General features: G+C 39.2%; 1 protein-coding gene and 1 long non-coding RNA gene across 2 annotated transcripts; one reads left to right on the forward strand and one right to left on the reverse strand.

Annotated features, from left to right (window-relative positions):
- Nucleotides 1-36,739: 36,739 nt before the first annotated feature.
- LOC110912379 (exocyst complex component EXO70E2) lies at nucleotides 36,740-39,563 on the reverse strand. The gene has a single exon (XM_022157080.2). It carries the CDS (start codon nucleotides 39,096-39,098, stop codon nucleotides 37,095-37,097), a length of 2,004 nt encoding a protein of 667 aa, XP_022012772.1. The 5' UTR covers nucleotides 39,099-39,563; the 3' UTR covers nucleotides 36,740-37,094.
- A 1,345-nt stretch (nucleotides 39,564-40,908) lies between these two features.
- On the forward strand, nucleotides 40,909-46,803 carry LOC110910274. Its single transcript, XR_002575964.1, has 3 exons — nucleotides 40,909-41,007; nucleotides 41,574-42,015; nucleotides 46,421-46,803. It is a non-coding gene; the product is annotated as an uncharacterized LOC110910274 (long non-coding RNA).
- The last annotated feature ends 25,286 nt before the right edge of the window (nucleotides 46,804-72,089 follow it).

Consider the following 72,089-nt stretch of genomic DNA (forward strand, 5'->3'; position numbering starts at 1 on the left):
TATCTGAGCTATACGTCTCTTTGATGGGTAGAAAATGAGCTGACTTAGTCAGTCTGTCAACTATGACCCATATGGTATCATTTCCCTTTTTCGTCTTTGGTAACTTGGTGATGAAATCCATTGTCACCATTTCCCATTTCCACTTGGGAATTTCAGGTTGCTGAAGCAAACCTGACGGCTTCTGATGCTCAGCCTTGACTTGCGCACAAGTCAAACATTTGGCCACATACTCGGCCACGGAATTTTTCAAACCAATCCACCAGTAGTTTGATTTCAAATCCTGATACATCTTATCAGCTCCAGGATGAACTGAGTATTTAGAGTTGTGGGCTTCCTGGAGGATAACATCCCGAAGTCCTCCATATACTGGAACCCATATTCGTCCGTTTAGGCGTAGCATTCCATCTTTGTCGTGGGATAACTGCTCCTCAGTTACTCCCAACTTTTCTGCGGGATAGTTAGCTTCCAGCACAGCTTCCTTCTGTGCAGCTAACACCCTTTCATTCAAATTGTTCCTTATTTCAATGCGCTTGGCATTGATTCTGATCGGTTTAACCCTTTCTTTTCTGCTTAAGGCGTCGGCAACCACATTTGCCTTGCCTGGATGGTATCTTATCTCACATTCATAATCATTGAGAGTTTCCATCCATCGCCTTTGACGCATGTTCAATTCCTTCTGATTGAACAGATGCTGAAGACTCTTGTGATCCGAATAAATGATACACTTGGTTCCATACAAGTAGTGTCTCCATAACTTCAAAGCAAATACAACTGCACCCAATTCCAAATCGTGGGTGGTGTAGTTCTTCTCATGCACCTTTAGCTGGCGAGAAGCGTAGGCAATGACTTTGCCTTTCTGCATGAGTACACAACCCATGCCAGTATGTGATGCATCACAATACACCACAAATTCATCTATACCATCGGGCAACGTCAATACTGGCGCATTGCTCAGCTTCTGCTTCAGAATGTCAAAGGATTCCTGCTGCTTAGGGCCCCAATCAAACTTAATCTTCTTACGGGTCAATGAGGTTAGGGGCGCAGCAATCCTTGAGAAGTTCTCGATGAATCTCCTATAATATCCTGCCAATCCCAGGAAACTGTGAATCTCAGCAGGAGTCTTCGGCTCCTGCCAATTCATGACTGCTTCGACTTTAGCGGGATCTACTTGAATACCACGCTCGCTTACAACATGTCCAAGAAACTGGACTTCTCGAAGCCAAAATTCACACTTTGAAAATTTGGCATACAGCTTCTCTTGATACAGAAGTTTGAGAATACAGCGAAGGTGTTTCTCATGGTCAGCTTGGCTCTTCGAGTAGATAAGAATGTCGTCAATAAAGACAATGACGAATTTATCTAGATAAGGCTTGCAGACACGATTCATGAGATCCATGAACGCGGCTGGTGCGTTAGTGAGCCCAAACGGCATCACTAGGAACTCGTAATGTCCATAACGAGTCCTAAACGCGGTCTTGTGTACGTCTTCATCTTTAACTTTCAACTGGTGATAACCTGACCTGAGGTCAATCTTTGAGAAGTAGCTTGCTCCTTGCAGCTGATCGAACAGATCGTCGATCCTGGGTAACGGATATCGATTCTTGATAGTGACCTTGTTAAGCTCACGGTAATCGATGCACAGACGCATCGATCCGTCCTTCTTCTTAACGAACAAGATTGGCGCTCCCCAAGGAGACGAGCTAGGCCTAATAAAACCTTTAGCTAAAAGCTCATCCAACTGCGTCCTCAACTCCTTCATCTCCGTTGGTGCCAATCTGTATGGTGCTCTGGCTACAGGTGCTGCACCTGGTATGATATCTATCCGAAACTCTACTTGCCTATCCGGTGGCAACCCGGGTAGCTCTTCAGGAAATACTTCAGGATATTCCGAGATAACAGGAATATCTTCAATCTTCGGCTTCGGCTCATCTATGGTAACTTGTGCCATATAAATGACACATCCCTTCTGCATGCATCTGGATGCCTTGAGCATGGACACTTGCTCCGGCAATCCATGCTGGGTATCTCCTTGAATAGTAAGTGACTCACCAGACGGAGTCTTAACTATTACTTGCTTTCTATTGCATAGAATCTGGGCTTGGTTACTCGACAACCAATCCATGCCTATCACTATGTCGAATCCAGCTAGCTTAAAGGGAAGCAAGGATAACGGGAAGGAATGATTCCTAATGGATATAACACATCCATCTAAAACAGTTGAGGCGGTTTCTATGGTTCCATCGGCTAATTCCACCTCATATTTCACGCTTAAGGTTTTAACAGGAAGGTTCAACAGTTTACAAAACTTATTATCTACAAATGACTTATCGGCTCCTGAATCAAACAAGACTCTAGCAAAAACATCATTTACAAGAAACGTACCGGTAATGACGTTATCGTCAAGGACTGCTTCCTTGGCGTCCATTCTGAAGACTCTTGCATTAGTCTTCTTCCCTTCATCAGCCTTCTTTGCAAACTTTGGGCAGTTGGGCCGAATATGCCCTTTCTCGTTGCAACCAAAACAGGTTGCATCCTTCATTTTCTTGCAATCCACAGCTTTGTGATCTGTGGACTTGCAGATTCCACATCGTTTCTCTGAAGACTGGGATTTCGTTTCTAACCGACACCTCCCGAAGTGGTGCCTCCTGCAGATCTTGCATCTGGGTTTCTCACCCGACTGATGATCACTTTTCCTAGACCCCGACCCTTTCCTGTGGTCGTTGTTCCCTCTATGTCGCTTTTCAGATCTTCGTGAGGTGTCATCCTCACGTTTCCGTTTGTTCTCCTCAGAGCTCTTCATGGCTCTCAATCTAACCACGTCTTGAGTGAGGGAGAGGGATAGATCAGCTACGGATCTAAATGTTGTAGGTCTTGAAGCTTTGACACTTGCTTTTATCTCCGGTGCCAGACCCCCAATAAATCGAGCAATTCTTCGCGGCTCCGGGGTCACCAAGTAAGGCACTAAACGAGACAACGTGTTGAACGTAGTAAGATACGCTTGACAATCGAGGTTCTTCATAACTAAGGATACAAAATCCGATTCAATTCGCTCGACCTCGTGCTGCGGACAGAAGTTCTCTTTAATCAGGGCCACAAACTGTTCCCATGACAAACCGTACAGTGTGGCCTTACCGGCAGCTTGTAGGAGTGACTTCCACCATGCTAACGCATCTCCTTTGAATGACTGGGACACGTACTTCACGACGTCCCTATCAGCACACCCGCTGATATCAACCACAGTATCCATCTCGTCAATCCACGTCATGCAATCGACGGCTCCCTTTTCCCCAGTGAAATCTCTGGGCTTGCAGGATACAAAATACTTGTACGTACAGGACCTGCTGTACGTGTCATGTTTCAGCTTAATCTCCTGCTTTGGGACGCTGCTGTGGTTGGAGGAGTGATTATCATCCTCAGCTTTCTTCGGCTCACTCTTCTTAGAGGGTGGCTTACTATGAGCCCCTGAATGAGTCTTAGACTTGACATGCGTCACTGTGCGGGTTCTACTCTGAGTACCACTAGATTCCTTGAACTGCCTATCCATAGCCTTGGCGACAGCATTATCTATCAGTGCTTGCAGCTCTGCACCGGTAACGTGAATCTTTGCATTATCTGAGTGTTCCCCAGAATGACTGTTGGTTTCCTCCGATTTGGCCATCGTAGCTTTAAGCTACAATAAAGGACAAGGTCTAATTTAGAACCTAACAGTATTATCGTCCTAGACGATTTATTAACCATGGTATCAAAAACCTTAGCAGTTAATTTAATAAATTTCATTCAGGCTCTTATTAGCAATCAAGGAATGAAAATATATATATTGGCACCATAGGCCTAGTCACATGGACAATTACTAAATTATAAATTTAGATTTTTATAGGATTATAAATTGTATAATTAAACAAATAATCCTTTACTAGACAGAGAGTCATAAACTACAACTGCCACTATATAACATAGTCATAACCCGTAGGTATCAAGTCATAAATAGACTTGTGTACAGATAAAATCTGTAGATATTTCTTTACTAGGCAGGGAGTCATAGACCACAACTGCCACTATATGACATAATCATAACCCGTAGGTATCAAGTCATTAATAGACTTGTATACAGATATAATCTGTAGATAATTCATTTCTTGGCAGGGAGTTATAAACCACAACTGCCACTATATGACATAGTCATAACCCGTAGGTATCAAGTCACTAATAGACTTGTATACAGATATAATCTGTAGATAATTTATTAAAAAGGGTGGCTTGTGTGATTCTACAGATCATGCTTAGCCCAGAATGTTAACATGTTCTCAGATGTTAACAGGGAGTTGAATCCTTTCAACCAGGTTTTACCATCAAGGCCAGGCCTGTTAATAAGGCATTCAAGCTAGGTTATACCTTACTAAGATTCTTATAAATGGCAAATCAAATAAAAATTGATATTTTCCATTATTTTAATATTATTCATGCATATAAATAAAATGAGAAATTCAAATTTAACCATTTCAAATTTCAAATAAAATACCAGTACATATATGCCCTAAACGGGACTTTGAAATAACATGGATAGCATGAATAACATGCCCGCGCAGGGGCTAAACAAGTAACATCAATAACAAAATAAAATAAAGCAAACCCACGCAGGGGTCAACAGAACAGCATACCCACGCAGGGGTAGAATAAGATAGATATACCCACGCAGGGGTAGAGTACAAGGATAGATGTCCACGCAGGGACATGAGTACATGAGACAATAATCGAAGGATTCAATGATCCCTCTTGCTCTTACCCTTGAGCAGGTCAAACACCTTCTTGAACATGCCACGGTTGTGACGGCGATCACTTTGCAACTCCCGTCGCATGCTATCAATCCCATGCAGGATCTCGTGAACCTGCGGCGGCGACATCATAGGCGCCGGTGGCGGTGGCTGGTAGTGCTGCGGCTGCGGCGGCTGGTACGGCTGCGGCTGTGGTGGCTGCTGGTAACCCGGAGGGTAACCAAAAGTAGACTGCCCAACAGTCCAAGTGTCTCCCAATGGACCACTAGGAGGGAGTGAGCTGTAGTTCACAGCTTGCCAATAAGGGTCTCCCGTGTAATCATAACCCTGAGGGAATACATGCTCGAACGGGTTGAACTGAGCGGCACTAGCATAAGCCGGAATCGGCTCTCCATAGTTCTGCGGCAGCAGAGGCGGGATCGGTACAGAAGTAACCTCTGATACGGGATGCTGAGACTCCCCTGTCTCGGACTCCCCGGGAAGAGACGTGTAGCGGCTGCTACTAACATGTGGAGGGGTGCCTATGCGAATCCCTCCGCGCGTAGACATGCGCGCATTCCTCCTTGGCCTCTGAGGCGGAGGAGGTAAAACTGGTGGCGGCGGTGGTGACGGAGTGATCACGTCACGCCATAGGGCCTCAGATAGGTCCTGCGGTAGAGGCGGCTGCTACTGAAGCTGTTGCTGCGAGTGGTGCTGCGAGTGCACCGGCGAAACCTGGTGAGACTGGAGCATCGGTGAGTTGTGGCGGCTGGGGGTGTAATACCAATCGTACTGCTTAAATCTCTCCTAAAAGCTGTCCACACCATTGTAGGGTGATCCCCTAAATGGTGACCCATCCGATATCTCGATGGGATGGTTGGGCGTACCTGATGGCGGTAGCGAGGGGTCCGTATCCTCATCGACGTCCATCTCGTGACCACCAGAAAAGTGGTCCTCCGGTCCAAGTGGGTTATGACCCACTGGCTCATCCACAAAAGCATTAGGGTCATATAAACCCTGATAGACTGGCGCTGGATACTGGTGCGGTGACTGGTGCAAAGGTATGTAGGATCCATGCGAACCATGGGGCCCATTCTCCGAGTGGGGCCCAAACGAGTGGGGTAAAGACGGTGAAGTGCTGGCGGATACCGAGTGTCTAGCAGGCTCGGCGAAAGACCTCCAAAGGTCGTTGGCGGCTGTGTTGTGCGTGGCGGATGGTGCTCGCCTATGTGAGGGCCCTGCCTCATGGTCGTGAGACGTAGCAAATCCTCCTCGACCTCTCATTCGTGGCGGCATAGTGATCCTGTCAAAAGTCAAACAAGTTGCACAACAAAATATATAAGACAAAGCAAAATAATAAACATAAATTAAACGAAATGTTGAACATTTCCTAAGTTCTTTGTCTAGACTCGAAAATCGAGGAATGTGCATTTGTGTAACTGAGATTAAACACATTAGGATAGTGTTTAATTCACTCAGCGTTGGCTCTGATACCAACCTGTCACACCCCGATTTCCACGTGTCACCGGTGGGCCCGGTGTGGGGTACAGTGACGTAGTTGGCATCGTCATAGACAATCAACACAATATAATTATGCACAGCGGAAGCAGAATAGATACATTTCAACTTTTAAATAAAATGACATAATAACATCATAAGTAGTTGAAACGGATCCACAGGCGGATCAAATAAAATAAGATAAAAATAGTTCAACAGATATTTGTCGTCCAAGCTTGCGAGACTATAGTGGACGCTCTTAGGAAACAACCAGCCTATTTCCGTATAGTACCTGCACTTAACCTTTTGGGAAAAATACGTCAGTTTACACTGGTAAATACAAATCGACTGACTCATTTTGAAAATGATTGAAAATTGATTTAAATGCACAAGGCATAAATATTTTTATTAACTTGGGATAATTATATAATATAAACTTGTGAACGATTTACATGCACTCGTATCTCTGGTGGCCCGGGATCTACTGTCCGGGCTAGAGATTAAATGACACACCACATTAAAGAGTTATACACGTCGGGTGTACGCCTACACCCCGTGCTCTGGTCGTGGCCATCTCGTAAGATAATGCCAAGGATATCCGGGACACGGTCAACAACCCCCCAAAGCCTTTAAGTAAGACAAAACTGTTTAAACGAAGTCGCACAAGCTATTCAAGACTGTACACCTATAAGGCGCAGGACTTGTGCGCCCGATCAAGCAGTATTTTAAATACCGTACCCCAAGCCCGTATAGGGAAAATAAGTCAAAATGTATTTACCTGAGCAAGTATAAGTCACAAACGATAAGTGTTGGTAGCTTTTACCGGGCCTCCTAATCTGGAACAAAGGTTTATAATTAACCTATTAGATTCCTAACGGGTCTTTTATTTAAGCCTAAGCTTTGACCGGTTAGTTTTAGGAATGATACGGTTTACGCACGATTAAGCGAAAGACCGGATAGAATGTGATTTAGACCCGACAAGTTTGAATACTTGTATAATATGGGTATACTAAATACATTCTGGATTTTGAAATAAAAATGATATCGTTTGGCCCGTTTCGGTCAATTTACGCAAACTGGTTACGTAAACCGAACCGAACGCGAAAAGGACGATACGGGTAGACCAAAGATTCAAATGCAAGTTCCCTGAGATAATATGCTTAAAATATGCTATTATATCAGTAAGTTATGTTCTATATTGCCCGGGATAATTTTAAACTCAATTTATGCCTTAGAAGGGCATTTTGGTCATTTAAAAGATAATAAAAGGGTAAAATTAGAAATCTGAGTTTTGGGTCTGGTTCATACAGTAAATATACTTAATATAACATATTATATCAGTAGGGTATGACCCATATATCAAATTTATCATTTAAAACCAAACTATGCACCGTAGGGGCAATTTAGTAATTTCACAAGGGCTAAAAATGCCAAAACTAGAAATCTGAGTTCATATACTTATACTTACTGTTATTATATGAAAATATGCTAAACACATCAGTAGGTATAGGTCTTATATGTTTAAAACGAGTATAACGCTCACTATGCGTTTAAAACGCTAAATATGCGATTTAAGGGCGTTTTCGGGTTTTCAAATAAAATCTGAGATTTTTATATTTCCAGAATACTTAAAATAATTTATTCGTCATATAAAATCAGTAGAAAAAGGTTTCGGGTCAAAAGGATGTGTAAAACTCATTTTATGGCTAAAACGGTCAAAACCGACATAAGCCGAAATGACTAGGCGATCTAGGATCCGTTCAGCCAAAAATTAATTAAAAATCATCAAAATTCCCAGAATATTATAATACATCAGTTGGTAAAAAGTTTCGTATCAAAACGTGGCCAGAAACGGGTTCTACGCGAAAAGGACCATTTATGTAAATTTATAATATAGTTTTACGCTAATGGCCATAACTCACAATCTGGACCACCAACTGATCCGAAATTTTCGGTGCAAGTTTATATATTAGAAATGAAGATTTCTATCCTTTCACTTTTCCAAAAATCATGTTTTATATCAAAAAGGGCAAGATAGTCAACTTTATGTATAAATCGGAAACATGCATTCGAATCGGCTAATCATAGACTCAATCAAAGAAAATTCCAGAAAGTTTAACTAAAATAAAAATAGTCAAAAACACTTTCCAATACAGATCTCGAACATGCATGTACGAATCCGAATCGATAGTCTATGAAATAATCGTTTTACAAGACTTTCGGTTCCGATTCGTGTCTATATCATAGATTGTCGAGTTGATGATGATTAAAACACATTCTTATATGTATTACAAGTTATTTATGATGGTCAATCAGATTGCATGTCATCTATATCATTAATCATGTCATTTTTCACAAAAATCGCTTCTGTTGACTTTTTGAAAATAGGTTTGACTCGACATTTAGCATGCATGTAGTGGGAATCAGAGAGTACCCTTTAGAGGGTTTGTTTCTCACATAAATACCAATCTATAACAAGTTTCAATTCGAGAAATGACTGAAAGAAATCCGTTTAATCAGAAAGTCAAAGGTTATGAACACCCAGTTTGACTTTTAGCAATAATCACTACAAAAACGGATTAAAGAACGAATTGAAAGCTTACAAGAGTCCTATAGGTGTTTAGTGAACACTAGGAGTCGGCCTTGTTGATCAGATTTTCTCCAGAAAGCTGCCTTGAAGTTCTTGAATGTTGAGAGCACTTGGTTACTAATGCAAATGTCCAAGAATGAGCTCAATAATCTGATTTATGGCCATAAATTCGAGGCTACTGTAGTAGTAGGCATGCATGGCATGTTATTGGGTTAATTGGAGGTGCAAATGAGCTGTATGGCACTTGAAATCGGACCCAAATCAACCAAAACCGAAGTTTCTGTCGCTGGGCAACCCACGCGGCCCGCTTGGGCTTTCCCAGGCGGGTCGCCTGACCCTCCTGATCAACCAACAACTTTCATATATTGACAGCTTTGACCCCTGAACTTGTACGCGATGTTTCGGCTACTTTTCTCGACCCGTAAACCCCCAAACTTGGTTTCTAAGGACCTTAGGACTTTTTACCAACATGGTAATGTCCTCGGATAACTTTGCGCTCAACCGAAAAGCCATGAAATTCGACGTTGACGCTTTTAGTCCTTTAAGTACGGTTTTGGCCATAACTTTCTCATATGTTGACGAAACTTCATGAAATTTTTACCACATATTCTAGTGAGTATATTTTAGCTATACAAAGCTTCGGGTCTGCCAAAAGTTCACTCAGAGGTTTAAATTAAACATGTTGACACTTTTGGCCCCTATAGTTTGAAATACTTCACTTTTGTGCAATTTCCGCGTCGTATGATCCATGAACCATCCGTTTAAGGTTATAAACATTATGTGGGGTTATCATAGAGCCTATTTATCCATTGTTGACACTTTGGACCCTTACGTTCCATAGTTTTCACTGTTTGTCACTTTTAGTCCCTCTAAAGTATGTTTTCACATAACGGAACCTTATGACACGTGTCAAGACATTATTGGACGAAATTTTTCGAGGTGTTACAACTTAACAAGATCATAACAATGATCTTCAAAAATCCTGTCGAGTACCCAAAACTTACAACAAAAAAAAGCATTTACAAGAGACAGAGACAAGCCCTAGGCTTGAATATTTAATCAGCACCAGAACCATCATCAACAGTGGGCACCTGCATATTCCGACGAATCCTCCGACGTCGGTACACCAACCGACATCCCCCCCTCCGAAGCATCGGAAACCGGGTCGTCAACCCATCAACATCCAATACGATACCAGCACCAGCAGTAACGTTAGTGTAATGAGGGACCTTGCAGTCAGAATCAGCGATTGCAGGGGAAGCAGGCTCGATCAGTTTCTTCACTGGTGCAATGATGAGAGGTGGTGAACGGGAAAGAAGAACGAGACCTTCAGCAGCATCGTACACTCTAAGAGCATCTAGCAGGAGACGAGTGCGGTAAGAACGTTTCATCTTCTTTGACAAAAATCAATTAAGAAGATCAAGTGTTTCAAACATACATATATATAAAGAGAACTCAAAAACTTCGAGAAAAGAGAAATCCATCATTAACTGTCAGAACTGTCACATCCAAACGGCGCTACAGGAACTTGGGTCACTTCATCATTAATGAAGCCTGACAAAGCGCCATTACAAATCTCAAGGCCAATGAGGGAAATACCCACTCTTACTGACAGGTGACGTCATTACCTAACAGAGCATGATTACAGTTCACATTTTTCCTTTTTTTTTAAAAAAAAAAAAGAAAAGAGAGAAAATATATATCATTACAAAATTCAATCTTCTAACAAAAGATTTCTCATTTTTCCGCGCCCAAAAAGACATTTCTCTCTCCTAAGTCCAGTGCTCCACTTATTCGCATAAGTACAACACTAGACTAGGGGGACTTGAAGGGGTAAGGTCCCAAAAACCTCATAAAAAGGATGTGAGACCATACCACCAACTAACCTTTCAACCTTTTTAAACTTGCGCGGCCGCGCATTAGTCTTACAAAAGGAAGAAAGAAACCAACAAGCAGTAGTCGCGCGCCCAAAGGGAAGCCTAAACCCTTGCGCCGCTTTCCTTTTAACAAAGGGCTAAAACCCTGAGATCAATATGTCCGCCCAAATATCCAAACTTGGATATTATTTTACCCAGACTTGGGATCTATTCAGCTGTGTGCACATCGTAAGGTGTCACACTAGATTACAACAGTAATCTTCTAGAAGAAATATGATCGTGCACCACCCAGATGGTTATAACCGTCTGGACACGTGTCATCATCACAAACATTCCTGAAATCACAACGATAGCATGTAATTGGAGAATGATCTCCACTTAAACCACTTTCCACGTGGCAATTCCCCAACCGTAGATCAAGTCACGACCCGTGTGCATTCATATCTTTTCAAAAGGACTTAACGGAAGGAAAAATAACTGCTACGGCGTCAGCATCTTCCGTTATCTTTTCAATAACAGATTTTCCCTCCCAAAAACTCCCGGTTATAAATAGGAGAACTCTTCAGGTATGAACTCAGATCACATTTCACTACTCAAACACTTTTATCTTCTCCATTACACGTACTTATTCTCACACCGGAGTCGGGTCAAGGAGAGAACCCCCTTCTCCCCTTGACGAGGCTAACGGTGCTCTGTTTTGCAGAATCACCGGAGAAAGAACTTGGCTGCAACTGAATCAATTGAGAGAGAACTAACCTTTTATGCGGATTCAAACCCCCTAGATATCTCGGTTCCGACCATTTATCTAGTGTTTCTTCATTGTAGTAGGCCCCTCTTTTAAAGGTGACGTTACCCTCAACCCAGTAGTTTGAGTCAGCAAGGATACAATCCTAAATGGTCGGATTATTGAAAGATAATTAATTAAGTTATCAATGCATAATGTGGTAGGCCCCTATTTTGAAGGCGACGTTACCCTCGGCTAAGTAGTCTGAGTCAGCAGGGATACAGTCCTAAGTAGTCGGGTTAAAATTTTAATAGTAGTTTAACTTATGAGGGGATCAAAGAGTTTGGACCTCTGCCATCCAATATCGTTGGGTATTGAAGGAGGTCCTACTAAATTTGACCCAGGTCCTTTGCAGGATCTATACACTGAACAATGGCAAGACTCTTACCAAACCGTTCCTTTAACCCCCGACCAGGTAGCCAACATACCTCCATATAGACAGTGGAGATATGAATGATGAAAATCTTTTATTTTATATGGACAGTAAAATAATGCCAAGACACCACGGACAAATGATAAGGAAGAATCCTCTTCAACATAAGAAACTAGTAATTAAAGTCATTAATACAAAATTAATTAAAAAGTGCAAAAGATTAAAAATAAAAAGTGTTGCACTAAACACTTGTCTTCACCAAGTGATGTAAGAGACTTAGGCAAACATGGCCTTTAATTGTCAAGAACTCTTACGATCAATCTTGAATCCCGAGATGACTCACACACTCTATGATGGACAATGGATGATGGTGGTGGATGATGGTGTTGTGATGGTGGTGGGTGAAGTGTGAGAGAGGTGGTGTGCCAAGGGATGAGTTGCAAAAGCTCCAAGCACTCCAATTTATAGGCTGAATAGAAGCTCGGGCACGGCCCCGTGTCCACTGGGCACGACCCCGTGTCCATCTGACTCTCTCTCTTCATTAATTGCAATTTGCAATTTCATTAAATGCGTCTGCAACAGTTGACCACGCCCCCGTGTCCGCTGAGCACGGCCCCGTGGTGGGCAATAGAAGCTTCTACCACTTTGTCTTTTCTGCTGACACTTGGGCACGCCCCCGTGCTCACTGAGCACGGGGCGTGTTCAGTCTTCTGTCTTCTTGTTTTGCTTTGGGAAGATGCTGTCGGGAGGTTGGGCATGCCACGTTTGTTCCTTTTCTTGTATTTATGTTAGATTTAGCTGCCTTTTTGCTTCTTTTGTTCATTTGAGCTCATTTAATCCTGAAAATACAAAAGGAAGACAAAAGCACACTTTTTCCAACATTAGTACTAAAAAGGGTTAGTTTTATGCCATAATTGATGTAATTTATATGTTGCATTTTGTGCACATCAGTTACATACCGAATCGACCATGCGTGGTGTACCAAATCAACCATTAACTGGGAATGGTACGGTTCGTAACGCAACTCTCGCGCATTATTCACTCTTTCTTCCATTGACGCCCGTGGATGGTCCTCTTGAACGGCTTCTGGCACATAATTCTGGCTCAACCTCCTCATCGGTGGAATCATCGCCATCCGCAAAAAAACTCTTTGTAGTAAAAATTTACCATGGATGAAGAACTAGGGGAATCCATCAAGTTTTTTATAGAATTGTAGTGTTTTTGAGAGAGTTTTTGAGAGAGTTTTGGTTAATTTTGAATGAATTTATATATATATATAGGTAAAAGGTTTTAAAAAAACAAAAGGGAAAGAGCCGTTACTAGCCGTTGGGGGTTTTGATTGGCCGGTCAAACATCTTCACAGTGTTTTATTTAAAACGCCAAACGGATTTTTTTCCCAAAAAAACGCCAAATAACGTCCGGTGTGTCACACCCCAACCGATGGCGGAATCATCGGGGCATGGCATTGAGCGAAACAAATTGTCCAGAAGTTTCCATAACAACTATCATTACTATCCAGTTTAAATAATACATCCCATACCGTATCCCAAATAATAAAATAAGTTATTACAGATAAGCATTTAGTCAAATATACTGCTCCGACAACTCAGATTTAAATAAAAATATAAATATTGTTCAAATACCTCTAGAGACTCGATCTGCAAGATCTACAGACAACTATGCTCTAGACGCTTATTCCTAGCTCGGCTTCCTAGCAGGTAAGCATCCTAATTGTCTGTCACATACGTTAAAATAAAGTCAATACATGAAATGTAAAGGTGAGCATACAAGTTTGATATAGCGTATAGAGTTCGAAATAGTTTATGCATAACCAGCACGTACACAGAGGAAAACGAAGCATGTTAATTATCCACATGGATCTATTGATACCAATGACTGCGGGTTGACTGTCCGAGACAGTTCGCAATACATGATTACCACCGTAATCCATGCAAGTAATTGTCCTTAACAACCCCCGTGTGAACGGGTGCTGAGTCCAAACTATAGTACTACGTCGTTAAGGCAGGTAGACAGCATTCCACGTGTAAACATAACAACAAGCATTCATTTAGTCACATAATACATGCAGAACGGTTAGCGTTTAAATAATTGAGTAGTGTGTTCGATTGTGATTTTTGATAAGTAACGTATGTAACACCCAAAAGTGCTAAAGCAAAAAGGGTTCGAGTATACTCACAGCGATTGATTGATGGATTGAAGAGAGCGCTTGAGGGTAGGGTTAGCCTGAGTAGTTTGATAGCATAACGATGAGTAACATTTTACGCGTTACAGGTTAGTGATGTTGGGTCGAACAGCCTGGTCGATCGAACTGTAGGTTCGATCGAGCGGGTTATTCGTTCGGTTAGACAATCCGTTCGGACAGTCTGTTCGATCAGCCGGTAGGCTCGATCGGTTGGACTGTTCGAGTGGATTGTTTCTTCCTTTGAGTAGGATGTGTTTGTGTATGATGGCTTGTCCTTTTGAAGTTTTCGTTGTAGTATTTGAGAACATTGAAGTGTTCTTACCTTTCAGGTCGATCGATCGAACGGGCCATTCGATCGGTCGGCTTAACCGATCGGTTAGACACTTCAGTAGTAGTTCTCAGCAGGATGTCACCTGATCGAGCAGTATGTTCGATCGGGTGGCACTCCAATACGTCGAACGAGTTGCAAAATCGATTAAGGGTTGAAGCATAGTATCTCATGATCCGATGAGTAATGTTATCGAATAGCTCGTTCGATCGAACATCACCTCGTTCAATACTATACATCATGAATTTGTCAAAGTGTGGGGCCATGTGCTAGCCGATTGGCTGGCCTGGTCGATCGGCTGACATGTCCGATCGGTTGGGCTGTTCGTTCGAACAGCCTGTTTGATCGGTCAGCATTCTGACATGGTCGGTCTGTTCTTCTAACACTTGGCTGTTCTGATTGTTTGACGTTATATCGTGGTATTTTGACAACGGGATGAACCATGGGACTTTCGTTCTTACTTGTTTCCCCTGCTCGGACAGGAATCACCCAAGTCCGGCCGGTGAACGGTTCGGAACGGCAGTTTAACGTTTAACCCAGAACCGGTGAACCTCGTAGATAGAATCCGAATCTTGAACCACTTGACCATTAGAATGATTGGTGAGTTGGCTTAAGCTCCGTTTCTACCGGTTTGAAGGCATTGAGTGTAAAAGAGTTGAAAGAAAGTTGGAAAATCCATCTTCCAATCCTTCACACTATGTAAATATTCAGATCTTTGATAGATCTTAGTTTGTTTATGTGGAAATCGGCTAGATCCAAGTGATTCTTGGTGGATGGAGGCCAAAACATGAAGTTCTTAAAGAACACCATGATGATATCATCCTAGAATGCTTAGATCTTGGTGATTTCATGGTTAGAAATCAAGATTTGAAAGATAGAAAGGTGTAGGAGCATGCATTGATCAAGGAAGTACAAGATTTAGGATGAAAACTTACCGAAATCGGAAGAAATCTGAGAAAAGAAGGGGAGCACGAGCTGGCCGGTCAGAGGGTTTCCAAAAGTGGAAAGATTGACAATGACAGGCCTATTTATAGGCTTCCCAAAGAGGAAAGGGCTGGCCGATCGGCCAGGCATCCCGATCGGACAGCCTGCTTGATCGGACAGTCTGTCCGATCGGCTAGGAGCCTGATCGATCCACAGCCTGTTTCGAGTGTTCAGCGCAACGATTTCTGATATTTCGATTTCGATGAAGACGATACGAGTACGATAGAGTTTCCTATTCAAATTACTTTTAGTCCCAACCGCTATATCTACATACAAGCATCTACATTCCATATTCGATTTCGATTTCGATTTCGATTGAGTTCGATTGAGTTTCGAGTTTCGATTCGATTGATCACCACACATAACATAAAGTAAGCACGCACAGGTAACACATAAGGCACACACACACGTAATATAATACCAATTTCGCATAATTCGAGTTTCGAGTTTGATTGATGATTCGATTAGCTTGATTATTGATTGATTAACTTTATCGCATTGTTACTTCCTACTATTCACAGTCGTAAATCGTTTTGCGTCGAATAAACATTTGATTACTTCGATTTCTCTGACTAACAACACTTACTCCACATAATACAAAACATAAGATAGACTATTTACAGTCAAAGAAGTCAAACTTGACTTGGACTTTGACTTTGACTTTGACATTCGAAAACACGGGATGTTACAGCCTCCCCTTGTTTAGGGAATTTCGTCCCGAAATTAGGCTCGAAGCTGTATAGCACCGTGAATGCTTTTACCAATTTCTGGCTTCAGATCTTCATTTAAACAACTGCGGGTACTTAGCCTTCATATCGCTTTCGAGTTCCCAAGTGAACTCTGCGCCTCGTTTGCCTTCCCATCGGACTTTCACGATAGGGATGCGTGAGCGCCTGAGTTGCTTGGTTTGGCGATCCATGATTTCGACAGGCTTTTCCACGAAATGCAGCGTTTCGTTGACTTGAAGGTCGTCGAGAGGTACAATCAGATCATGATCAGCTAGGCATTTTCGGAGGTTTGACACATGGAAAGTCGGGTGGACGTTACTAAGTTCCTCCGGTAGTTCGAGTCTGTAGGCGACTTTTCTGATCCTTTCCAGAATCTTAAAAGGTCCAACATATCGAGGCGCTAGTTTCCCTTTCTTGCCGAATCTGACCACACCCCTTTCCAAGGTGATACTTTTAGGAGTACGTAGTCGCCAACGTGAAATTCAAGGGGCTTGCGTCTTCTATCGGCGTAACTTTTCTGTCTATCCCTGGCTTTCGACAAGTTGTCTCGAATCTGGAGGATTTTATCAGTCGTTTCTTGTAGTAACTCGGGACCGGTTAATTGCGAGTGACCGATTTCGTGCCACACAATAGGCGAACGACATCTTCTTCCATATAAGGCCTCGAATGGTGCCATTTGTATGCTGGCATGATAGCTGTTGTTGTACGAGAATTCGACTAACGGTAGGTATTTGTTCCAACTTCCTCCGAAGTCTATGACACACGCACGAATCATGTCTTCAAGAGTACGGATCGTTCTTTCAGTCTGTCCGTCGGTTTGAGGATGGAATGCGATACTTAGGTTAAGCGTTGTTCCAAGAGCTGCTTGAAACGTTTCCCACAATCGCGAAGTAAACCGAGCATCACGGTCTGAAATGATGTCACGAGGCGTACCATGATTACAATTGATCTCGTCGGTGTAGATTTGGGCTAGTCGTTCTACCTTGTAGTATTCCCGTATTGGCAAAAAGTGGGCTGATTTGGTCAGACGATCAACTATAACCCAAATGTTGTCGTGACCTGATGGCGTGGGCGGAAGTTTGGTTATGAAATCCATAGCTATACTCTCCCACTTCCATATTGGGATCGGAGGTTGTTCGAGTAAGCCAGAAGGTCGTTGATGTTCGGCCTTAACTCTTGCACAAGTCAGACAACTTCCAACATAGAGGGCGATATCCCGTTTCATGCCAGGCCACCAGTACTTGTAACGAAGGTCCTGGTACATTTTGTCGGCACCAGGATGAATAGAATATCGGGATTTGTGGGCTTCGTCCGTTATAATCTTTCGCAAATCGGTCCGCTTAGGGATCCAAATTTGATCCAGATAATAGAAAATCCCATTTGCCTTGCTTACAAGCTGAGCTCCATCGTGATAGATCCTCTCTTTCTTCAAAGTGCGTTCATTAAAACAAGCATGCTTGGCTTCGCGGATGAGGTCTTCGAGATTATGCTGGGCTTGGGTATTGCGGATACTGAGCAAATAACTCTGTCTGCTGAGCGCGTCGGCAACAACATTTGCCTTGCCTGGGTGATAACGAATCTCACAGTCGTAATCGTTAAGGAGTTCTACCCATCGGCGTTGACACATGTTAAGTTCTTTCTGATTGAAGATGTGTTGTAAACTCCTATGATCGGTGAAGATCGTACACTTGGTACCATACAGGTAGTGACGCCAAATCTTCAATGCAAAAACAACTGCGCCTAGCTCGAGATCATGGGTTGTATAGTTCTTCTCGTGGATTTTGAGCTGACGAGATGCGTAAGCTATAACCTTGTCCCGTTGCATGAGAACACAGCCAAGACCAAGGTTGGAAGCATCACAGTAGACAATGAAATCGTTGTTTCCGCCGGGCAATATGAGGACAGGAGCATTGCAAAGCATATGCTTGAGGGTTTGAAAAGCAGACTCTTGTTCGGTTCCCCAAACAAAAGACTTGTCTTTATGGGTAAGAGCGGTAAGCGGCATAGCGATCTTAGAGAATCCCTCGATAAATCGTCGGTAATAGCCCGCTAGTCCAAGAAAAGAACGAACTTTAGACGGGTTCTTAGGCGTAATCCAACTCTTAACTGCTTCAATCTTGGCGGGATCGACATGAATACCTTTACTATTAACGATGTGACCCAGAAACTGAACCTCCTCCAGCCAAAATTCACACTTGGAGAACTTGGCATAGAGTTGATTCCCCTGGAGTAGCTCGAAAACCAAACGTAGATGTTGCGCGTGTTCGGCTTTCGTTTTGGAATAGATCAAGACATCGTCGATGAACACGATGACGAAACGGTCTAGAAATGGCTTACACACGCGATTCATTAGATCCATGAAAACCGCGGGTGCGTTGGTTAAACCAAAAGGCATAACAACGAATTCATAATGGCCTTATCGAGTACGAAAAGCGGTTTTGGGGATGTCTTCCTCTTGAATGCGCAATTGATGATAGCCTGAACGTAGATCGATCTTCGAGAAACACTTGGCACCTTGCAGCTGATCAAATAAGTCATCGATTCGAGGCAAAGGGTAACGGTTCTTGATGGTTAACTTATTCAACTCCCGATAGTCGATGCACATCCTGAACGACCCATCCTTTTTTTAACGAAGAGGACTGGCGCGCCCCAAGGATAGGTGCTCGGGCGAATAAAGCCTTTTTCAAGTAATTCCTGGAGTTGGTTCGAGAGTTCCCACATTTCGGATGGCGCGAGTCGATAAGGGGCTTTGGCTACAGGGTTAGCTCCAGGAATAAGGTCGATACGAAAGTCGATATCACGACTTGGCGGTCGTCCAGGAAGTTCATCAGGGAACACCTGAGGAAATTCACGGACCACTGGAACGTCTTTGACTTCAGCCTTCCTTTTCTTTTCCTTCTCCGCTACTACAATGTTAGCCAAGAAAGCTCTGTATTCCTTGCGGAGATACTTGCTAGCTTGAATGCATGACATGAGTTTGAGACCTTTCGAAGCTGTTTCACCGTACACACATAATAGATCACCATTCGCGAGCGAGAATCGAATCATCTTATCAAAGCACATAATTTCAGCATGGTTTTCGTGAAGAAAGTCCATGCCTACTATGACATCGAAACTTCTGAGTTGCATGGGAATAAGGTCGATTGGGAAGATGTGATTGTTGAGCTCAAGAGTACAATCACGGAGAACAGAATTAACGGTGACAGTTCTTCCATTAGCGACTTCGACTTCGAATGACGAGGGGAGATAGGAACGCTTACGACTAAGGAGCTTCTCGAATTCAAACGACACAAAGCAGTTATCGGCTCTAGTATCAAACAAACACGATGCATAAATACCATTCACAAGGAACGTACCATTAACCACGTTGTTGTCAGCATGGGCCTGACGAGCATTGATGTTGAAGGTTCTGGCATGGGCTGTTTGTTGCTGCTGCTGAGGCTGCTGCTGCTGCTGTTGGGGCTCTTGTTTCACAACCCTGTTCGGGCACATGTTTGCAAAATGGTTAGGATCACCACATGCAAAACAGACTTGAGCATTGATCGCGGGTGCTTGAGCTGCGGGTTGGCCTTGAGGGGCTGGGAGTAGAGCTTGATGAGCGGCGGCAGGAGCTGCGGTGTTTCGGGGACCATAGCGACAGTTAGCAGTGAAATGACCGTAGAGGTTGCAGTGAGCGCAGAAACAACAGGCGATTCCCACCGGATGATGATATGAGCATGTCGGGCAGAGCGGGTGGGGACCTGTGTATGCACGCTTTGCTGGCGGTGCATTGGTCACTGGAGCTGGTCGGTGATGAGACTGCTGCTGAGCCTGTACGGCTTGCAGAGGGGCAACAGTTGTTGTGACAGCACAGTTCTTGCTGGAGCTGCTGCTGTGCTTCTTCTTTCGGCGTGATGACTTAGATGGCTGAGCAGTGGAGTCGGCAGTTGGTGTAGTTGTAGCTTGATGCAGAGACTTGGATGGCTTATCCCAGAAACCAGACTTTACCCGCTTGTCATTGATCTCGGTGGCAAGCAAGTAAGTCTCCTCGATTGATGATGTCTTGGCGGCATGAACAAAGTCGGCTACACAATCAGGTAGAGCTCGAATATACTTCTTGATGGCCATGTCTGGCGTCTTGACTTGATCGGGACAGATAATGCTAAGCTGCTTGAAGCGAGCAGTTAAAGCAACGTTGTCTCCGTCCTTCTGCTTGATGTTCCAAAACTCGTCCTCCAGCTTTTGGCGTTCATGGGGAGGGCAGAATTCGTCCATCATGATGGCCTTTAGCTCTTCCCAAGTCAGCTCATAAGCTGCATCATTCCCACGTTTGTTTCGTTCGGCCGTCCACCAGTCTAGAGCTCGGGACTGGAAAACGCCGGTTGCATTCAGGATACGGAGATTTTCAGGACAGCCGCTTTGGCGCAGAGTGACTTCAACCGAATCAAACCATTGAAACATGGTGGTAGGGCCATCTTCTCCGGTAAACTCTTTTGGTCCGCATGCCTTGAACTGTTTGAAGTTGAAAACAGTCTTGTTAGCATCTTTAGGAGCATCGATTCGCGACTCCTCAGACGATTTGCTGACGTTTTCATACACCTCGCTTACAGCTTTTGCCACTTGCTTGGCGATGATAGCAGCGAGACGCTTATCTCTCTTTTCTTGGCGAGTAAGAGGGGTTCGGTGTCCAGATGACGACATGGTCTGCAACAGACATCGTCGTAGGTCTCAGACACAACAAATCGGATCTCACCTCACACGTCTACTACTACTTACTAAAGCTCAGGAACACGATAAAGCGTAAATCACATAAACACGTAGGCACATAAGCACAGAAACATAGAAGGACATACGCATTCAGTCACAGAGGTTGTCAGAATACAGAAACCTATCATTCAAAGCTCGCGTGTCGTTCATTTAGTATATCGAGTAGTATCGTATAGTCGTATAGCGTGTCGAGTAGCATAGTATAATCTTAGCATAATATTGCCTAAAATTGCAGCGACTTGTTAGCGTACTGAGATAGAAGGGCAATGCGAGTCGAGTGTGTTGATCGAAGTGATAGCAAAAATCGAATAAATACCAAAATTAAACACATAAACAGATAATCACACATAAAGCACATAAAATCGGCGAATTATCGGAGTCAGCAGTTGCGGGCTCAGAATCGAAACACATAAAATCGAGAAATAGATTGTCTGCGGCTACTAGACATCGACTACCCAAAGCGATTTGACTATTCACAATGGACTTGTCGTCACATTTTGACTTTCAGGTTCGTGTTGTTGCCTCGATTCTTGGGCATTCAGCACGTATTCCCTAGGTCGTATTTGTGAGTTCAGGTCGTTGGAGTCCGTCGAGGCTTTGGTGAGATAAATAAAATTCCAGAACAAGTTGTCAAGGTTAGGGTTTCACCCCTAGCTTAGCAACTTCTTCCTTGTTTTAGTAAAATTGAGGAGATTATTCATCAAAATATGGATTTCACTCCTGACTTGGTATAATTCTCCTCGTCTGTCATTGAAAATCATGAGGAAATCATTGATAAATTGATAAAATCAGCATTGATCAGACAATTCAGTCGAGAGTTTGCGGCTTTCACACCTAATCTCGACTAAATCGCTTGACTCGTTTGAAAATTCGAGTGCAGTGATAGCGAAGAGTATTAGAATATAGCACATAAGCTTGGTCTGTTGGTTCCTAACTATAGTCTAGGTCTCTAAGACAGCGACCCAGACTAGGTCGTGTCTAGCCTAATTCCCTATAGTTATGGCTCTGATACCAATCTGTCACACCCCATTCGATGGCGGAATCATCGAGGCATGGTACTGAGCGAAACAGATTGTCCAGAAGTTTCCATAACAACTATCATTACTATCCAGTTTAAATAATACGTCCCATACCGTATCCCAAATAATAAAACAAGTTATTACAGATAAGCATCTAGTCAAATATACTGTTCCGACAACTCAGATTTAAATAAAAATATAAATATTGTTCAAATGCCTCTAGAGACTCGATCTGCAAGATCTACAGACAACTATGCTCTAGACGCTTATTCCTAGCTCGCCTTCCTAGCAGGTAAGCATCCTAATTGCCTGTCACATACGTTAAAATAAAGTCAATACATGAAATGTAAAGGTGAGCATACAAGTTTGATATAGCGTATAGAGTTCGAAATAGTTTACGCATAACCAGCACGTACACAGAGGAAAACGAAGCATGTTAATTATCGACATGGATCTATCAATACCAATGACTGCGGGTTGACTGTCCGAGACAGTTCGCAATACATGATTACCACCGTAATCCATGCAAGTAATTGTCCTTAACAACCCCCGTGTGAACGGGTGCTGAGTCCAAACTATAGTACTACGTCGTTAAGGCAGGTAGACAGGATTCCACGTGTAAACATAACAACAAGCATTCATTTAGTCACATAATACATGCAGAACGGTTAGCGTTTAAATAATTGAGTAGTGTGTTCGATTGTGATTTTTGATAAGTAACGTATGTAACACCTAAAAGTGCTAAAGCAAAAAGGGTTCGAGTATACTCACAGCGATTGATTGATGGATTGAAGGGAGCGCTTGAGGGTAGGGTTAGCCTGAGTAGTTTGATAGCATAATGATGAGCGCTCGAAAAGGGTTAGCCTGTTTCGAATGTTCGGCGCAACGATTTCTGATATTTCGATTTCGATTGAAGACGATACGAGTACGATAGAGTTTCCTATTCAAATTACTTTTAGTCCCAACCGCTATATCTACATACAAGCATCTACATTCCATATTCGATTTCGATTTCCATTGAGTTCGATTGAGTTTCGAGTTTCGATTCGATTGATCACCACACATAACATAAAGTAAGCACGCACAGGTAACACATAAGGCACACACACACGTAATATAACACCAATTTCGCATAATTCGAGTTTCGAGTTCGATTGATGATTTGATTAGCTTGATTATTGATTGATTAACTTTATCGCATTGTTACTTCCTACTATTCACAGTCGTAAATCGTTTTGCGTCGATTAAACATTTGATTACTTCGATTTCTCTGACTAACAACACTTACTCCACATAATACAAAACATAAGATAGACTATTTACAGTCAAAGAAGTCAAACTTGACTTGGACTTTGACTTTGACGTTGACTTTGACTTTGACATTCGAAAACGCGGGGTGTTACATGGTGTAATGGGAGTCCGGCGTTATACGGCGTTATTTTTCAATTTTTTTTTAAAAATACCGCCCCACTACGGGTGGTCTGAGTGGAGGATAAAGAAAAGGTAATAATAAAAGTATAAAAACTATTATTAATTGAAAATGAAAGAGAAAAGTGTTTTAGTGTAATTATAGAGACTATGTAAGAGATTTGATTAGGAATGCTCTTAGAGTGAAGTTAATTTGAGTCTTTAATTTGAAAATTTCGTTGTCTAAGTCCGTGTGTTTTCCATATTGTCACAACTTGCGTCCTCCCTTTAATATTGTTTTAAGGGTAAATTACACTTTTCATCCTTTATGTTTGTATCGAATTGCAATAGATGACCTTTAACTTCAATAATTACAGTCACAATCCTTTATTTGGAAAACTCGTTACATCTTTCATCCTTTAACATTAACAAGGTTAAAATTATAAGTTACTCAAAGGGAAAATTACATATACCCCCTATTTCCAACCCTAATTACATATATACCCAGCTTAAAAATTAAATTACATATATCCCCATCTTTATTTAAAATGACAGAAATATCCTTTTTTAACAAATAAAAAAAACCCATCTTTATTTATGAGAATCAAATACCTTTTGGTTTTCCTCCACCCTCACCGACAACGATTGTTTATGATTTCCCTCCTCCCTTGTGACGATCGTTCAGAACTATCCGACGAGTACAGGTGCATTCGTTAGATTTTGTTTCTGGTCGGATATCGGAGCCACAGTGTACTTGTTGTCGATGTATGTGCGGACGTTGAAACGATTCATACGAGGTTGACGACGGCGTTGGTCACTAGATTCCGCCACACGAGTTTCTCGCGAGACAGAGTGCAAGAACGAGAATCGCATTCGTCTGTTCACGAAGGAATTGTGTGGACGTTGAAAGGATGAGTTTCGGCGAAAACTGATCTTCAGGATTAATAATTTAATTAATCTTCAATATCTGAGAGAGTTTTTGTTGCAAATTTACTAATCAAATTGGTTATGTGATTTTGATCTTTTTGAGTGATTTTGATGGTGCAATATTATGGATTTTGAGACGGAACGAGGAGGATTGCATTTTCCTGATATGAATTTGATAAACGAATGTTGGGTCTGGTTTTTAGAAGTGTTGTAGAGGTCAACAACGGTGGATGAATGAATAAAAGTGAAAAATAGTTGCAAAAAAGGCAAAAAGAAAAAAAGTTAATAGTTAAAAATTAGTAAATTTGAAATATTTGTAGTTGAGTAAAATAAAAGGGTAAAACAGTCATTCTTTAATCTATTTGTTATAAAATGGGTATATTTGATATTTTTTGGTTTTAGGAAGGGGATATATGTAATTGAGATTTTGGGTCGGGTATATATGTAATTTATCAAGTTTGTAAGGGGATATATGTAATTGCCCCTTACTCAAAACATGTGCCTTGCACATGAGGGTAGATTGGTAATTTCAATTTTTTTTTGTTTATATAAAACCATATCTCTTCTCTCAACCATCTTTTTCCCTCTTTCTCTTCAACCAACCTCCACCACCACCATCATATCCAGTCGCCGCCAGCACCACCGTAATCAACAAACACCACTTCTCCCTCTTTATAACAAATCCCCCACTTCACAATTCAAGATTCAAAGATACCCGGTTCAAATTCCATACTTTACACTCCAAATCATTATCCAATCACAATTAAACCACTCAAATTCATTTTGTTCTCACCTACAACAGTGGCTCAGACGACGACGAAGGAAGCTGAAACAATGGTTAAAACAACAATTCCAAATAAACATCCAGATTCTGTTTACATTATCTTCTTCTCCGCCAATCGATTTACTCACCAGTCATAACTTAGATTCAACTCTATCATCTTCTCTTCCACAAAATGCCCTAGTTCCGTTTCCTAACAGAGTTTTTTCCCTCTTCATTCCGAACAAAGTTTTCTCCATCGATGGTTCCGTCACGAACCCCCAAAAAGTGATAGTGTTGCATATTCCAGATCTGTCGATTATTCGTCGGAAAAGCTCTCTCCAGCGTCAAACTCGCCGGAAATTCACCAACCACAACCACAGCCTGTAACAACACCCACACGACGGCGCCGGTCAATGTCAAAGTCGCCGGAATTCGACCATGAAAAGATTCCGGCATTTCTTTACTCTGTTTTTGCTCTGCTTGGGATTATTTTATTATGAAGAGTAAATTACGTTTTTGGTCCCTGTGGTTATGTCAGTTTTACTATATTAGCCCAAAATAAGAATTTTTAATGTATCTGCCCCCATGGTCCCTATATCTAACCATTTTGGCCCCTAATTCTAACCAAACCCCAACTCTAGTTAACTTCTTGGTCAAATGGATTGCACATGATGAGTAAAATTGTAATTTCCCCTCCCCTTTGAATCTTGTTCTCTCTTCTTCTACCTTAGAAAACCCTAAACCAAAAACACAGACAAAACTTAAACAACTCCTCAATTCCTTCACATCTCAAATACACCTACACATGACACACTCTCCTACTCACCCTCTTCCTTCTCAATGAAGGCCAGCAGCCGACAACACCCACACCTCCCCCGTACCCCTGTTTTTCGGCGACAAAGATCGAAGAGAGAGAGAGGGCGACGAGATGATTAGGCGCCGCCGCTCACGGCGGCGGCAGTGGAAGCGACGGCGGTGGGTTGAGGGTCCTCCGACGAGCGATGTCACACCTAGGTGTTGGTTGTGTGTGATTCTTTTTGAATGATTCTTTTTTCGTTTGAAGATTTGGTAGAAGTAAATCTCGGTTATTTATACCGATTTAGGGGATTTGTGGTAGTTGCAGCAGAAAGAGAGGGGGATTTGGGGGATTTTTGAATGATTCTTTTTTCGTTAGACTTTATTTTGTAAGATTTGTATTTTGTTATGTGGATTTTCATCTTCAGGTTTGTATTTTGTTATGTTTTTTTTTGACAATTTTGTGTTACGAATTTAGGGGGTGTTTGGATGTTTATGTGGGGATGATGATGATGGTTGAAGATGATGATCTTGTTACCCAAATCTTCAAGAACATCTTCAAACCACTTTCAAACCCAGATCTTCAAGAACAACTTCGTCTTCTTACCCAGATCTTCAAGAACATATCACCATCAAACCAAGATCTTCAAATACATAACCATCATCATCATTCCCTGAGTTTATGTGGGGCCACCGCTGTGCACCACCGTGCGCCGCCACCTGCAGCTGCCATAGAGATGAAGATGATGATGTTTGGTTGAAGATGATGATGTTTGGTTGAAGATCTAGGATTTTTTTGGTTGAAGATCTGGGATTTTTACACAAAGTCATTAAAAGGGGGAGGTGAAACTACCATATTACCCATCATGTGCAACCCATGTGACTAAGAAGTTAACCAGAGTTGGGGTTTGGTTAGAATTAGGGGCCAAAATGGTTAGATATAGGGACCATGGGGGCAGATACGTTAAAAATTCTTATTTTGGGCTAATATAGTAAAACTGACATAACCACAGGGGCCAAAAACATAATTTACTCTATTATGAATTAAGTGGAAAGTGTGACAATTTGGTGTGGATTTTGGTGGTTTTTTGTGGGATTTTGAAGGGGAAATGAACGAGAAACAGGGAGAGAGAAAGTACATGGGATTTTTGTGAGATTTGGTATGGATTTTTGGTGGGTTTTGTGGGATTATTTTATTAAATTCTAACATTCTTTTCTTATATATTAAATGACTGTATTACCCTCACATAGGTTACACATGACCTTACTTAACTGAAAGTTTTGACCAGGTTAGGGTCAAAGGACCTAAAGTGTAACGAGTTTTGTAAATAAAGGACTGTGACTGTAATTATTAAAGTTAAAGGTCATACATTGCAACTCATTATAAACATAAAGGACGAAAAATTTACACTTGTTTTAAAATTTTGGTATAGAAAATTCTGAAAAGACCATAATACCCCTAAATTCTCTTTTCAAATCCAAACACCCTAAACCTTTCCTCACTTTCTTCCCTTGCACACTCCTGTACAAACACTTTTTAGAAAGAGACATAAAGAGGATGATATGGAGAGAGAAACAAAAAGAATAGGGGGGTTGTGGTGGTGGGTAGGTAGCAGAACAGAGGTGGTAGGTTGATGGTGACGGGCAAAGTTAGTTTAGGGTTTTTGGTGGAGTGCCGATGATGGTTGGAAAAGGTGGTAGGGAATGGTGGTTAGTATGGTATGGGTGGTTAAAGGTTGATCATCAAGAAAGGTTTGGATGATGGTGGTTGTAGGTGGACGCCGACGGCTATGATAGTGTTGATTTTCGATGGTAGGTAGTGGTTGGTAAGGAAAATGGTGGCGGACAGTGAAGGTTGATGGTAGTTCACCGTTGAAGTTTTAACCAAAGTTCCAGGTGATGTTGCAGACATTTGATGGGTGGGGAAGAAGAGAGGGACGCAGTCTAATTTAATAGGATTTAGAGTTTATTTTTGTCTGAAAAGACTATTACGCCTCGTGGCTGTTAAGGATTTACGGGAAAAATGATGGTGTTAGAGGGAGGGGTTCATGGTATAGGAAAACGTAAAGCAGAGGGACTCAGATCGTGACATTTTCAAACTAAAGGCTCAAAATGACTTCGCCCAGAAAGCATAGGAACACAAGTTGCAATCTACTTTTATTTATATTAACATAGAGATTTTGTTTTTTAACAAAATCATCTACATATCATGTTATAATACACATAAGGAAGACATAAATATAATTTTACATAATTATAAGAGTTCAAGTAATGAATTTCTTGAATTAAAATATACGATGCAATCTTTTAAAACATATTGTTAGCTTTAAACCACGATTTTTAAATGATAATAAATTTTTATACGTTTATATATATATGCACACACACCATAAAATAAGCATTTTCTTCTCTTTACTTTGGGTATTGTATTGCTATAGGTTTTTTTAATTTGAAGAAAATGTTAACATGTTATGTGATGGGGGTGTGCAGGTAAAGTTATCCTACAAAGCCTCCTAAAAATGGGAAGAGTATAAAGACACAATGGATCGCAAAATATAACACTATGTTGAGTAAAATATAACATAATGTCGAGGAAAAAAACACAATGAGTCGCAAAACACAATGACACAAATATAGAAAAGACCATGGTTGCAAAAGTCGCTAGGCGTTCCCTAGTCGATCGACCGAGGAGTTGAGAGTACTCGCCTAAGCGGAGAGTACTCGGACATGTTAAACTATAAATAAATTAGTTTTCGGAAATTAAATATATGTCAAATAAATAAATTTACTGATATTTATAACAAAATACGTGAAAATGATGTTCATTCTTTAATATGATAGGCATAGAAATCCTGTTTTATTTTTTAAGTCAAATTCGGCCCGAGTTGACCTACTAGATTCGACTCTGACCGAGGTTGACTGCGTTTGATCGATTCCGAGGAATTAGGCGGAGTTGAAGAAAGTTGCATCGGCAGCCTACCTTGTTGCGACTACTCAGTGAGTACTCGGCCTTGGAGACCTTGTTTTACAACAATGGAAAAGACACAATGCTAAATAAAAAGACACAACGATCTAAACAAAAGTTCTAAAATCTACAAGCTAAAAATCCAAACGCGAAAACCTAAAATCTCATATCATAGAGTTCAGGGGTGTGCATGAGGTCAACCGGAATCCGTTTGAAAACCTAAAACCTAAAATCTCATATCCATTGTCGCTTAAATGAGGTCAACCGGAATCCGTTTGATACCCTTCCTATTTTTTAGGAAACTATGTATTTGATCCTAATCCAGGGGTGTGCATAGGTTGGTTTTGGTTGGCTTTTGCTCAAAACCATAACCATAATCGTGATGTTGGTTATGGGTCGGTTGACCGTGAATTTAGGCATAAATAAAAATAACATATTTTTTTACCGTGGAGTAAATTGTTATTACGAATTTGAATATTTTTAGTGTATTACATATACTAAAAAATACACATAGTTTATACTATTGGTACAATTTATTACCTCATATTCAAACAAAAATATGATATAATACATATATTCAAATAAACATTCAACCAAAACGATATGAGATAACCCACAAATTCATATAAACGTTCAACCAAAAATATCAAATATTAAAAAAGACGAAAAGTCAAAATAAGACGAATATTTTACTACATGTCAGTTCGGCTCGGTTATGATGGGTATGGAAACATTGATAATCATAACCGACCTACTACTTTTGGTTTTTAGAAAAATAATTAACTATCCACCGGTTTTTGGTTTGGTTCATTTTCTTGTTTAGTTTTGTTGATTAATTCGGTTATGTGATTACCAATTTTTGTGTTTCTCGTTGCATTGCACGAAAACCATTCTGGTGTAATAAATTAGTATTGGGAAACTAAATCCTATGTTAAATAAAAAAAATAGAAAATATACATTAGGGGGTCAAGTTATTCTACAAAAACTTCTAATTGTAAGAAGTGTAAGAAGGATTTATAGAGTGACAAGTGTCCAATAACTTAAAACTAAACCCACTACATCACCACCAAAAACCTAAACACCCACCCCCACCCCACCCCCCCCCCCCACCCAAAAACCTAAACCCCCCACCCCCCCCCCCCCCGGCAAAAAAAAAAAAAAAAACAAAAAAAAAACTATACCTCACTAAAAAAACCCCAAAAAACCTAACCCCCCCACCCCACCCCCCAAAAACCTATAAAAAACCTAACCTCCCCCCCACCCCACCCCCCAAAAACCTAACCCCCCCCTCCCCAAACCTAAAAAAATCTAAAAAAAACTAAACACCCACCCCCACCCCACCCAAAAACCTAAACCCCCACCCCCACCCCCTCGGCAAAAAAAAAAAAAAAAAAAAAAAATCTAGGGTGGGTGATTGGGGGGGTGGGGGTTTAGGTTTTTGGTGGTGGTGGATGTTTAAGGTTTTTTTTTTGTATTGGGGTTTTTTTGTGTAGTGGGTTTTTTTAGGTTATTGGACACTTGTCACTCTATAAATCCTTTTTACACTTCTTACAATTAGGATCCTTTGTATTTGATCCTAATCCATACATTAGGAAATCCAAATACCATGATCTTTTGTAACATAAAAACAAATACTATATATCTAAAGTCTTTTTTATTTTTTGAACGGAGAACGAATCCTCCAAATGAGCTACTAGCGAAATTCACCACATCGGGATACACTCGTCTTCGAACTGGGGAAAACCCTCACCTAGGGCAGAAGCCCGTGAACACTTGCCCAAAGGCACGACAGTGCGGTGAAGTAAAACCCATTCGGTTTAAGGATCAAACTAGCGATCACCGCCTACTCGCCTAGTCTCCCATCATCACCAGGTGCCGGTAAAAACTAATGGGGAGAAGTAGAAATTGAACTTGTGTCTCTTAGAAACCCAAATCTCTCCCTTACCACTCCACCACAAGCTCATTGGCTATCTAAAATGTTTTGTAAAGGCAACATTTTTAAAAAGTTCTATGTGTGAGTTATGTTGATCTTTCCGTTGATCTGATTAGTCGGTTTATAAATAGAAGCATCTAATGGTTGGTGTTAATGGTAGATGTGGCCGTTAGTCATATGGAATTATATATATATATATGGAACCCATTAAGTGGAAGTTACCTTTGAAATCAATCTCCACCGTCGGATCATGCTGAGATTAAATCTCAGCCACTTAAACTCACAAAATTAACCGCTATTGTGGCGGTTCAGAGCGGTTATTAGTGGTTTCCTTAATAGGTGGTTAGCTCCACATTTTCCTACCCATTATCTCCATAACTTTGGTGGTTATCTCCTAATGGGTGGTTAGCCCAACTTTTCAGCAAGTAGTGGGGATAATGGTCTACGTAACTTCCAAGCATAATGTGTATAAAATATGTAGGGAGCATGAAAACGTATTTCATTTAGTTGGTCACATAACCAAGACAAACACTGCAGATTTCTCACAAGACATATTTCGTGCTATGCAGTACTTATTTTCAACAACAGAGTTTGCATGCAAGGTAACTCTGATTTTCTACATGGTGCGGAATTTAAGTGTATGATCCAAAAGTGACAAAATACATATTTTATATATTGTATTAGCAACTTAAGAAACTTTCCATTTCCGCTTTCTAACAATGATTCTGAAGCCAAGCAGGACTGGCTTATAGTTAGTCCGATCAGAGAAACACTCCCAAGTGTTGAGATCCTTTATTACGGCTAATGTTTCAGCCCTACAAATCTCAGTTTGAGAGAGATTAGTGAAGAGGTGACCTTTTTTTATGTAATTTTATAATACCAATGCATCAAATTATACGATTTTAGAGTTGCATGCATGCATGAGTGTATTTTTATTTTGTTGTTTTTATTATATAACTGAAACCCCTCCACTTGATGTATCACATTTTAGCTTTCTAAAAAAGCTTTTGTAGCCAAGCAGGACCAACACATCAACCCGATCAAGAAAGAACAAAAGGTTTGTTCTACTTTAACAATACTGGAAAATGTTTGTTTTACTTTTAACACTACGGGTAAAAGTTTAGACATGCTGAATATTTATATTTCTTTTCATAAGTTTCAGACTAACACTAGCAGGAACAAAGTGGGGCAACGAGGGAAGTTAGGGTTGCAACTGCCCTTTAGCATATCTATATAATACGCAAATAGTGTCTTAAAAAAATATTTTTTCTCAACAGAACTTGCGGAGCACTTCAACTTATAGAAATGAAGTACATTTTCGAAGTTGACGATTACGAAAGCCAAGGTAAGATAAACTAAACAGTAGAGACGGAGACGTACATGTTTCATTGTTGTAATATAGTTATGCTTTTTTTTTATCTCATCCGAGTGACATGGAACAAAAGTAGCAAATGATAAGTGGAAATGGATACATTTACATGGAGCAAAAGTAGATCCGAATGAAACCACAAACTAACTTGCCAAGATAATTTATTTTATTAAATATTCTACTAACCTACTTCATTAAATGTAATCAACAATGAATTTTGTTTTCTTGTAGGATGTGTATTTTTATGTTTATTTTATTTTTTTAGAAAGACAGTCACTCATAGTTGAAAATTAGTTTTTTATGGACCAGTCGGGGTTAACATCAACATATAAACTTGACTAGGTAAATGACCCTATTACTTATTGTTTAATTTATATTATTAAGTAGTAATCAATTCTTTTACTTTTTTTTGGTTTCCATGTAAGATAAACAGGTTAAATCCAATGCACGATGAGCAACAGGTAAAGTTTATCTTTCATATATATAAAGACACACTGTCACAGGGCTGAGATATCGACAATATTGATAATTTTGCATAATTTTTTAATCATTCCATTTTTTGTCTTTCATGCAAGATGATCGAGACTCTAAACACTAAGAATGCTGACATGATAGTAGAGTTATGTTTACTCAACTGGTCCTTATTAACCGAGTTAGTTATTTAGAGGTTGCTAGAAGCATGCCTACTACACCCACTTTCTCCTAAATTAGTTGAGTTAGTGGTATTTGCAAGTAAAGAACCATTTTATTAAGAAAATTCAAAAACCTTCAAAAGTAAATAACTTTTTTAAAAGACACGCTCTATCTACATGTTTTATGTTTTCTAATGTAATAACAAAAACATTAAAAGTTATATGTATACTTAATAGTCTTATATAAAAGTTGCACTAATAAAAAAAGTATACTTAATACCAAAACGGCTTGCGAGTCAATCTGCAATTCCAAATTCTTCAACTTTATATCATAATCACCCACTAAATTCACATCTGATTCTATTTTTATTTCCATGCAAGGTTGGCATTGCTCAACGGCCTAGGTTTTGGTAAGATTAGAAAACCAATCATTTGAGTAAATTCAGGAGCACATTTGTCCTTTTTACAACTCATCCTATATTTGTCATGTATTTAAATACCCTTGCATAAAGACTTTTGAGAATGCTTCACCAAGGGTGAACTTATCTTGGCACGGTGGGATATATTATCACATAAGAACATTTAAACCATGCCACATGTTGCCCCCTTGCTACCATATATTAGTGTTGATACTTTGACAAATGGGCACCATGCATCAAGTCAACAAGTCAAAAAAGGCCATCTTAGAGGTTTAAGAGGACGATCCAAAAGCCGAAAAAATTGAGGGAGTAAACCATGTTTGACTGTTACAAAACTTTTCCACATTGTTGCCTACCGTTTACTTTTGCATTAAAATGACATCATTTCATGTTTTGTCACTCTATCACTTTTATTTTATATTGTTGTGTGGTTGTACACTATTCACGTTCGTTTTCCTTTTATAAATTAAAAATGGTGCTTTTGTTTATAATGTTGTTTAGACTTGTGTAGAGGATCCGGTAAAAAGTGCTCAAAGTGTAAAAAGTGTGAGAAGTGTATTATAACACTATATATAATACTATATAACACCATATAAACATCGTATAACAATATGTAACACCATATAATACCATATAACACTATGTAACACTATATATCATTATATAATAAATATAACACTATAGGTTGTCTGATAGCATGTCTATGATAGATGTATAGTGTTATATTTGTTATATAATGATATATAGTGTTACATAGTGTTATATGGTATTATATGGTGTTACATATTGTTATACGGTGTTTATATGGTGTTATATAGTATTATATATAGTGTTATAATACCCTTCTCACACTTCTTACACTTTGAGCACTTTTTACAGGATCTTTACCCTAGACTTGTGTCCACTTAATGTGGGTGTTTGGGATTGCTTATTTTGAGCTCCTTTTTGTAGTGTTTGGATAATAGGTTTTGAGAATGAGTTTTAGTGGTTTGAAAAGAAGAAAAGGAAAACTTAGACGGTTGCAACCTTTTCAAAAAAGGATATGGAAAAGAAGAAAAGGAGAAGCGTTCCCGAACACCCTCAATATATATTAGCTTTGTTTGTTACGTTGTTAGCGTAAGCCGTCCAACGGACGGGTATTAAACTAGTTGGATCTTGAATATTGCAAGTAATGTGGTACCAATAGGATATATGTGATTTTTCATGCTCGTGTGGTAGTTGGGGAATCTATTTCCCTCTTTCCAAGCTTCATATTTATACTTTAAATTCAATTCAATATGTATTATTAAGTAAAATCACGGAATTAAAGATTTATCTGAAGGTTTCTAAGGTCCAATTATAGTTATGGAGAACAACTTTTTTGAATCTTCAGTTTGTATTATTTTTAAAAAAGTTATAAATATTCTTCATTGATGTAATACATAAACAAAAAAATAAAAATAAAGGTTTAACATTTGAGCTAGGTTTGCACACTCAGTCATAAGTTTTAAACCGTTGACTAGACTGTTAAATTGACAAAACAAACCATGGACCACACACTTAATCCAGTTTAACTAAATAATTTTCTTTAATTTAAAAGGTTCGATCAGTTTTAATAAATTAGGGTGAAGTGATTGGTTAAACACTTGAAATAGGTAAACTCTCAAATCATCCAATCAAACAGTGTCACTAGGTAAACTATTTTTTTATTTTTTATTTTTTTAAATTATGTGTTAAGATAAAACAAATAAAACATCAAACTTTTATAAATAAAAAAAAACCATTACATTAAAATCTAAGTAAAAAAAATAATAATAATAAAACAACGCAACAACAAAAAAACTAAAACTTACAAGGCCAACCATATTTTTTTGCAATCTCGCGTTTTCTAGCGAGTGTAATTTCCAACATCGAAGGGTGAACATTGTCGTGAGGCCGGTTAAACGTCTCCAATCCTTGTCGAACATAGTTTGTCGCAACGCCTTGCGTTGCTCTTCCGCCAACGACATGTATTTTTCCTCTCGTAACCTTTTAATATCCATCAATTCTTTCTTCATGGCCTTGTATTCTTCGAATCTACCGGTTATATATATTGGATCTTCGTTTGTTGAAGACGGTCCTTTGTCCTTTTTTTCCTTTCTTTTTTGTCTTCTTGGCGAGGAATTCTCGTTCATGTCGGGAAGAAAATCTGTGAATATCATGGTATCTTTTATAATATGTGAATATCATGGTATCTTTTTTTTTTTAATTTTATAATTACCCACATATACAACTTATTGTCCAATGATAGTAAAAGAGGCAAGTCAAAATGATGACAAGAAATTGCAGTATTTTTTTCTTGTAAGTTCCTATTTGTTTTAAAAATTAAAAAATAAATGTACTTTTGCATCTTATGTGAAAAGGAAAAGATTCATGGCATCATATGCACAACTTACACGCTCACTCCCTGCAAAAGAACACACACAACGTTGGATTTGATATATACCTTATCCAAATGTTTTCTTTATAATAATTACTTATATACCATATCCAAATGTTTTCTTTATAATGATTACTTAAAGAAAATCTGTAAATGAATTTGGAGCAAAAAAATTGTGTTGTGGTATAGTAGTAAATTATTAGAAGATAAGTTGTTTTTAAAAATATAAAAACACCATAATTCATAAATAAATTATTATTCAAGTCATTATAGTTCTATTTTGTCTAGAAAGTTTCTCAAATTTTTATAATAGATAATTCATTGCAAAGGAAATGCAACTATTTTGTTTGCAAATATACATAACACCCTTGATCTATAAAGTTGTTTTGATTCATTTCTTCAAATATTGTCCCAAAATTACAAGAGGGGAGACTTTTTAAAGATTTACGTTTACAAACAATCATCCTAATTTTTTTTAAGTGATAGTTTACATATAAAATGCGGAGGTCCAAAAGAAGCTTCTTGTATGATTACTAGGTGGTTTCTTTCGGAAGGTTCTAAAATGTTCTGGATGCACTCGTGTGATGTGGACAAGTTATGTGACAAGAAGAATTCAATTCGGGTCACATAACCATGTGTAACCGGTCACATAACTATTTGTTACTAAATCCCATATCATACTTAAAATTCAATATAGGTGCGGAGGATCACTCATACATTGCAACCCGGCCTTAAATGACTTACAAATGTTCAAGAGGTTGTTTCAAATGTGGGAAGATTGTTGGCTTAAACAAAGTGAAAAGCAACTTTCAACAATACTTCTTCAGTGCATTCATGGTCCAACTGTGGACCGCCTAAAAATGTTGTCCCTTTTTACAAATTTGGCTATTTTTTTTTAGTTTCCAAGCATTTTCCCTACGGTTTTACTAAAAATTGGCATCTTAAATCACTGACGTCGACCACTTCTTACAAATGTATTTTTAAACATTTTGAATATGTTTTTATAATGAAACTGTGTCAAAATCCGTTTACAATACAAGAACAAGAGCCAGGGCAAGTGTACATATGCCCTCGCTTTCAAGCGAGTCCAGAATCTTATCAGCCTCTGCTTCACTCTCAAACTCATTTGTTTCGTTGGTTCAAGCTGTCGAGATAAAGATGTCTCGCTTCATTGTCTTTAAGTGCCGGGGGAGCTTGCATTTCAAAGATTTATTGCATATAAAATATATACCTGATAAGAGACATATGTAATTGTAGTTTCTAATACTTAAAATTAAATAATTAAAAGATTTAACCAAATATTTCATGACACAATACAGATTTACAGTTTAAATGTAATGTTACATAGTAAGGGTGTGGTCTGGACCCAAAACCTGAAGTCCAAACCAAAACCCAACAAGTCCTAGAATACATGTGAACCCTAAGCACACAAGCCCGGTTTCTACTGGCTCAATCTACTAACCCGCTGAAGCCCACAGGGCCAGGTTTCCACTGGCTCGATCTACCAACCTGCCGAAGCCCACAGGGCCGCTTTCCACTTGCTTGATCTACTAACCTGAACCAAAAACCGACACCATACCACAAAGAAGCCAGCCCACTAGTGGTATCACTTTCTATGGAAGCTATGTAACGATTTCGGAGCTCCCTCAAACAGATCCATGATATAATTCTCAAGATCATCGGCTGAATATTTGATATACTTCTCACTTATATTATTATTATGTCTACCAACAAAATTTCGGTAAGCTTGAATCACCTTAAGCGACATGGAGATCCTCACGTCTTCACGAAGTTGACTATTCGGTATTGACCATCCGGTTTGACTTTTGTAAATGTCTTCAAAGGCGGTGTAAAACGCATGCAGCCTCTCCCTAAGCAGAGTTCTCGAAGTTGAACTACCTGAACTACCGGAACCAGATAGACCGTCTTGTCGAAGTAAATTCAGAATCGAGCTCCATGTGGCCCGTTCGTAGCTCATTGCGTGTTGTTGAAACTTCCAGTTATGTTTTCTGATCCAATTGTCCCCGAGAATATTTCTTAGCTCCGAATTTTTCACCTTTTCTGCCATGTAATTAATGTTGTTCATCATGAAAAGGTGTCTCAGAGCTTCATCTTTGTATAACTTCGATTTCTCCTCAAGGTTGTGTTCGAGAATCGACATTAGTAATCTAAAATGCAAGGCCATTGGAGAAGAAGACGAGTTCCCGTTGTTTGTATCGTTGTTATCATTCCCGGGACTCGTGTCGGGTGAGGATGAAGAATCTTGATCGTCCACCGCCTGCTCATGGTCTTTCAAACAAGCGTTTAATGAATCACCGTAATCGGTCAACGTTTTGATGTAATTCATCACGTACCGAGTAAGATGGTGATTCCCGCCACCCGGGAATGCACTATTTGACGTATTGGACCCCACGGCGTTCTCAAACTCAATAAATGTCACTTTCACACAATCGCCGACACGCGTTAGAACGTGTTGGAACTCGGTTCTGATGCAGGACCCGTTTTCATCAGAGTATAAACCGTCGATATCGGGTATGAGATCCGATAGTACTTCATATATGTCGAGAATCTTTAACAGTTTCTCGGGTTGGTGAGGACCGATCGAAATCGCTTCTGCGAATTTTAAAAGCTGCAGCATTGAAGCTTTCGACAACTCAGAAAAGCAGATTGAGCTCACGGGATCGGTTTGAATTTGATCGAAAATCTGCTCGCATAAAAACTTTTCGCTTGCGAGATAAACGCGTACAAACACCTTCATCCCCTTGGTCCATCGCCTGATCCGTGAATTTAACGACACCCATTCCATTTTCAACACATCTTCGATGCTCAATTTTTCAATCTCGAGAACAAAAAGACAATCGTCTAGCGCCTCTTTACGCGCACTTATGAACGCTTGACAACATTCTCGACCGTAATTTGAATCGAACATCAAATTAGCAATGGTTATGAGATCGGGAATCACTTGAGGATTAACCAGATCCATAACCACAACCTCAGAGCCACCACGGCTCAAACTATCTCTCTGAACCGATTCATCAATTGAATCATCCCCGAATGAAACGATTGAGTTCAAATCTAGGCTGTCATCTTCATTAGACCGAAAAGAAAAACGTTCAGGCTCGAAGTTTTGCATATTCTGAACAAGAATACGCCTAAACTCCTCCTCGATCCTAGACATGGATGTATGAATAACGTCGTTAACGTTTCTCAAAAGCTCGGTTTCATCTTTGCTCAGATTCAAACTCTCCAAACTCTCGGCTAGTCTTCGAGCTTCGTCCACCGTCTTCAAATACTCCTTACCGTCTTCAGGATCACAATCCCATATCATCGAATCACCACCTTCCCAAGTCACGATCTTTTCCAGAATCAAATTAATTCGTTCTCTGATATCGGTAACTTCTCCACCTTCTTGTTCATCTTCATCTTCATCTTCATCTTTGGGTGCAGCGATCTTCATCACGGATGTCAATCGCGCGCTCACATCGGCCAAGACTTTCCTAGCTTTATCGGTTATTTTCTTGTTGGAATCTAATGCCCTCAGAAGAAGCCTAGCAGCAGCAATCAAATTCTCTTCTTCCAGTGTCTCCATCATGGGATTACACCCTCCCATATGAAGATGTACAACTAACAAAAAAGAATAAACACACAGAAAACAACCCAACTAAAAGAGGAATTTTATCAAACACTTGGTGTGCAACCCAAAACCCATGAATTCCCTCAAACCTAACAATCAAAAAAACATACAGACCAAAAGAGGAATTTCATCAAACACCTGGTGTGCAACCCAAAACCAACAAATTCACCACAACACCAAACCGAAAAACATACACAATATTGAGATCCAAGTGCAGAATTTACCAAACAAATGTCAAAATCGAACAATTTGACAGAAAGCTGAAAACTTTGAACATATATTGAATCGAATTGGAGGTTCCAAGCAGCAACCAACCAATATCCGACTGATTTCTTGATGGGTTATGTTTCTTTTGTACGGATATGGATTCTTGGAGCCGGCTTTGAAAAGAAAAATATTATGTATTGGGGGAGTTGACTTTTCAAACAGTCAAAAGTCCAGTTGATAGACAGCAGCCGTTTAGGGTGTGCTTGAATGTTAGTAAGGTTGCTGACGTGGCGGTTGTTTAGTGGTTGTTGTCTTGGAGGAATCTTTTAGATAGGGTTAGATATTTGTTGATATAATATGGGACTAGTTTAAAATCCAATATTATACGTGCTGTATAAATAAATTACTTTTTAAATATATTAATTTGATAAATTACGATGTATTTTATTATACTCACAATTGGTTCTTGTGTTACTATTATTAACATATTTTAACACCCCCTTCTCTTTAACACGAAATTGCTTCTCACTAAGGCCATCCGTAGTCATGGGTGTGAATTTTCGACACGACACGAAAACCCGACACGAACCGAACACGAACTTTTTGGGTTTGGGTTTACTCTAAACGGGTTCGGGTCAGTTTCAGTTCAAACCCGTTTAGCTAAACAGGTCAGGTTCGGGTCAACCCCGTCAGGTTCACGGGTTAACCCGTTTAGTTTGTCATTTAAAATTTAGGGTGAATTCTGCCAATATTTATAGTTAAGGGTTTACTCTAAACGGGTTCGGGTCAGTTTTATGCCATATTTACATTGATACCGTGTTCTTGAAGCATATATTTAATTAAAAAAATAAGTTTATTGGAGAAAGTTGTTTATATGACCTGTCTTAAATCGTCATTTATCTTTAATGATATTCAAAAAGCTATGTTTGTAAATAGATATTTCTTGTATATTAATTAATCGTTTGTGTCCTTCAAGAGTATTTTTTTTGAACGGCAAATTTGGATCACTGACGGACCACTAGAGTATCATCGTGCTACGAGCAGAACCACCCGATCATATCCATCTCCACTAGGCAATAATGCCTATACACCAATTCAGGAGGAAACCCAATAAATCTGGGAAAACCCCCTTTGTGGGAATCGAACCCATGACCTAATAGTCATAAGCCTTATCTCACCCCCAAGATACCACTAGGCTATAATGCCATGGGTGTCCTTCAAGAGTATTAATACTGGATATGATTTAACGCTGAATAAAGAATCTTTTTTTTGAGAAGATTATTTACTTTTTTTTTTTATTTTGTTTGTAGATTTTCTTAGACAACAATTAATGTTAATTCTTTAAGGCTGTAGGGTATGGGGAACGTCCCCCACCCCGTCGAGCTCCGGCGACGCCGGCACACCACGCCGCCCCCCTCCCGTCCCGTCCTCAGCGGCAGCATCTGGACGTTGGCGACGAAGCAAATCTGGTGGGCCCCCTTTGTTTGTGTCAAATAAACATGGATCAACGACCAAATCTTATTTAGAATCAGAACAATCAGTGGACAAATCGAAGATCGGAAGACTATTCGAAGGTAAAGTTGGGTTCGTTACAGCTTAAACTCAAGGTATAGGTTTCAGTATCGCTCACCGGTTAGGTTTAGAAGGTGCTTTAGTCGTTATCTCCTCTCGTCGACAGGTTTTTCTCCGTTAATCTTCGATTTGTTTACTTTTTTTTTTTTTTGTAATAATCGAGTGTGATAAGCACTAGTTGATGCTCAATTGTTTGCTTTTGGTTAGAAAACACAAGTTAGGCTTACGTGTTGTACTGGGATTTCTGTTTTTGAAGGTGAATTGTATGTAAATTTGTGATGATTCTTTGTTTTGATTGTTTATGTGAGTAGTTTGTTTATTTTTATTTTTTGTAATAATCGAGTATGAAAGCAGTAATTGAAGCTCAATGGTTTGTTTCTGGTTAGAAAACACAAGCTAGGGTTACATGTTGTGCTGTAGTTTCTGTTTTTGAAGGTGAATCGAGCGTAGTGAAGCTTAATTGTTTGTTTCTGATCTGAAAACAGAGATTTAAGTTTAGTATGGTACTGAGATTTGTGTTTTTGAAGGTGAATCGAGCACTAATTGAAGCTTAATTGTTTGTTTCTGATCTGAAATTAGAGATTTAGGTTCAGTGTTGTACTGAGATTTGTGTTTGTGAACGTGATTATGATGTGTTTCGTTGTTTGATTATTTATGCGAGTTGAAATGAAGCTTAATTTAGGTTGCGTGTTCTACTGGAATTGATGTTTCCAAAGATCAAACTGTTAAAAGACTTCCAAAGAGTGTTGGCTATGTGCAATCAAGCCACAAACTTTCTCGCTTTGGTCGTGAGAAGTTGAATCTCAAAGATAAATATAGCGGTAACGACGGTGTGAAGTTTGAAGAAACCAAGTCTGAGGACACCAACGTAGCGAGTGATTCACTGGTTGAAAAACATGAAAGTGTTGCAAAAGAATCTAATGGAGTTGCTTGTAATACATATAACAACAGGTGTCTGACGTATACGTTCAGCAGGCGGCATAAGAAGGTTTTATCATCTAAATCTGGGAACTATTCTTCTCATGGAAACAGTTGTAACCATGAAAACAAGAATCCTGATCTGATTGAAGATTCATCTAGCGATAGCCAAAACATGATGGACATTGCTTGCCAGGTTAGTTTTCTCTTCACCAAATTTCTTTCAACACCATAATTGAAGTTATTCACCCCTTAAAGTAAGTCATATATTTTAGAATCGATTATCAGATGCACCATAATGTTCATTGCTGGGATTCTTATAAATTTGTGTGATAAGAATAGCATATTTTGACCAGTATAGTTTTGGGCCTCAAGTCTTGTTGTCACACCCCGACCGCGTGTAACATGCAACCGCGGCGGAAAACGTCGGGGAGTGTTGTGGACAGAATTAATTGTTATACAACCATGGAAATTAAAGTCACATTTTATTTATCAAACACGGGTGTTACATTGTCTTAAAAGGAAGTACAGAATTCAAAACATAGTTATACTAGTTCTATCTTCATTTTTAGTCTCTAAGGCACAGGTCCGCCCTAGTATCGTGATCAACATCTTATGGAACAGCTCCTGAAAACACATGTGAAAGTAGGTACGTCAGCATAAAAATGCCTGTGAGATACATAGGTTTTGTGAAAGTGGGATTCATGACTTGAGTTTTAAAGAAATGTTTAATAACAGTCAGTCATGAACCTTGTAATTTGTCTCGCTTTGTAAACCATTTGAAAAACGATAATATCAGATGATATGTATAGATGAACGTAAGTTAAATGAATAACCTAGTAAAATGAGTCGAATAAGATAAGTTGTTTTGTAAGACAATGTTTTATGAAAGGTATGTTATTTGTGTAAAATGTTATATGTCTAAACTGAAATGATTTAGATAACGCTAGGGTATGTAATATTATACAAACATTTATATATAGGAAGTACCAGCGGCGTATCCACCATGTTTGCATCATATTACATACTCCACGTTACTCAAACCATTTACCCAAACCATCCACCATGTAAGATTGTTCTTGTATAACTCAATTGTCAAGTGTTATTGTGTAAACCATGTCAAATGTCTATGTTCAATGTAAACCACCAAATGTGTATGTCAATGTCAACGTGTTTATGTTCAATGTAAATCATGTAATGTGTATCCCAAGATGTATCATGTACGGTAAGCGAAATGTATCAACTTAAACCATATGTAAAATGCACAAGACAAGTCGTTGAAGTAAAATGTGGTTTAAATCAACGTTATGTTCTGTGGAAAAATGCATGCTCTATTGATATTAACATCTATGCGGTATTGTGAAATATGCATACATCCAAGCCTTGAGACTGTGGCGATAAACCCTTAAACAAATTAAAGGTTTATCTAAGTTATGTATATCGAATTCGGTCATTCCTTACAATCCTATCAAACCCAGGATTTCAGGAACGGGAGTTGTCAATTCCTATGGTACCACTACCTACTAACGAACGGCGTGATCAATGTTAATGAATGTATTGTCCCATGTTAAACAAACCAAATGTCATAACAAAATGAAGGCATGTGATGTAAACAATTGTACTAAGTATGCTAAGTAAACATACGAAGCAGAAATGTTTATGTAAATCAATGTGTCCATATGCTGAGTAAACATATGCAACAGAAATGTTCATGTAAATCAATGTGTCCATATGCTGAGTAAACATATGCAACAGAAATTTTCATGTAAATCAATGTGTCCATATGCTGAGTAAACATATGCAACAGAAATGTTCATGTAAATCAATGTGTCCATATGCTGAGTAAACATATGCAACAGAAATGTTCATGTAAATCAATGTGTCCATATGCTGAGTAAACATATGCAACAGAAATGTTTATGTAAATCAATGTGTCCATATGCTGAGTAAACATATGCAACAGAAATGTTCATGTAAATCAATGTGTCCATATGCTGAGTAAACATATGCAACAGAAATGTTCATGTAAATCAATGTGTCCATATGCTGAGTAAACATATGCAACAGAAATGTTCATGTAAATCAATGTGTCCATATGCTGAGTAAACATATGCACCAGAAATGTTCATGTAAATCAATGTGTCCATATGCTGAGTAAACATATGCAACAGAAATGTTCATGTAAATCAACGTGTCCATATGCTGAGTAAACATATGCAACAGAAATGTAATGTAAATCAATGTACTAAGTACGCACACAATGGGCATACATAGCATGAAATGTAATGAAATCGTGTACTATAATGTACTAACAACATAGCAGGCATATGATGTGAAAACATGGAAAGCATGAAAGTAACAAGTAGGCACATGTGTTTCACCCCAAAACAGTTTAGAAAACAGTAAAAGAGGGGTTCAATGTACTCACCTGAGATTGCTTTGAGTTCTTGTATAATAATCAAACAATGCTAGATCACGGAATATCAAACGGCACCTAATAGGTAGCTATGTTAATATACCGGACCTAAATCGGAAGGATCGAATAGTATGCGGGTTCGTAAACCAAACGAGTATGGAGACTCGTGTAATATGGTTTAACAAAGCCTACATACTAAAATGAAACCTAACCTAAGTGCTTGCGACCCATTACGACCCGTTTAGGTAGCTTATGCTACCTTACGCGTCGTTCGCGTAGAACGCATTTGGAACGCCTAACATCGTGACCACAAGGTATAACCTCGGAAGGTTATAGCTATGGTCACCTAATGTGTTTGGTCGGATCCTAATGATCGACCAAATGGGTCAGATTCGAAAGTATAAGCGATGGTTTAGATCGCTTACCTTACGACCCTATATAAGCACTATACTAAAAGTGACGAGCTAAGCATGTTAGAACATGCTTAACTAAGTTTAGAAAACAGGTTTGGCATCAAAGCAAATGGCTTTGATGCTCACGAGTAGTTTGGTTACAAAATATGCAAGAATGCACATTTTGGCCGAAACTACGACTCGTCACTGAGCCTAGATAACGTGGTAATCAGTAGGTATAGTCACTACGGACTATAACCATCGTGATCACGCTCACGTTATGAAGTTCTAATGAACTTCGGGTTGACCATAGGCTGGTCAATGCAGAAAGTCAACAAAACGTTGACTTTCGGACTCGAAAAGCGAATAAAAGAACGAAAGAATACTTACGGAGGGTCCCCGAATGCTAATCTAGATCAAAATGGCTCAGGTATGAAACAATGGTTCCAACTTAGAGCCTTTAGATCAGATTGTGTGAGTTTTTAGCAAAATGGGGGGGGGGGTATTTATAGGAAAGGCAAAGCCGTTAGGATCGTTTCTTGGTTTTCGTGCCACGATCCTAAGCGTCCACTTGTCAAAATGTTGTGGTTACTGAAAATGGCCCTTGGCTCTTGATTGGGTGAAAGGGCATTGCCCCTTGAACGAACGAAAGGCCAACTGCAAGTGGATTCAATGAATCTGCTGTACTGGGGACTCCTTACGGACCGTATGGGTTTTGGCTTACGGTCCGTAAGCCCTTAGTTTGGCAGATTTACAGTTTTGGTCCCTGCAGCTCTGAAACTTGGTATTTGATGCATTTTTGACACGTTTAAGCCCCGTTAACCCCATTTCAAAGCTCTAAAATGAAGTTAAAGTATAGGGAACTTAAAATGTGCTCAAAAATATCCCGGATGTCGGTTCGTTTGGCCGTACGGTCGCGATGTTCGGTTAATTACGACGGAATGCGCATAAGCGCGAAAGACGATCCAAATTGCGCGACGAATGGATTTTTCTCATGCCATACACTAAGGCATAATATAAGGATGCTTACATAAATTTTTGGATGTCCGAAGGTATTCAGAACGTAAGTTATGCGTAAAAGTGCAAACTTGTGCACTTTTTGACACTTTTAGCCCCTGAATGATCCAAAAGTTTGTTTTAGCATACCAAACCCCTCAAAGCCTATTTCTAAGCTATGTAAAGGATATTTATGGTATGTTTAACTTATGGACATGTTCCGGAATGTTCTTTACAGTTCAAATTGGCATACTTTCACAGTTTGTCAAGTTTAGTCCCTGTAAGCGAATTAACTTGTTTTTTGCCATACCAAAGCCTTCAAAACTTACTTCTAAGTTATGTAAAGGTTATTTAAGGTATGTTGAGTATATGTTGATGTTCCGAAGTATTTGTCGCATTAAACTGAGTATGTTTACGCACCAGTTTGCGTATAACTCTCCAGAAAGCGATGTAGAGTTTGAAATTGAACAAAAGTCAAAACATGAAAAATGTAAAACACAACCAAACAAACATTGGGATGAAATAACATTGTTTTATTGATAACTGAACTGTTCATAATGATTATAAGCACAAATGTTACACTTGTCCTCTGATTGCCTGCTGCACAATCCGTTTTATGGTCAGAACTAGATAGACTTAACATTCAATCCATTTAATGACTACAATTAGATTGAAGTATAGAATCTCCAACATTTTGGGGCCAACGGGTTTGATTTCCATCTAACTTGTCAATAGAAGTTTTTTTTTTCATTTCAAATTTAAACTAAACTTAACGATTACATTTCTAATTTGTGCAGTTAATATCCTTGTCCGCGAATCGTAGTTGGTGAAGGCATTTAGTGCTTCAAAATGTGATATGCAAGCAATGGTGTGTGAAGTTTTTGAGGTGTTGGTCTAAATCATGCAACAGGATGCAGGTATCTCCTTTGCTTGGAAGAAGTACATATTTTGATCATCCATCCTTATCACTTGGAAATTATGATGCCAATCTACTTTGGCTAGTCGAATCTAGTTGCCAACTCAGTCGTCACTTTCCAGTTTAGGTTTAGACTCGTATCGTTATGTTTTTAAAGTATATGAAATTTTTGAGTTCTTTTTGGATGTAATAATGTGGTATTTTATAATTTTTCTAATCATGTAATCAAACTTAACGATATATATCACCACATACTTGTAATCATATCAATTACTTCATTTTGGTATAGTTATCTCAATATTAAACACAACTTAAATAATCAATACTTAGGATATGGAGGACTGGTAGAATAAGTGGATCACAACATGGATCCCTTCAACAACCCGAACAACCCGAATGTCCCCAACAACCCGAATAATCCCAACAACCCGACGGAACCTAATGTTTTTTCGGTTCCAGGTTATTTTTTTTAAGTTTATGTAATGGTTTTTAATATTAATAAAAATATTTTGTTAATTTATTTGTTAAATGTAAAAAAAAAAGTAGAAAATTAAAAAAATAAAAAACATAAAAGTGGTGGGGTAGGATCATCTAGGACCATCCTCCATATCCTCTAGTTTTGTGGGATGGACCATCCTTGGGAGGACTATGATGTGGCGCCTACGTAGCGGATCATCCTCCAAGGAAGGACCATCACCATACCCTCTAGCCTAATGTCTTGTGTTGAGTTAGCTCTGCATATTTTGGAATGGAGAATTCTAACAATGGAGTATTTGTCATTAATGATAACGCGACATTATCTGTAGCAACAAGAATGAGAAATTTAAGTTCTGTATAGAGTTATTTTGAAATGTTAGAACCAAAACCAGGAGAAGAGTTGAGTTGTAAATGTAAAAAATGTGGAATGAAATTCAAAGCTTCAAGCAAAATTGGTATTAGCAATCTAAAAAGACAGGGTCAAGTTATTCTACAAAGGCTTCTAATTGTAAGAAGTGTAAGAAGGATTTATAGAGTGACAAGTGTCCAATAAGCTAAAACTAAACCCATTACATCACCACCAAAAACCTAAACACCCACCCCCACCCCACCCCACCACCACCTAAAAACCTAAACACCCCCCCCCCCCCAAAAAAAAACCTAACCCTCCCCCCACCCAAAAACCTAAATCACCCCCCCCCCCCCCCGCGGCAAAAAAAAAAAAAAAAACAAAAAAAAACTATACCTCACCAAAAAAACCCCCAAAAAACCCCACCCCCACCCCCAAAAAACCTAACCCCCCACCCCCACCCCACCACCACCCAAAAACCTAAACCCCCACCTCCACCCCCTTGGCAAAAAAAATTTTTTTTTTTTTGGGTGGGTGATGTGGGGGGGGGGGTTAGGTTTTTGGTGGTGGTGAATGTTTAAGGTTTTTTTTTTTTTTTTTTTTTTTTTTTTGTAGTGAGGTTTTTTTGTGTAGTGGGTTTTTTTTGGTTATTTGACACTTGTCACTCTACAAATTCTTCTTACACTTCTTACAATTAGGATTCTTTGTATTTAATCCTAATCCTAAAAAGACAAATGCAAAAGTGTGTTAAAATGATGACTGGCAATGCTGAGATATGAACAAATTTGAAAACAAAAGACTTTTGAAGTGCTGTGTTTTTATTCTGTGGTTTTCTTTTCATTTCTTTTTGGAAATTTTGTATTAGAAATTTTAGTACCACTTGATAATACATTATTGGAGACTTGAAGGATGTTACTTGGAAATTTTTTTTTAAGTAATTGACCTAATATTTTTTGTTTTTGATGTTATATTTTAAACATAGAATAAATATGTAAAAAATTAAAAAAAGTTTAGGGTCAAATGGGTTGTGTTCGGGTCAACTTGCTAATCTTCGTGTCAGATTCGGGTTTATATGCCTGACACGATTTTCGGGTTCGAGTCGGGTTCGGGATCGTATAAATTTTCGGGTTCAGGTTGGGTTGGACCTGCCAACATGCGAACCCGGCCCGTTAAGCACCCCTATCCGTAGTCATAAAGCCCCTTTATGGGCGTTATGCGACACGTGTCGTGCCACGTCACACAGAGGCTTTATGGGGCGTTATGTCACTAGAGCCCGTAGTCATAAAGTCCTTACCTCATCATTAATTTTCATTTTTATTAATTAATTAAAAAACCACTTAGCTATTTTTTATTAGTCCATTTTTGAAAACAAACCTCCATACCGACGCTATATCTATAACGCTGCACCCTCTTTTTGCCCCATAACGCCGCCCGTCGTGGTGTTCGGGGCGTTATGGGGCGTTATGAGAGAAAAAAAACCAAACATCACGCCCCACTACAGGGGGTCTAATAAATAAATACGAAAAAATCACAGGTCGTTTTAAATAATATATAATATAATTCATTTTATAATAAAGCGAAATGATGGATTAAATATGACAAAATTTTAAATTACAATATAAAAGTTCTTTTTGTTCTTTATTATTTCTGTTGTACGTGAGACTTGAAATCTTGAATCTAAGACTTTCAAATTTAAGTGTACTTAAAGGATTTTGCCTTTGTCAATGGGTCACCAACCTCATTGGTAAGTATGAAACCTATAAGCAATCTATAAATCTCTAATATTTCTTTGTACACCATATTTGTCGTCTTATTTGTAATATTTTCATCTTTGTCTAATATTAGTAACTTGACTTCGGTCTTTTTTTTATTCTTGATAGTATCACTTACAACTATCATGAGCAAAAACCGATTCTTTTAAGTACAATGAAACCTTGGATAGTGATTGTGTGTCACTTTTATTAATAATCATTTGCAAAACATAAAAGTGCTGTTTATTATTAAGATACGCAAACATTTTAAATATGGAAATGATGTTAATTATCATTCAAGATTTTATTAAAAAATAATAATAACAATATACAAAATATAATAATTATTATATTAATTTATTTAAACAAAAAACAATTGAAACTATACTGATTGCGTAAAATATATATTATAATTTTTATAAGTCTGTTTATATTAGTTAAAATTATAGATTATATTTTAAAAGGTCATTGTATTTATTAAGCGTATTTATTAAGATTTGTGTGGAGGAATGACCCGGCTCGGTCATTCCGGGTTGGGCAAACCATCATTAAATATGGAATAATAATAAAGATACGCAAGATATTCCCATGCAAATATAGTTTCGGTGCAATCTTCGAAAAGATAGGAGATGCGACCAACCGACTCTCCAATTTAAGGGGAAACCCTAATTCGCCAGAACCTATAAATAGAGGACGAAATCATAAGGTACATTCATTCAATCTCTCTATCTTAAACACTTATTCTCCCATCTACGAGTACTTATTCTCACGTCGAAGGGTGGTTACAGGAATAACCCCATTCCTGTAACGAGTCCTAACAATGTTCTGTTTTGCAGAGTAACGTTGAGACCATCTACGATCGGATCATCTAGCATAGTGACGTATAATCAGGTAACTTTTATACATTGGCGCCATCCGTGGGACGTAATACTGAGAATCCATTACCATGATGAATGGTTCGAATGTTAGTTCTGCAGTAACTAGCGTCGTTCCGGCTCCTACCGGCCAAGAAGGTGTGTTTTCAACAAACGTGACTACGACAGTTTCTTCTCTGGCGATTACGAGGTCCTTGAACATGGAATTTGATGCTGAGATGCCGCCAGGGTATGCAGGTGGGTTCGTTAGTGCGGCGGTCACAGGTGCGGGATCCTCAACTCAAAGTACAAGGTTGACTCAACCTCTGACTGCATTCGCAACGATGATGGTTACTCTACCGATTTCACACATGCAAATACCAGCTTGCCGATGTTTACACCAGCCCCAAGTCCAAGGGATTACTAATATCAACCGTCTCAGCCTGTCTACACATCCGTTGTCGGGACAACGGCTCAAGTCTATCCACCCGCAGACAACTTTCAGTTTCCACCAGTATATTCAGCGACTTTAACCGTGGCGATGTCCACCCCGCCCCATCAGCCGATGATGATGCCGCGAGCCGTAAAACATGCTCCCATAACACCCGGGAGTCAAGTATATGTTTCGCCCAATTATTACATGCCGCCACAGATGTACGGTTTTGGAAGTCCATATGAAGGAAACTAGTCAGCACAGTGGGGGTACATATCCCACACTGGGCAACGCGATCACAACTATGACCCCCGCGGGAAACACTTCTAACGCAAGACAACAACCTGTTTACGCGCAAACTGGACCACTACCGGCGGCGTCAGCAGTCATCCCCCCCAGCTACTCAGGGTTCACCTGTGGTGATTCCAGTGGACTCGGAGGATGATGAGCTAACTAGACCATACAACTCGGATGAAACCACGTTTAGATCAAAGTTCTCCTAACGGATAGCAGAAGCTCCAATCAAGGAAAAACCAAAGATGCCACCAACGGTGGGCAAGTACGGCGTGACTAGTGACCCGGATGATCATATCAACTTTTTCCAAAGTGTAGGAGAGGTGGCTGTATGGCCAATGCCTCTGTGGTGTAAAATGTTTTTCCAGACTTTGTAGGCGCAACCCTAGTTTGGTGGGACAGTTTGCCAATCGGGGGGATTGACAGTTTGTGTCACGCCCTGACTTTTGCGGAAGCGTGATTTGGTGTGACTTGCTTAATATCATTGCATTCAACCATAACAAACAACTATATGATAAAACCAAGATGTTCATCCATATATAGTTTTCAAAATAATACAACCGTCATTATTTAACATCAAACTAAGACTTCAAGTTTAGATCACATGACAACCAAAGCTTAAAGTTCCATACTGGACTTCACAAAAGATACTAATAAAAGGGAGCCTTTGAACCATGTATTCTATCAAGGATAAAACACATGATTCAACCCTTCAGTACTGGATGACATCTTTTATTAAAAACACAACTTGAAATCTTGAACGCCCGCCAGATCCCTAACCGCTTTCCTGAAATACATGTAGTTTGAAAACATCAACAAACGTTGAGCGAGTTCATGTGTTTAGTATGTGTGCACGAATAAACCTTGAAAACATTTGTAAGTATGTATGTATGTACTTGAAAACCGGTATGAAAGCGACAAGGAAAAAGATCAATTAATGTGTAGCTAATACATTAATATTTGTGACGTGATGCAGGAAGGCTCAAACCTAGCAGATTTTGTCTCCGGCAATAAGACATGGTCACCACATGGTCCACTCGGCGGGCGCATGGTTGGGGCTCGCTACACCCAAATAGATCTATCACTCATGTCCCTCGGTCCTACTACGAGGATTAATGGTCTTAAGCGCTATACCCACCACTCACATGATCTAGCAGTACCTTTCCTTAGCTAACAATACCACATATATACGTTTGTAAAAAGTTTGTAACATGTACTTCACCCCCGAAGTTATAAAACTGAAAACAGTTAAAAGAAAAGGGGGAACATGAACTCACAATTTTGCGTTCTTCGTATTCAATGTAACTCAAAGCTTCTTCTAGAACGCACGACTACCTACATGCGTACTACGGTTCATTAGACGGGTGGGTTGTGCCTTGACCTTGGTCTTATTTAGTATTTTTGAGTTACGTTTCTTTGTGTCATCAATGTTATTCCAAGTATATAATTATTCGTCAAAATAATAAATATTTTAACTTAAATTATATTTATTAAATTTTGGAATAATTGTTAAAGTAATATATTTCAACTTGTTACTTTCCAAGTATTTATACATGCATATCCTTCCCAAGGATGAGTGCATTTGTATTTGTATTCTTATATTTGTATATTTTTTGCCATGTAACGGTGTCGTATTCCGGAGTGTATTTATACGTACGAAAATACGTATTTTCTTGTAATTGTTAAGTATTCTTATACTTAATTAATTTTTTTGTATTAACTTTTCCGGAATAATATCTCTAATAAAAATACATCAATATATATTTCCAAAATATATGTTTTAAGAAATATCACTTAGAAAAATTATTTATAATTTTTCCCTTGGCAAAAATATTTATAAATTTCATTCAAGTCTCAAAAATAATATATTTTCAAGTCTAACGTAGAAAATATATATGAACCCATTTTTCATCCAAAATAATATGTTTCAAGTTTGTTTAAAAAATACATTTTCTCCCAAAAATAACGTATTTCATGTGTGTTTGAGAAAATATATATATTTCTTCCAAAAATATTACATTTTCCAATAATTCCAAGAAAATATATATATATATTTTTACTTGCCAAAAATAATATAGTTTCTCCTTGTCAAAAATATGATATAATCTTGTAATAAGTGTAAAAATCATATTTTGTTTCCTTGGTGTCCAAAATATTATTTACCAAAAATATACTTGTGAATAAGTTTTCCGGAATATTTCTGCGAGTTATATTCCTTTGTTTGGTTCCACCAACAAGTTGGGTATTATTTGTATATTTATTCCTTGGACTTTTGGTAATATTTTGGATTGTAATTCTTTGGTATTTTGATGAGTTATATTATTTCAAGTCCTAAAATAATATAACTAATACACATATTATACAAATAATCACACACATGGTGACTTCTAAATATATATTTCCTAAATACATATTTAGTCACTTTTATTTATAAAAACCAACCTCCAATATTTATAATTTTTGTAACAAATATTATGGCAAACTTTATATAAAAATACATGGTTTAAAATATACCTGTAAATATTTGTTTAAAAATATTTTTCTAAGTGTTAAATTTCTAGCAAAATTTTGCCATAGTTTCCCCTAAAAATGGAGGTTTCCATACCTTGAAGGCATATCATTTTCTTTTTGTAAATCAACACAATCAATCATCAATCAACAATAAACAATCTACACTTACCAACTTTGCCAAAAACAAGCATAAACTACCACTTCATGAACTTGAAAATTTACAAAAATGTGTAGTAACTTACTAGTGTGTTTAGTAAGCCTAGTTACCTTTTAAAGTGTGGTTGATTCTTTAAAAACATCATTTTTGAAGAATCTAGATCTTTACAACTTATAATCATATTTTTCTAAAAATGCTTCTTCATGGATTTTTCTTGTCACATATGTGCTTCTACACTTTATTAACCACCAAAAATGAGGGTTATTTATTTAAGAACCAAGATTAAGTAAAACTTGTATTTTTAACTTTGTTTCTCGAAAAAAAATCATCTTTGACATTTTAGATCTACAAGACTTACATCTCATTTTAATCATTATTTCACAAGAAAACAATATATTCTTTCAATTTCATGTCTTTCATGAGGATGATCTATTACTCTTTAACATTTTCATCCTCTCATCTTGCTAGATTACGTTTTTAATCATGATCTAGCAAGATCATATGAAGATCTACATCACTATCATAAGAAATCAATCATCAAGTATCACAACAACACTAAACAACATGATTTCTTTAAGATTTCTTATAATTTTAAGCTTATGTTCATGTTTCATCTTCTTGTTCCTTAGTGTTCTTCATGATAATCAACATGTATCATCTTTTAACCACTTAAACAAGATGTAAAATGAAAAGATTAGTGTTCTTACTACTAGCTCAAGGCTAGGGATGATCAAGAGAGGAAAATAGGTGGATAAAAGCAAATGGTGAAGGTCCTTTAGCTTCCGAAAGCTCCAAGCTTCCTTATACGGCTTCTAACACCATTGAGTAGTAGTGGAATGGATGAAACAAGATTGAAGATGATGGATGTGAGGGGTGTGGGTTACGGCCGTGAGGTAAGGGGAGAGGGGAGAAGGATGTGGGTGTTGAGTTGTGAAGTAATGTGAAGGTGAAGATCTCTTGGTTAACTTATAAACACCAACTTCTCAAGATCTAGTGTATATTATGCTTAAAAAGGGTGGAACAAGATCTAATTAATTAATCCAATAAAATCTTGGGTGGGCCATGCTTGTCCAGCCGATTATAGGTGGGGGGTATATGTGTAGATTGTAACCATAAGTTAGTTATTTAGGTTAGAATCCAAGTATTAGTTAGGGATTTAGTTACTAGATATTTATATAGGGTGTTATGATGTTCGGGGACCATAACTAGCTTGGTATAAGTTAAAATAGTGCTTCTAGTGTAAATTTGATGTTTCGGGTAGTGTCCGGTTGTTCGGTTGGTTACCGGTTCGTTAAGGTGCTAAACTTTGCAGTTTAGTGTGCTTTATGTTACCTTTTGTGACAGTTTTGATTCCCGACACTTAGGAAAGTATTCAGGACCATTTAACCATATTTTTGCATGATATTAGTGTGTTTAAATGCTAAACTTGCTGATTTTCTGCAGAATTCTGTAGTTTATGTGAGTTTTAGGCACTTTACGGCACTTAAACTATCACTAGGAAGGTAGTTTTATGATCCTTACTTTCCTACACGCTATACAAGTGTAACTCTTGGTTTCCGACTCATTCTGTGTCTCAATACCATATCTGTCTATGTACTGAACTTCGTCAGCATTTTTCTGATTTGTCTAATAACTGTGCTGCCGGAGTTTCGTGCATCATTCGAATCAACAAAGTTTGTATGCAGTAATGATATATCATTTGCAATATATGATGCACATGTATGTATATGGCAATAATCAGGAAGCAGTTCAAGTAATTAATTGAAATTCAGCACAGTCATTAAGCATTAATCATTGTCTAATAATTGTACGGATGCATGCAAATTTGACAGTTGTCACAGTTTGCCAATCGGGAGGATTGATAGTTTTGATGAATTAGTCATAAAGTTTTCACAGCAATTAAGTCAACAGCAAAGGCATACCAAAGACCGAAACGAGCAACTGCATATACGTCTACGAGATAACGAGACAGTGGAGAATTTTCTAACCAGGTTCAATAAGGAAAGCATAGCAATACCGGGACTAACCCAGGACTTGGCAAATGGAGCTTTCTTGCATGGAGAGAATGACGACGAGCTCCTCAGGTAACTACATGACATAAATGGGGTCCCAGACACCATAGAATAGATCATGAGGATCGCCAAAATTCATGTGAGACAGAAAAAATCAATAATAGCAAGCCATGCAGCAAACAAAAAGAAAGAGCCTTCAAAGTGTATGATGATACAGACCGCCGTGGAGAAAAATCAAAAGTCAAAGTGGAAGGTTCCTGAGGGGCAGTAACACTGAGTCCCAAGAGAGATATAATAGACCGCGAGGCATGCCAGGGAGAACTGAGGTCTCTCCAAATCGGGAAAAGTCAGACTTTCATGTACTTAGAAAAACGCCGGCTGAAATTTTGGCCTCGGAGAACCTCAAGCTTAATCCACCAAAGCCTTTAAAGGACTCGTCTAGAAAGATTCTTCCAAATATTGCAAGTACCATAAGGGGCGTGGTCACGATACAAATGACTGTCATAAATTGAAAAAGCAAATTGAATATTATGTTAAGTCAGGCAAGTTAGCCCACCTGGTTAAGGATATTAAGCAAGGCCCTTTACCTGTTAAGGATGAGGATGGCAAGTCTGGAAGAAAACAACGCGATATGAACATGGTATAAGTGGAAGACGGACGAGGAAATAAACAGGGCATCGAAATCCTGGAGCCATGGATGTTGGTCGATATGTGAACGGAGCCGTGACTACGGGATACTCACCTTAGCGAGGATCTCCTCATCATCACCACTGCGGTGGGTGTTGGATCAAATTGGAGAATGATGTTATCAGCTAAGGCGGCTTTAATTGGGGATCTTATTGTTCGTATGTTGTAGCAAGTATAATTATTATTATTGTATGTTTTAGTGAGTTTAGTAGGTTTTCCAAGCAAGAGGCGGATGCTTGGAGGACAAGGCTCAAGGATCTATATATAGGGAACTACACCTCATTTGTTAGCGTGTGCATTTGTGAGCCACCACCCCGGGGGAGCTCACCCGGGGTGGATGATTATCCTTAAACATTAGGGGTCTTAAGAGAGTCGATTAGGCGCCCCTGGGTTCGTGAGCTTTAGAGTGTCATAGGTAATAGTTTCTCAAATTGCTGGGGTAGTTCTAATTTCGGTATGGAGTTCGTCGTGTCAGTGGGGCAATCCGGGGGGTTTGGTCTATATGTAGGATCCTTGTCGATTTATGTTTAGCAGTGTTGTAAAAATATGAATTATTTGCTTATAAAGAGGAAGATTAAAGGTTGAAGTGAAGTTTTAAACATTATCCACGTCTATGCGCTAAAAGGGTTGGTGGCCAAAAAGACTCTGTAGGATCTCATTCAGGCCGAGATAGATAATTTGCCTGGGCTGTGGTTTTTAGGGGGTGATTTTAACTTTGTGAGAATTTCGGAAGAAAGGTTATATTGTGCATTCAAATCGTCTTGTGCTAGAAACTTCAATTCTTTTATTCACAATATGGGGCTTCAGGAATATAGTATGAAAGGGAGGCGGTTCACGTGCACAACAGATAATGGCAGGAAACATAACAAAACTGAGAGGGTGTTGGTATGTGTAAGGACTTGCATGAAATTGTCCTAAAACGCTCTGTAAGTAGAAACCCGGACCCCTAAAACCCTAATCCTTGTGAAAACCAAAAAAATCCAATTTTATTGGTCGCTCACGGGCGGCGTAAGAATTAAGCTAAGCTTACGCGGGCCGCGACAGCTTGTTGATGATCCGGATAAGTTTTAGGCCACGTGTCAGACACGTGGTAAGCGTACACGTGACACGCTAGCCCTAGCCGTAGCTAGGGTGGCCCTCGCGGGCCGCGCAAGACTCTCTTAAGGTTTACGCGGGCCGCGAGAGACTCAATTTTCTGCTATAAATAGGTCGTGCATGGGGCTTTCATCTGTGTTTGAAAAACTTCTTCAAAAACGAAACATTCTGCTCATTTTCGTAGATTTACGTAGAGAAACCATGCTACGATTACAGGGTAATAACTCGATCACTGCTACGATACAATGTCCGATCGATTGAAACCGATCCGATGGATGTTTAAGTGCTGCCCGAATCCGGGCTATATTTTGTCATTCGTCGTGAGGGTTTTGATTTCGTGAGCTTATCGTAAATGTTGTATTAAGTTACTAACCTAGTTTCGTGTGCATTGTTATTTAACTAGGTTACGAGGCTAAATCAATAGGCAAAATTCTGTCCAACTAAACTTGCAATGTGAGTCATTCTCTTTTTATCAAATTGCTTTACAAAACCCTAAATGTTTTCCAGTTATACTTTGTAGTGATTAAGTCTTTGCTAATCTTTTTAATTACTAGCAGTATGTGGGGGTTTTGTGCACATTACTACTAATGATTTATCACGTTAGGTGGGCGAGCCTAATTTTGTGATATGTCCACGGTCATAGATACGGTCAAGTGACAACTGAACCAACTAATTAATAGATAGGGGCAAATGTGAAAACTCTTAATGCTGTAAATAATAACAATGTGTCGTTCCGTATAAATTGAATGACTCGCCGGTATTTCCCCGCTGATAAAATCTTTTTTAACCATGTTTCAGGTGATTTACTGTGAATCAGGGAAAAGTGCCGCGTAGCACTACAGCTTGAAGAAGGTGGCTCAGTAAATAAATAAACATGTTTTTCTTTGTAACCGGGAATTTCCCAGTGAAATTCCTTTATTGTAAATTATGGGGTTTGTCCCGAAATTTCAAATAAAATAAATGGGTATTTTTAGTTTTAACCGATCCTGTTAAAATTTCCCCTGCCAAAACTAAATACCAACACCACGGGTTTTCTATCCCGCGACATCCGAACCAGGAAACTGGGTCGGGGGCTGTGACAGAAAAATGTGGTATCAGAGCCACTGATTTAAGCCAATTAAGTATTTAGAAATACTTAATTCTCCAAATTGCCATTCTGTGATTTTGTGAAAATTTAATTTAACAAAAAGATTTTTAACTTGAATTTTGTGTTTTTCTTCATGTGTGCTAACAGCATGAATGAAGTGTCGGAGGCACTCCGAAACTTTACTATCCATACCACTGATATGGATATCACAGGAACCCAATCCGGCTATCAAGCAGATACTGAGGAGCCAATAATGTTCCAGCCCAACCGCAGGAGAAACCAAACCTAAAAAGATGAGGAGAATCTTGGACTGGAAACGTGGACATAGGAAGAAGCCAGCTGCCCAGAAAGTGAAAAAGACTGAGGATCCGAAAGACAAAGGGAAAGGAAAGGAGATAGGGGAAAGCTCAGGTCAGGCCCAGGAGATGCCACCTTGGGAAGAACTTGATCGCAAACTCGCAAATTGTGACCTCATTGGACCTACCGATGAAAACCTTTTCAATTTCCCTGCCCAATCTGAACTTCCAATTAATTTGGAGCCTGCTATCCCCTATCCTATTGTCAACCCCTAACCTGATACTGGCCAGCTGGAGGAATGGTGGACGAGCGACTGGCATTTTCAGAATTTTATGAATAACCCCAATGTTTATTTTCCCCAGTTTGACCCTGAACTTGCACCATTTCCACCCATGAGCGCAGAAAACGTTGCTGAATTACGCCACTACGACGAGGAACTGGTGGATGCGGGAAACCGAATTCGGGACGTGGGGGAAAGGATCACGTGGAAATACGACGAGAGGGAGCGTCGTCTCTAAGGAGCCAGCCAACTGTGGGGATGGAATGTTTGTATAATATTAATATGTAGAAATTTTTTTTATTAATATATAATAATAATAATATAACAAAATATAATAGTAACTAAAATAAAATATTGTAAATATGGGGTTTGTACGGATGCATACTACTATAAAATATATGAAAGTCGTAAGGTCGACAATTTTGGCTATACGTGTTGACGTGATTATGTGTGATTGCTTTGTTATGTTTGATTGTTATCCATTTTGTGACAATGATTTGCATATATTGTTAATTATTCAGATGGAAAACGCAGAAAACCAACCCGTCAACGAAGTTAATCAATCTGAACAAAACAATGAGGATCATTTTCTTAATAGGCAAGATATAGAAAATATCGTTGCCCAGGGAATAGCCAATGCTATCCCGGCAATAGTCGCCGCTGTTAAGAACCCCATTGAACCTTCGCAAGCCAACCACAGCAAGCGCACTCGAGATGATAACTTCAGTAACAGTGTAAATGGAGGTGACAACAATAATAATAATGTGGTTCAAGCCCCAATACTCAAGAAAATGAAAGTTGCAACACCTGGTTGCACTTATAAAGAATTTCTTGCCTGTAAACCAGTCGAATTTGCAGGCAATGAAGGGGCGACTGCCGCACTGCGTTGGTTAGAGAAAACCAAAGCAGTAATTAAAATAAGTAAATGCGCCGAGGAAGATAAGGTCATATATGCATCTCACCTTTTCAAGGAAGAGGCATTAGAATGGTGGAATACAGTATTGCAAGCCAAGGGAAGTGACATGGCTTACGCCATGAATTGGGAAGAATTTAAGCAATTGGTGGAAAAGAAATTTTGTCCCGAATATGAAAAGGAACAAATGGCGAATAAGTTCCTAAGCCACCGAATGGTGGATGTTGACTATCGAGGGTTTACTTCGAAATTCTTCGAGTATGCCAGAATTGTACCAACTCTGGCTTCGCCAGAACCGGTACTTATTTCTCACTATATTTGGGGTTTAATTAGCGAAATTCGTGATATCATCAAAGCTGTGAGACCCCACACAATTGACGATGCGGTTGAATTGGCTAATACCTTAACCGACGGGCTAGTGCGTACAAGAGAAGAAAACAGGAAAAAGGAATTGGCTCAGAAAATTACACAAGGATTTCGTGTGGGTAATAATAGTAATTTTAAAAGGAAGGGAACCGGGCAACCCTCCATACCGCCATTTTGCGGGAATTGCAAAAAGAAACATTTTGGAAAATGTAAAGAAAATTGCAATTTCTGCAACAAACCGGGCCACCAAGAGGATAATTGCAGGAAGAAATCCATGATTTGCTTCAATTGCGGAGAAACAGGACATTTCAGACCAGAATGCCCTAAACTAGTCAAGCCAGTTGATAACAAGGCTAAACCTACTGAAGGAACTAATAAGAAGAATGCAAGAGCCTTCCAGCTAACAACGCAAGAAGCAGATCTGATTCCAGATGTGATAGCTGGTACGTTTCTTGTACATGATGTTTACGCAAAAGTATTATTTAACTCTGGTGCAAACCAAAGTTTTATAAATACGTCATTCTGCCAAGCTCTTAAGCAACCCTTAACCAAACTTAGGCAGATTTTTACGGGAGAAACAGCAGATGGTAATTTTGTTAAAATAGATAAGGTTCTTCAAGAAGGAAAGATAGAACTCTCAGGCCATAAATTTTCTGCAAACCTACTACCTATGAATTGAGCTGGATTTGATGTAGTATTAGGAATGGATTGTCTAGTAGCCAACCATGCTCGAATCCTCTGTGATAAGAACTCCATAGAAATCCATACACCAGCAGGATGAGTAATTGTGGTTACAGGAGATAAGCCACGTAAACCAATGAAGTTCATTTCAGTTATGAAGGTTGCTAGTTATGAACGAAATCAAGGAATAGTATATATGATTTCTGTAATCATTAACACTAAAGGTAAGGAACTTAAGGAAATTCCTGTAGTATCAGAATACCCAGATATATTCCCAGAAGAGCTACCAGGATTACCAGCAGATAGGGAAGTAGAATTTAGAATTCATCTAATTCCTGGAACTACACCAATAGCTAAGGAACCTTATCGGTTAGCACCCACCGAAATGTTAGAACTGAAGAAGCAGTTAGATGAATTGCTAAGTAAAGGATTCATACAACCTAGTTCATCCCCTTGGGGAGCACCGGTGTTGTTTCTGAAAAAGAAAGATGGTTCAATGCGAATGTGTATCGATTATAGGGAATTGAATAAAGTTACAATTAAGAATCGACACCCATTACCTAGAATTGATGATCTTTTTGACCAGCTTCAGGGAGTTAGATATTTCTCTAAGATAGATTTACGCTCCGGATACCATCAGTTGAAAGTACAAGAAGAAGACCTACCTAAAACCGCTTTCAGAACTAGATATGGTCACTACGAGTTTACAGTCATGCCATTTGGGTTAACAAATGCTCCTGCAGCATTTATGGACATGATGAATAGGATCTGTAAACCGTATTTGGATAAATTTGTAATTGTCTTCATTGACGATATACTTATTTATTCCAAAAGTCAGGACGAACATTGTAAACACCTTCATGCACTTTTAACTCTGTTAAGAAAGGAAAAACTTTACGCCAAATTCTCGAAGTGTGAATTTTGGCTACAGGAGGTGCAATTTTTAGGTTACATGGTGAATCACAGAGGTATTAACGTAGATGTGACAACCCTCACAAAACCAGGTATCCGTATAAATTAATTAATATTTAATTAGTGCTTAATTACTGTGCTTGATTACAATTATGAATGAACTGCTTTCTGATACATACATATTCATGCATCATACTTTATTACTGTCACTCCATTTATTACACACAAAACATTAGTGACAAACTTGATGCACAAAAGCACAGTTAGCACAGTGAGCGGATAACCCAGTAAACATGCTGACATTGCCAGCACTAGACAGACATTGTTTCTGAGGCCAGTATGAGCCGGGAATAGATTACTACACTAGTAAGGAGTGTAGGGAGGTGAGGACCATAGAACTGTGTCACTAAGTGATAGTCATAGTGACCGGAAGTGCCTAAAACATACTTTAATTACAAAATTCTGCACTACATACAAAAATTCAGCTTTTAACATAACTAGTAAAGTGCAAAAACTTGGTAAAATAGTCCTAGACACTTTCCAAAGTGTCGGGAATTTTATGTGACGCTAAAAATAATATAAACGACACTTTATAGCTTTACTTAGCACTTTAACGGATCAATATCCAACCGTACAACCGGACTTTACCCGGAACATAAAAATATTGCCAAAGACATTGTTTCTACTTTTCTGAGCCAGTTAGGGTCCCCGAACACCCTAACACCCCTTATATTAATAACCACACTTAACATACTAACTAGAACCTTTACAATCCAACTAGATCCTAACTTAACCATCACCACCTAACCCTTACCCCCCCCCCCCTCAAAATGACGGTCACAAGGGGTGACCCACCCCTTGTCTTTCTTTGATTATTATAATCACTTATGTTGGGAATTATGTAACACTTTACATAATGGTTAAACAAGAAAACTTGGTCTATAAATAAGTTTAGAGGTCTTTCATTCTCTTTCATCACAAACATCAACAATTTGCTCTCCTCCTCCCCCTTTGAAGCTCACGGCCGCCACCCTCACCCACCATCTCACCACCATCCAACCTCCATAAAACCATTTCTTACATACTCAAAGGTGCAAGGGATCATACAAGTAGGCTTGGTGCTCTCGAAAGTTCAAGAACCGCTCTAGATTTCTTTTATCCACCACATTTACATCATGTTTCTTCCCTAGCCTTGAGCTAGTAGTAAGTGTTTCTAATCATCATCTTGATCTTGTTTATGGTGGTTAATAGTTGATTTAATGGTTAAAAATTAAGAACACTAATGAACATAACTTAATGTCTTGAACATAAGATGAACAAGGTGGATAAAGAGAAGTTATGTGTGTAAATCATGTGAATCTTGTATAGTTGTGAATATTTGATGTTGTTTGTTACAAAAAGTGGGATGGATCATCATCTAGACATACTAGATCATGTTCAAGAACATGAACTAGTAGTATGTTAGTGTTAGAAATGTGAAAGATGATGAAACCATCCACCATGAACTTGAAACTTGAACAAACACATTTTTTCTTGCAAAATGAAGTTGTAAACTTGTGGATCTAAAGATCTACAAGTGGTTTTTTTGAAGAACCAAGCGGAAGATACTAGTTTTGTTAAAACCTGGATATTTTATAAACTAAAAGCATACTTGGTAAATAAACAAGCGTATGAACACTGGTGTAACAAGAAATTTAACAAAGAAATATTTTTGTAAATTATGACAAGAAGTTGTGAAACTTCAAGTTCATTGAAAATAAAGTTTACAAGAAACTAAACGTGCTTTTAAAGATAACAAGACCCACTAAATGTGTTGGTGACTTACTACATATTTTAACAAGAACCTTCAAGTTCATGAGTTTATGATTTATTCGCATTTTTGTCCAGTTTGATGAATAAATATTGTGTGTTGTTGATTGGTAAATTGTTTGGTTGATTTTAACAAAAGAAAATGATATGCTAAAAGCATGGACACCTCCAGTTACGGAGGAAACTCTGGCGAAATTTTTCCAGAAATATAACACTTAGAAATATTTTTCTAACGAATATTTACAAATCTATTTTTAACTTGGTTTTCAAAGTAAACTTCGCCATGATTTTTATTACAAAAATAATCAAGTACCGGAGGTGGATTTTCATAAATAAAACTTGTTAAATATATATTTAGAATATATATTTTATAATAAGACGCTTGTGTGACTATGTGATTATTTTGTGAACTAGACATATATTATTTTTAGGGTTAAAATAATAATACTTGAAATACCATGAAAATACGGCTTCCAAAATAATACCAACGCTCACAAAATAAATATTTAAGTTAAAGAAGTATCGTAATATAACACGAACTTTAAAAATGTAACTTATGTATTTTTCAGAAAAATACTCTTATTAGTATATTTTTGGTGAAAGTATTATTTTGGAAAAATTTGTGAAATAAAATATAATATTTTTGGGAAAAATATATATATTTTGATATTAAAACATTTTAGACAAAGTAATTAAAAATATATTTTTCAAGTGAGACTTAAAAATATATTTTCGGAATTATAAAGCACACATGTATTAATACCCCCATCTTTGGGAAGGAATATACTTATTTAATAATTAAGAAGTGTAAATACGAAATAGTTGTCTAACTATTTCCCAAAAACGTTAAACCTTAAGCCAAGGCACGGTCGTCCGTCTAATAGGATTTAGTACGTGTAGGTCGTCACGCAGCAGGTTGATTTGGGATCGACTATTTCGAGACGCACTTCTGTGAGTTCATGTCCCCCTTTTCTCTTAACTGTTTTTCGTTTTATAACTTCGGGGGTGAAATACATGTTACAATTATTTAGAACATTTTTATACATGGTATGGTTAGTTTAAGGAGGGTTAGGACATACAGATCATGTGAGTGGTGGGTACAACGCTTAAAGCCATTAATCCTCGTAGTTAGGACCGAGGGACACAAGAGTGATAGATCTATTTGGGTGTAGCGAGCCCACACCCGTGAGGCCGGGGAGGCCCATAGAGGTGACTGTGTCTTACAGCCGAGGCCCGGTACAAATTTGCTAGGTTTGAGTTTTCCTACATCACTTCACACATACCAGTGGCCTTGCAAACCAGTGGTGATCTCTTTTTCCTTAATTGCTACATACCAGGAACATTTTTACATTGGGACGTACTTTAATGATTCATAAACATACTCACTTTTACATGAAGTCGCTCAACTTTTGTTGATTTTTCAAATTACATGTATTTCAGGAAATTAGGGATCTGGCAAGGTATGCTATGTCGTCAAGCTGCGTAGGAGAATGATGTCATCCGAGTTTAGGGATTGTGACTTTTGCCTGGACGAGTCACAAGTCTTAAACTGTGTTTTATTCATGTCTTTTGATTGTTTCGTATGAACAATATTTTTATTATGTCGTGTTGTAATTTCGTTGCATGTGTCGACTCTTAAAAACAATGTTGTCGTATTTTACTTTTAAAACTTGAATTAATGGATGAATATCATGGTTTTACTTTCATATAGCTTTGTTGTGATTAAGCTATGGTATTAAAAAGTCACACCAAATAAACCCACGCTTCCGCAAAGCCAGGGTGTGACAGCTTGGTATCAGAGCTTTGATTATAGCGAACTAGGATTCCTTCTCGAGTCTAGACTATGATCACTAGGGCTCTCACGAAAACATTTTTACATTGCATACATTACGTCCATATCCAGGACACAAAACATTTTTACAAACAAAAGTATGAGCACTTTTTCAAAATTTATGGTTCAGTCGCCTCGACTGAGGGAGTTCAGCCCTAAAGGCTGGGGAGGTTCAGTCATGTAGACTTAGGGGCCAATCTTTGAGATTGGGGAGGTTTTGGTCTGAGAGGCCAGGGAGTTAGTCTGAGAGACTAGGAGGTTCAGTCTGAGAGGCTGGGAGGGTAGTCTAGTGAGACTAGGAGGATTACTTGTTTATATCCTATAACATGTGATGTTATGTGCTTGATCTATTTGTAACATGAGATGTTATGTGCTCAATAATGTTGTTACATACGTATACCATTTACTTACTATGACCTGACCAACGTGAAACATCTTTTAGAAGATGCCACCAAGACGTGATCCGCGCATGCCCACTAATGAGGCAGAACTTCAAGGAATCATTGCTGTCGCTATCGCGTAGTATGCTGCTTCTCATGCAGAAACAAGTGGAAATATCTCTCACAACCACGGCAATAACAATCCACCTAATGGTAATGTTAAGTCGTTTGAGATATATTATGATACATTTGGATATTTTTAGCACGTTCGCTAATACCATTTGTAAATCCTAACGTATGTGCAGGGTGCACTTACAAGCAATTTCTCGATTGCAAGCCCGTGAACTTCGACGGCACAAGAGGTGCTGTTGCGTTTGTAAGATGGGCTGAGAAGACCGAGTCTGTTCTTAGAATGAGCAAGTGTGCTCCCGAGCAACAAGTGACCTACATCTCAGGGCTATTTCTGGATGGAGCCCTATCTTGGTGGAACCTGCAAGTGCAAACCCTTGGTGAAGCTGTTGCTTATGCGATGTGATGGAATGAGCTGAAGGAGCTCATGAGAAGGAAGTACTGCTCACGTGCTGAAATTTAGAAGCTGGAGACTGAGTTCTGGCATCTCAAAATGGAAGGTCCCAAGATTTCGGAGTATGTTCAGAGATTCCACGATTTATCCCATGTAGTGCCATACATGGTTACACCGGAGTTCAAACGGATTGAACGCTTTATCTGGGGATTAGCACCTCAGATTATGAGTATGGTTACTACTTCCAAGCCCGCAACCATCACAGAAGCCATTGCTCTTAGTGTGGCTCTTACTGAGGAGGCCATTCGCTTGAACAAGTTCTCGAATTCTGAGAAGAAGAAGAAAGAGGCTCACGTGGAGTCGTCTGGGATAACAAAAGGAAATTCTTGAACTTCAAGCAGGGTACAAGCAACACAAACAAGAAAGGTGAATCAAGCACACCGGCGAAGGCTGCAACCGGTGTTGAGAATAAAGGAAAGGGTTACATGGGCACTCTGCCCAAGTGCGGATTATGCCAGTATCATCATGCTGGTCAGTGCAGAAATAGAAAATGTGAAACTTGTGGGAGAATTGGCCACTTGAAGGATACTTGCTGGGTTGGTTCAGGCCAGGGTGGCCGAAGGGGTTTTGGAAACAACAACCACGGTGGTAATGGAAACTGGCCGCAAGGGAATCATGGAGGAAATGGAAACCGTGGGAACAATGCAAATCAAGCTGGGAATGTGAATCGCAACCAAAACAACGCTCAAGCTGGGAACGGAGGTGGAAATGGTCACGGACCGGGCTGTTTTAATTGTGGAGAAGTTGGGCACTTTAAGAAGGAATGCCCAAAGCTGAATCAAGCCCGTGGTAGAGTGTTTAACATCGGAGCGAGGGAAGCGCGCCAGGATCCCAACGTTGTCACTGGTACGTTCCCTATAAACCAACGCTTTGCATCTGTTCTGTTTGATACTGGTGCCGACTATAGCTTTATGTCGTTAGAATTTAAAAGTATGCTTGGGTTAGCTGCTAGTAAATTAGATATACCATACTCAATTGAACTGGCTAATGGGAAGCTAGTTGAAGCCAATGAAGTTGTCAGAGGTTGTGTAATCGAGCTGGGAGAGCGTGAGTTCACTTTGGATCTACTACCAGTCAAGTTGGGAAGCTTCGACGTGGTAGTAGGGATGGATTGGTTGTCGAGCAACAAGGCTGAGATTATTTGTCATGAAAAGATCATTCGCATCCCAACAGAAGATGGAGAGACGATCATGGTTCACGGAGAGAAGCACGATACGCCTCTGAGAATCATTAGCTGTCTGAAAGCTAGAAGGTGTTTACAGAAGGGATGTGTTGCCTTCTTGGCACACATCGTGGATAAAGAAGCTGTTGAGCCAAAGATTGAAGACATCCCAGTTGTGAAAGAATATCCTGAGGTCTTTCCAGAGGACTTGCCAGGATTGCCACCCCAAAGGCAAGTGGAGTTCCACATTGACTTAGTTCCAGGCGCCGCGCCTGTGGCTAAGGCACCTTATCGACTTGCCCCTTCAGAGATGCAGGAATTGTCGACACAACTTCAAGAGTTGCTAGATAAAGGATTCATCAGACCAAGCTTCTCACCTTGGGGAGCTCCAGTTCTGTTTGTCAAGAAGAAAGACGGTAGTTTTCGTATGTGTATTGACTACCGGGAGTTGAACAAGTTGACGATCAAGAATAGGTATCCTCTGCCGAGAATTGATGACCTATTCGATCAGCTGCATGGTTCAAGCTACTACTCGAAGATCGATTTGCGATCAGGTTATCATCAGCTGAGAATACAAGAGGAAAGTATTCCCAAGACTGCTTTTAGAACTCAATATGGACATTACGCGTTCTTGGTTATGCCGTTTGGGTTGACAAACGCGCCAACTGTTTTTATGGATTTGATGAACAGAGTTTGTAAGCCGTACCTCGACAAGTTTGTGATTGTGTTCATAGATGATATTTTGATCTATTCAAAGACGAAGGACGAGCACGAACAACATTTGAGAGTTATTTTGGAGCTACTTAAAAAGGAAAAGTTGTATGCCAAATTCTCGAAGTGCGAGTTTTGGTTACGCGAAGTCCAGTTTCTTGGACATGTGGTGAATGGAGATGGAATCCATGTGGATCCCACCAAGATCGAAGCAATAAAGAATTGGGAGACTCCAAAGACGCCAACCGAGATTCGACAATTCTTAGGTTTGGCTGGCTACTATCGAAGGTTCATTGAGGATTTTTCAAAAATCGCTCAACCCTTGACTTCCCTCACGCAGAAGGATAAGAAGTTTGATTGGGGAATCAAACAAGAAGAAGCGTTCCAGTTGTTAAAGAACAAGCTTTGTAATGCACCGATCTTATCGCTACCAGAAGGAACGGATGATTTTGTGGTATACTGTGACGCCTCGCGTCAAGGATTAGGATGTGTATTGATGCAACGCCAGAAGGTTATAGCTTACGCGTCACGCCAGTTGAAGGTTCATGAGAAAAACTATACCACGCACGACTTGGAGTTAGGCGCACTGGTATTTGCGCTGAAGATTTGGAGACATTATTTATACGGTACGAAGTGTACAATCTTCATGGATCATAAGAGTCTGCAACACATATTCGACCAGAAGGAGCTTAACATGAGGCAAAGACTCTGGGTTGAATTTTTGAACGATTACGACTGCGAGATCAAGTATTATCCAGGGAAGGCGAATATGGTCGCCGATGCCCTAAGTCGAAAGGAAAGGATCAAGCCCATAAGGGTTAGGGCTTTGGAGATGATTATCCAGACAGATCTTTCATTGCGCATCCGTGCCGCACAGAAAGAAGCTCTTAAGGAAAGGAACATTGAGGAGGAATATCTCCGTGGAATGGAGAAACAGTTGGTACCAAACGAGGAAGGAACTTTATGTTTCATGAGACGGATTTGGGTTCCTCTGTTTGGTGGATTGAGAAAGGTTATTTTTGATGAAGCTCACAAATCACGGTACTCTATCCACCCAGGAGCGGATAAGATGTACCAAGATCTTAAGGATTATTATTGGTGGCCTAGGATAAAAGGCGATGTAGCAGTGTATGTTAGCAAATGTTTAACGTGCGCCAAGGTAAAAGCGGAATACCAGAAGCCTTCAAGACTTCTGCAGCAACCTGAGATACCTAAATGGAAATGGGAACATATTTCGATGGATTTCATAACAAAGTTGCCGAGAACGCCAAAAGGTCACGACACTATTTGGGTAATAGTAGACCGGTTGACGAAATCTGCACATTTCTTGCCAATCAGAGAAAAAGATAACACGAGCAAATTAGCTGAAATATACATGAGAGAGATCGTTGCACGTCACGGAGTGCCTCTCTCAATCATCTCTGATAGAGACGGAAGGTTTGTGTCAAGGATTTGGCAGTCCTTCCAAGAAGCGTTCGGGTCTCAGTTGAACCTGAGTACAGCTTTTCACCCACAAACCGATGGACAAAGCGAACGGACGATCTAGACTTTAGAAGATGCTGCGAGCTTGCGTTATGGATTTAGGTGGAAGTTGGGATACTCACCTACCATTGGTTGAATTTTCATACAATAAGAGCTATCACGCAATTATTCAAGCCGTACCGTTCGAAGCTCTATACGGACGCAAATGTCGATCACCAATTTGTTGGTCTGATGCAGGTGATAGACAGTTAGTTGGTCCTGAAGTGGTCCAGGAAACCACAGACAAGATTGCACAGATCCGAGATCGCATCAAGGCGGCTCGCGATCGACAAAAGTGTTATGCGAACCGAAGAAGGAAACCTATGGAGTTTGAGGTAGGAGACATGGTATTGTTGAAGGTATCACCCTGTAAGGGTGTGGCGCGCTTCAGAAAGCGTGGAAAGTTGAATCCGTGCTATATTGGCCCATTCAAGATTCTGAAGAGAGTTGGATTAGTAGCATACAAGTTGGACCTACCTGCCGAACTTAATGGTGTTCACGATATATTCCATGTATCAAACTTGAAGAAGAGTCCAACGCAAGAAACTGTTGTCATTCCGGCAGACGAGATTCATATTGACGACACGCTCCACTTTGTCGAAGAACCCGTTGAGGTTACGGATTGGAAGATAAACAAAACACGCAGGAGTAGTGTCAAGCTCGTCAAAGTTCATTGGAATGCAAGACATGGTCCAGAATACACCTGGGAACGTGAGGATCGAATGAAAGAGAGATACACCTGCAACCAGAAGCAGAACTTAAAATTTCAGGATGAAATTTTCTTAACGGGGGGAGAATGTGACAACCCTCACAAAACCAGGTATCCGTACAAATTAATTAATATTTAATTAGTGCTTAATTACTGTGCTTGATTACAATTATGAATGAACTGCTTTCTGATACATACATATTCATGCATCATACTTTATTACTGTCACTCCATTTATTACACACAAAACATTAGTGACAAACTTGATGCACAAAAGCACAGTTAGCACAGTGAGCGGATAACCCAGTAAACATGCTGACATTGCCAGCACTAGACAGACATTGTTTCTGAGGCCAGTATGAGCCGGGAATAGATTACTACACTAGTAAGGAGTGTAGGGAGGTGAGGACCATAGAACTGTGTCACTAAGTGATAGTTATAGTGACCGGAAGTGCCTAAAACATACTTTAATTACAAAATTCTGCACTACATACAAAAATTCAGCTTTTAACATAACTAGTAAAGTGCAAAAACTTGGTAAAATAGTCCTAGACACTTTCTAAAGTGTCGGGAATTTAATGTGTCGGTAAAAATAATATAAACGACACTTTATAGCTTTACTTAGCACTTTAACGGATCAATATCCAACCGTACAACCAGACTTTACCCGGAACATAAAAATATTGCCAAAGACATTTTTTCTACTTTTCTGAGCCATTTAGGGTCCCCGAACACCCTAACACCCCTTATATTAATAACCACACTTAACATACTAACTAGAACCTTTACAATCCAACTAGATCCTAACTTAACCATCACCACCTAACCCTTACCCCCCCCCCCTCAAAATGACGGTCACAAGGGGTGACCCACCCCTTGTCTTTCTTTGATTATTATAATCACTTATGTTGGGAATTATGAAGCACTTTACATAATGGTTAAACAAGAAAGCTTGGTCTATAAATAAGTTTAGAGGTCTTTCATTCTCTTTCATCACAAACATCAACAATTTGCTCTCCTCCTCCCCCTTTGAAGCTCACGGCCGCCACCCTCACCCACCATCTCACCACCATCCAACCTCCATAAAACCATTTCTTACATACTCAAAGGTGCAAGGGAACATACAAGTAGGCTTGGTGCTCTCGAAAGTTCAAGAACCGCTCTAGATTTCTTTTATCCACCACATTTACATCTTGTTTCTTCCCTAGCCTTGAGCTAGTAGTAAGTGTTTCTAATCATCATCTTGATCTTGTTTATGGTGGTTAATAGTTGATTTAGTGGTTAAAAATTAAGAACACTAATGAACATAACTTAAAGTCTTGAACATAAGATGAACAAGGTGGATAAAGAGAAGTTATGTGTGTAAATCATGTGAATCTTGTATAGTTATGAATATTTGATGTTGTTTGTTACTAAAAGTGGGATGGATCATCACCTAGACATACTAGATCATGTTCAAGAACATGAACTAGTAGTATGTTGGTGTTAAAAATGTGAAAGATGATGAAACCATCCACCATGAACTTGAAACTTGAATAAACACAATTTTTCTTGTAAAATGAAGTTGTAAACTTGTGGATCTAAAGATCTACAAGTGGTTTTTCGGAAGAACCAAGCGGAAGATACTAGTTTTGTTAAAACCCAGATATTTTATGAACTAAAAGCATACTTGGTAAATAAACAAGCGT

Source organism: Helianthus annuus, chromosome 15, assembly GCF_002127325.2.
Source record: "Helianthus annuus cultivar XRQ/B chromosome 15, HanXRQr2.0-SUNRISE, whole genome shotgun sequence".
Classification (NCBI taxonomy): domain Eukaryota; kingdom Viridiplantae; phylum Streptophyta; class Magnoliopsida; order Asterales; family Asteraceae; genus Helianthus; species Helianthus annuus.

What these genes read in the sequence shown, in the direction of transcription:
- LOC110912379 (XM_022157080.2), bottom strand. Translation starts at nt 39,098, where the DNA reads ATGGGAGGGTGTAATCCCATGATGGAGACACTGGAAGAAGAGAATTTG.